This window comes from Equus caballus, chromosome 2 (assembly GCF_041296265.1).
Source record: "Equus caballus isolate H_3958 breed thoroughbred chromosome 2, TB-T2T, whole genome shotgun sequence".
NCBI classification, from domain to species: domain Eukaryota; kingdom Metazoa; phylum Chordata; class Mammalia; order Perissodactyla; family Equidae; genus Equus; species Equus caballus.
The window spans coordinates 76,132,988-76,205,076 of record NC_091685.1 but is presented as its reverse complement, the minus strand read 5'-3'; the positions used below and the strand labels follow the sequence as shown (position 1 = coordinate 76,205,076).

The window sequence follows — 72,089 nt, the reverse complement described above, 5'->3', positions numbered from 1 at the left end:
GGATATGGCAGTGAACAGACCATCTCTAAGTTATGATATTTTGTATTGGGTTGTAATTCTATTGTTCTGGCATATTAGACATTGTCTCTTTAATCTGTATTCATGCAAAACAGCCTCAATATTACATTATAATAATTTGCTCAGTTTTCCCAAGGATTGAAATGTTTCATTTTTCAATAGCACATTTTTCTCTGTTAAAACGTGTGCTTTCTTTTTACTCTTCGCATTGGCTACAATAAATAGGTTATTTTAATAATTTTTTTAAACAAAAGCTCTTAAAAATATATTGAAATTAGTTCAACTTTTAAAAGTGGAAATACAGATAGGGAGCAAACATATGCAACATTCCAATCTTATTAGTAATAAACAAAATTCAGAAACACTTAAGAAAGTAATATCACTTTTTTTACATAACAACTTTATTAACATATAATTCATATAAAATACGATTCATCATTTAAAGTGTACAATTCGGTGGCTTTTAGTACATTCACAAAGTTGTACAACCATCACCACAATCAATTTTAGAATATTTTCCTCACCCCAAAAAGAAACCCCATATTTCCCACCAAACTACCCTGCCCTGGGCAACCACTAATCCACTTTCTGTCTCTATAGATTTGCCCATAGCGAACATTTCATATAAATAGAACCATACAACATATGATGTTTTGTGACTGACCTCTTTCATTTGGAAATATCTTCAAGGTTCTTCCGTGCTGCAGCATGTCTCAGTACTTCAGCTGGTACCATTTTTATTTAACGTTATTTTTTTTTAATTTAATGATGTGATGTTGGTAAAATGGCCCTCTATTACTAGTATTCTAGTTTTACAAAGGAATTTGGTGATATATACCAAGGGTCTGACAAGGGCTTCCTTCTTGACCAAACTTTAGTCAGGCTCCTTAAGCTATCTTTTTGACTAGGCCTCATCTTTGGCCTGTGGTCCTTGGCCTGCTGAGCCTGTTTAGCAAGAACTCCCCTACCCTTCATTTCTAATCAAGTTCCTCAGCCCCTCAGCTATCAATATCTAATCAGAATCCCTTCCTCTCATTCTTTTTTTTTTTTTAAGGTTTTTTTAATTCTTTTTCTTTTTTCTCCCCAAAGCCACCCGGTATATTCTTCGTTGTGGGTCCTTCTAGTTGTGGCATGTGGGACGCTGCCTCAGCGTGGTTTGATGAGCAGTGCCATGTCCGCGCCCAGGATTCGAACCAACGAAACGCTGGGCCGCCTGCAGCGGAGCGTGCGAACTTAACCACTCGGCCACGGGGCCAGCCCCCCTTCCTCTCCTTCTTGATATCTAATCAAGATCCTCTTAGTAACCTTCCATCCACTGATTCCCTGACTCTGCCCATTGGCTGTAAATCCCCACCTGCCTTGCTGTATTCTGAGTCCAAGTCACTTTTTTTGAGGGGGCGGGGGAAGATTAGCCCTGAGCTAACCGCTGCCAATCCTCCTTATTTTGCTGAGGAAGACTGGCCCTGAGCTAACATCCATGCCCATCTTCCTCTACTTTATATGTGGGACGCCTACAACAGCATGGTGTGCCAAGTGGTGCCGTGTCCGCACCCAGGATCTGAACGAGCAAATCCCAGGCCGCGGAAGTGGAACGTCCAGACTTAACCACTGCAGCACCAGGCTGGCCCCCACAAGTCACTTTTATACTAAATTCTCTCTATTCTACTGCAGTAGCTCAAGTAAAATGTCTTGACATTTTTTTTTTTTTTTAAAGATTGGCACCTGAGCTAACATCTGTTGCCAATCTCTTTTTTTCCTTTCTCCTGAAAGCCCCCTAGTACATAGTTGTATAGATCCCGCCTCAGCATGGCTTGATGAGCGGTGCTAGGTCCATGCTCAGGATCTGAACGGGCAAAACCCTGGGCCGCTAAAGCGGAGTGCGTGAACTTAATCACCCAGCCACGGGGCCGGCCCACTGTCTTGCCATTTTTAACAACTGTCTGGTGCAATTTCTCTTTGACAAGTCCTAAAAATATTAACTAAACTTTGACAATAATTTCATCTCTGAGATTTTATCTTAAGGAAATAAGTGAGTCCAGTAAAAAGATTTATTCATGAATTTGATGGTAGTGAATAAAATAGCAAAGGAATGGAAACAGATAATCAGTTCTTAAAATATCCAACATTAGGGGAATGAGTGAGCAAACCAAAGTGTAGCAGTTCAATGGTACACACTGTAGCCATTAATAGGATAGTTACCCTATTATAGCAATATGAAAAATGTTCATTATGTTACAAAGTGCTTGGCACAAATTTATGTACACTATATTTTAAAGTATTTTTTAAATATAAATATGGTCTTTTCTACATGTCAATGGCATTTTTAAAAATTGGGACTATTCAATATGAAAAGAGATGTAAGAGATATAATCATCATATGTAATGTGTGGACCTTGTTTGGGATCTGCTTTAAACAAAATAAATGTAAAAAGATATTTAGGGAACAAGAAGAGAATTTTGAATATGGACTGGCCCCTTACGTTATATAAATATATTTTACAATTTACATTATGAGGAAAAAAATGGTCCTCAATTTTTAGGAATATAAATTAAGAGGCTGGCCCGGTGGTGCAGAGGTTAAGTATGCACGTTCAGCTTCTCGGTGTCCTGGGGTTCGCCAGTTCAGATCCTGGGTGCAGACATGGCACCGCTGGGCAAGCCATGCTGTGGTAGGTGTCCCACATATAAAGTAGAGGAAGATGGACATGGATGTCAGCTCAGGGCCAGGCTTCCTCAGCAAAAAGAGGAGGACTGGCAGTAGTTAGCTCAGGGCTAATCTTCCTCAAAAAAAAATAAAATAAAATGATCTAAGGGTGAAATATCACGTTGTCTGAGTTTGCTTTAAAATTCTCCTGCAAAGAAAAATTTAGATGAGCAAAAACGAAGTCTGTTAATTTTATATCTAGGTGTTCCAGTTATCTATTGCTTTTTAATAAACCATCTAGAATCAGGGTCTTAAAATAATAACAATCATTGTTTTGCTTACAAAGTGGTAGTTGACTTAAGCTAGCTGGGCGGTTCTCTCTCAGGGTGTCTTCTGCTGCTGCAGTCAGATGCTGGCTGGACCTGGGTTGTTCTTCACTCAAGCAGATGGGACTGGAAGAGCTAGGACTCTTCAAATGTCTCCCTCTCCCCTCTCCCTCCCCCATCTCTTCTCTTTCTCTCCCTCACAAGTGATTTCTACAATTGGTGGCCTCCGAGAAAATAGACTTCTTACATGGTAGCTGAGGTTCCCAGAACAAGTGTCCCCAAAGAAACCAGCAGGAGCTTCGTGTTCTTTTTTACTAACTGGAAGTTACACAGCACCACTTCAGTCTACTCTAGACCCAAAGGTCCACTCAGGTCGAGTGGAGGGACCACAGACTCCACCTTTTGATGGTGGAGTGGCAAAGTCACATCGCAAGAGTAGCGTGTGAAACAGAAGGTATTGTTCCAGCCATCTTTAAAAAATAGTATCTGCCACACCAGGTGACGGGTATTAGAGATTCGTCATTGTATTCTCTTTTCTTCTACATATTTTGAAATTTTTACTTTTTGAATTGAGAAAAAGACTAAAGGGAAATGCATCAAAATGTGCACAATAATCCTATTAAATAATTTTACATCCTCTTAAACTGCCTATAATGTTATATTAATTCTATAAATTGATAAAAATTATAATTTAAAGGAAACTTTTTCTTAATCCCTTTCCTATAGCTAAAAGTAGTCAGGACATTCTAATATTGGAAAATTAAGCCCTAATAAACATTATGATTAAATGCTACAGCCATTTCCTTAGTTCTTTCACATCTTCCTTTTTACTGTTCTAGGGTTGGCACAGAGAGGGCAAGTATTTGTATGCCAGCTTGGGCAAGAATCGGATTTACTTAAACCAGATGTCCGGGGTCACTTGGATGACTTAATTGATATGTAAATCATCTAAAATGGTGTGAGAAATTATTTGGTAGACACGCATCAATTGCATCTTATAGGGAAGAGGATCCATAGTTTTAATCAAATTCTGGAGTAAAAAAGTTTAAGGATCATGATTGTTATTGTTATTGCTAAATAAGTGTAACATTTTTTTCTAGCCCTCTGGATTCACTGAAAACATATGGATCACAGTTCTACCTCTCTGACCAGTTGTTTTCCCTTGATCATCTCCTACCTCATTCACATTCATCTGCATAGATTATACTTGCCAGCTTCTCCCTAACGCCCTAAGATAAGAGGTGAGCATACAGCTCTGGCCATCCTTTTAATAATGCCCGATGAATAGTCACAAGTCTGTGACTCTGTTTCTTTAAATCTGGGTGCTTGAGGAAGAATATTCCTGGATGCTGCAACTCTCTACCCAATGATATCCTGTCCTATTTTTGTTAAAAGTTGGTGTTATTAAAAAATCACCAAATTGGCATTTTCACCAGCTACTTGATGTTTTTTCCAAGAGCTTTGGGGTCATATTTTAAATCAGTTTTTTTTTGCAGGTTTGTGATACTCTCTTCAAGATATTGGCTCCGTATCCTACTAGGTTGTCTAGGTTGGGCAGCATTTATGTTGTTTTGCAAGAGAGAACTTCAGCAATTGATTTTAGTTATTAATTGGCTCTTATTTTGGAAAAATATAATCTCATAAGGGGTGAAAAAAATGAAACCAAATGAATAAGGAAAAAATACAAACATGACATTTCTAAGAATATGTGTGCTCAGAAACTCATGTTGATGATTCCCAGTCACTTCCCATGTCTTCCTGGCAAGTCCATTAACTTCTGCACATCAGCTACTAATTATGCACCAATAACCTCCAAGTCTGTGTCCCCAGCATACACACACAAAGAAAGTGTGCTGGTCCACAATCTCATATTTGCTATTCCAAATCCAACAACTCTGAAAATTGAGTGTTTTTTCCATAACTCATTTGGCACTAGAACATACCTAACTTGGATTCATTTGGTAATAAAACTTGATTTGTACTGATGTGAGGCTACTTTTAGTTATTTCTTATTCTTCTTAGTATAAACAGTCGTAAGTTTTACTGTAGAACTGTTAATATGTTAGATAACTGGGCGCTCTCCTGGCCCTCCTGTGGGAGTGTTATATCACACAGGGCGCCTGAATCATTTAACCTGTCTAACATGGAAGATTCTGAATACAAAACACACCTAGACTCATGGGTTTTCAGAAAGGGTTGTAGATCTAAATAACATTTATTTAATATTTTCAGCCTGAATAATTTCAAACATTAAAATACTCCAAAGACATTTTTAACAATATGATAAAGATAGAAAAGCATATCAATTAACTTCACAGAGAAAATGTCCCACTCTCTAATGAGATTAAATGTCTTTATTAAGATCTAAAAAATCAAGGGGCTGGCCCCGTGGCCGAGTGGTTAAGTTCGCGCACTCCGCTGCAGGCGGCCCAGTGTTTCGTTGGTTCGAATCCTGGGCGCGGACATGGCGCTGCTCATCAGACCGCGCTGAGGCAGCGTCCCACATGCCACAGCTGGAAGGACCCACAACGAAGAATATACAACTATGTACTGGGGGGCTTTGGGGAGAAAAAGGAAAAAAATTAAATCTTTAAAAAAAAAAAGATCTAAAAAATCTGAAAAAGAGTAATAATCACAGCTAAGATTTATTAAGCCCTGATAAATTGCTAGGGCTCTATTAAGCAACTTACATTATTTCATGAATTCCTCTAAACAATCATATGAAATAAGTATTTTTATTATACATACTTTATAAATAAGGAAACTGAGGCACATAATAGTTAATTAATATTAAGGATACATTTACAAGTGGTTGAGAGAGAATCTGAGTCTAGTTAATCTGATTCAAGAGCCTGCACGCCAAACCCATGTGGTACATTGGTTCTGTAATGATGGGAAGCCTGCCGTAAGATGTATTATAATACTACAGTGGTGAATGGCTTGGTACTGGCTCAAAAATAAACAGGCATGCTAAAACTAATGAGTAAAATTGTAATGAATGTTCCAGTTTACTGCAAAACAGACAGCCATAAAACTTAGTGGCTTAAAAAAGTTATTATTTCGAATGGTTCTGTGACTTAACTAGGCTCAGCTGGGTGGTTCTTGTTTGGGATTTTTCATGTGATTACAGCCCAATAGTGTCTGGAGCTAGAATCATCTGGGGTACATGTCCAAGATGGTCCACTCACATGGTTGGCAACTTGATACTGGCTATTAGCTAGGGCTTTAAGCTGGAGCACCTACACAATACCTCTCCTTGTGGCTTGGATTTTTTCACAGGACAGTCACTAGGTTCTGAGAGGGAACATCCCAAGAATAAGTGTTCTAAGAAACCCAGGAAGAAACTGTAATAACATAGATTCGGAAGTCCCAAAGCATCTCTTCTGCCACATTCTACTGATCAGGCAGGTCACTGAGTCCAGCCCAGATTCAAAGGAGAGTAATTTGACCCCACTTCTTGATATGAGGGGCAGTATATGTACACAGAGAGGAAAGTAATTGATAGCGGACATCTCTGGATACTGGTTACCATGGCTCACCCTCTGGTCACCGCAATTTACATATCCTCATATGCAAAATGGACCACCACTCCTGAGATCCTCTACAGTCTTATCTTATTATGGCATCAGCTCAAAGTCCAGGATCTCCTCATTTAAATCACATTCAGGTACAGATGATGTAGTTCCCTGGGTATAACTTCAAGTATGGTTCTCAGTCTGAAGACCTGTGAACTAAAAAGGCAGGCTACATTCCCCTCCCACACACACAAGCACAAACCCTGCATGCAATGATGATACAGGAATAGGATAACCACAATAAACATCCTCATCAAAAACAATAGGATGGGGGTGGAGAAACCAGTCAGGAGGCACATAGCAGTCCCTGGTCCACAGCAGTCCTGAAATCCTGGCAGGCACATGCCACGGGATCCTTGAGTAGGGGCTAGTCTTTTCCCTGGGAGTGGTTCTCCCTGACTCTTGGCTCTACCCTCTGAAATCTTAGCTCTTCATTTTGAGTCAATCTTCCTTTTCTGTAAAAAATTGTCCATGTTTTACAGCTTAGCAGTTTTCTCAAACTGTTTCCTGCCTGAAGAAGTTTGGAGACTCTTGAGGTCCTCTTTATTTTGAACTATTTCTGCCCCTTCAATCCAAACAGACTGTGTTTCTAACAGTACCTCTCAAAAACTTAACATGTTCCCTGCCAATCATATTGAGGTTCACCCCTTTATACAAAAACAACAACCAGGGGCTGGCCCGGTGGCTCAGTGATTAACTCCACGTGCTCTGCTTCGGCGGCCCGGGGTTCGCCGGTTTGGATCCCAGGTGTGGTCATGGCACTGCTTGACAAGCCATGCTGTGGCAGGCGTCCCACATATAAAGCAGAGGAAGATGGGCATGGATGTTAGCTCAGGGCCAGTCATTCTCAGCAAAAAATAAAAATAAAAAAGAGGAGGATTGGCAGCAGATGTTAGCTCAGAGCTAAACTTCCTCAAAAAAAAAAAAACCACAACCAGAATCTCTTTAAGACAGGCTTTCTTCTCTACCTTGGCCTGAGAATCAGGGTAGTGGGGGGAAATGCCCTTAAGATTCTTATATGTCCTACTATCCACCTGAGAAAGTCTATAAGGCACACCCTTAAATCTTTCTGAGGGCTCAACAATGGGTGTTTCAGCTGTACCCTTAACTATATTTTTACCCTGACACCAGAGTTACTAGTAATGCCCTAGATTTGATCTTTACCCAGAGGCCTTTTCTTATCCTGAGAAAACGTCACTCTCTGGGAAACTGTCCAAAAACTTAACAGTACCCTTTTTTAGCTCATCTTTCTCTATCCATCACTTTAGTGTACATAGCTAAAAGAAACAAGGTGACATTTGCAACATTCTACATGGAAATCTTCTTAGCCAAATCCATTAGTTTATTTCTACTTCCCACATTTGTGCAGGCAGCATTATCGCCGTACTTTCTAACACTACATAGCAAGAGTTCTCACTTCTCCAGCTGCCAATAATAATTTCCTCACTGTCTTTCTGGTTTCACTAACAGTGTCCTCAAGGCTCTTGCAGTATTCATCTGCTGCCTAGTCCCAAAGCCAATGCCACAAGTTTTAGGTCTTTATTATAACAAAATCCCAGTTCCAGATAATTTTTGTTGCGTGTATCTAGTACGGCATAACAAATCAACCTAAACTTAGAGGTGTAAGACAACAATTTATTATTTCCTCTCATAGTCCTTCAGCTTGACAGGATTCAGCTGTGTGGTTCTTGCTTGAGGTCGCTCATATATTGCAGTCAGATGGCATCTGGGGTTGGAGTTATCATATGGGCTGAACCTCTAAAATGGCTGTCTGTTGATGTTGACTGTCCGTTGGGAGTCAGCCAGTCCTGCTACTCAGAGCACCTGCATGTGACATCTCCAGGTAGCTTGGGCCTCTCACAGCATGGTCGCCGAGTTCTGAGAGGAACGTCCAAAGAGTAATGCTTTCAAGAAATTCATGTGGAAGCTGCAAGGCAACTCATGATTTAGCTACAGAAGCACGAACATCCTTTCCCCTTCGTTCTACAGCTCACCGAGGCCAGCTCAGACTCCAAGAAGGAAAATTAGATTCTACGTCTTGATGTGAGGAGCAGCATGCACATGTGGTGTAGAAGGAATTGATGGTGGCTGTCTTTAAACTAGCTACCATAATAAAAAAGCAGGATATTTATATAGTCTCAAAGTCTTATGACAATGGAAAAAACCTGTCAGACACTACCTTAACCAAATGATCAGCATCAACTTCACTAAGAAGTACTCAACATTACTCCTGTATTCCTACCCAAAAAGCATGAGGAAATATCAGACAAATATCAGTTGAGAAAATGTACTCTGCAAAATGTCAAGTTCATAAAACAAAGAAAAGGCTAAGGAACTGCTCCAGCTTACGGACTACGGAGACACGACAACGAAATGCAGAGTGCGTTCCTGGGTTGGATTCTGGGCAAGGGATTTTTTTTTCTTTTTTCGCTTGCTATAAAGTAAATTATTTGGAAAACTGGCAAAATTGGAATTGGGTCTTAAGATGGATGCATTAGGTCAATGCTAATTTCCTGCTTTTGCTAATCATCCTGAGGAAGATTTAGGAAATACACAGTGAAATATTTAGGAGTAAAGGATCTTTATGTCTACATCTTACTCTCAAATGGTTCAGAAAATAATAACAATAATAGATAAATTAAATGCGGGAAAATGTAAACATTTGGAGAATTCTTTGTACTATGCTTACAAACTTTGTGTAAATCCAATAGTGCAAAATATAAAACTATAAACAAAACAAACAAAAATACAAATAGATCAATCCAACAAAATAGAGAATTCAGAAATGGAATGAAAGAATGAAAAAATTGGTATATAGGAAAAGATAGATAAAATAAAATGTTGTGAAACAGCAAGCACATAGTCACACAAAGTCCAAAAGCAAAAAACTTCCTGAGGGAATTCTGCAACACAAATGACAGAGAGCTCATTTCTTTAATTCACAAAGGAAATCACAATCAAACAGCAAAAGAAGAGCAGCACTAAAGAAAAGCGAGCAAATACATTAAGTAAGCACTTCACAAAACAATAAATACAAACTGCCAAAACATGTACAGAGATGTTTTAGGACTTGTGCTTAAATTTTACGAGTTGAACACAAATGATTTTCTCCATCCTTTCTCAAACCCCCATAAAAATTACAGTTGAGAAATTTATTTTAAGGCATAAATTTGTAAAGACAAACAGTGCATGAAATGAGGCAAAAGAAAGACCAAAGAGATCACAAAATTTTAGAACCTAGAAAGCAGACAGGAAAGTAGTAACTGAGTTAGAACTGAGACATCTAAGAATTAAGTGCCTATTGGGTGGGGGCTGAACTTGGGGCAATTAAGATGAATCGAGCCTATTTGCTTTGCCCTGGAAAGACCCAAGAGTTGAGGCACTAGATACTATTAAAAGTGGAAATGCAGGGCAGATATGAAATTCAAATCATTCTATTTGCCAAGCACTCCTGTTCATTGGAGAAATAGTGGGAAATAATGAGGCAAAAATGCCTGTCCTATGGAGCTAATCTTCTCATAGGGAACTTACATTCTAATAAACAAACTATATGTGTGTATGTGAGAGAGAGAGAGAGAGAGCAATAAGGGGGAAAAATTCAGAACAGAAGTAAACAGTGCTGGTAGTGGGAGCACATTTTAAAATATGGTGATCTGGGGCCACCCAGATGGTGGTGAAGTTCGGCACACTCCACTTCAGCAGCCTGGGTTTGATTCCTGGGTGTAGACTCTTCTGTCAGTAGCCATGCTGTCACAGTGGCTCACATAGAAAATGAGGAAGACTGGCAACAGATGTTAGCTCAGGGCGAAACTTCCTCAGCAAAAAAATAAAGTAAAATAGAATATGGTGATCTGGAAAGCTCCTGCTGAAAGATGTCATTTGAGCACAGATGGAAGGAGTTGAGGGAGCCAATCATTTGGATATCTGGTGGAAGATGGTACATCAAATGTAAATGTCCTAAATTGGGACTGTGCCTGGCATGTTGGGGGTTAGTGTGGTTGGTGGGTTAAGGACAGGCATTAGGAGATCAGGTCAAGAGGTAACTGGGACTGCTTGGAGGCCGCTGTAAGGACTTCAGAATGAGACAGGAGACTTTGGAGTTTTGAAGCTGAGATCTGGAGAATTAATTGAAAGTCACTAAAAAAGAGCAGTTTGACTCCAAGAAATGGTTCCCCTTCCAAGAAAGCTAGGAAAAGACCTCTCCCCAGCAACAGTAGAAGACTAGAGGTTTACATTCTTGGAAAGTTTGAACCATAGAGCATCTAGTCCCAGAGACATCAAGCACAATTGATGGAGCGAAGCCCCATACTGAAAACTGGGGATTAAGAGGAAGTCTGCTTACTCAACGTGGCCACTCTGGTCTTTGCCTCCACTCGCTCCTCTTCCCCTAGAATGATGGCAGCCCAGCAAGAACATGGAGGATTTCTGTTTGGGGAAACTGGCCAGCTGGTGAAACAAGAGCTCTAGTTCAAGACTGAGTAATCTCACAATGATATGCTAGGTCCCTCCCCAAACCCCCTACAGTAAAACCCAGCAACCCACGGACCCCAGTGCTCTCCCAGAGCTCCCAGTCAACACTCTTACCTATGATCAACCAGTTACAAATCACAAGACATTTGCAGAAAGTCTCCAACACAAAAGAAACTAAAATAAGAAAATTGAAGGAGCTCAAAGAAAGTAGGGACAACACATGATACTGTGAAAAACAAAGCTTTTTAAAATACCTATCATTAACATTCCCAGAGGGGAAAAAACCACTACTGCAACTAAGAAAAAAGATAAAGCTGCTGCCAAAAGAGTACCCAGAGGTAGGGTGGCCAACCACTCTGATTTGTCCAGGACTGCCTAGTTTTAGCACTGGAAGTCCCCCATCCCAGGAAACCTCTCACTCCCAGGCAACCCAGGACAGTTGGTGACCCTACTAAAAAAAGAGAAAGCTTTATTAAATTAAAAATAAGACAGCAACAATATGGGGTGACCCTAGGGAAGCTCAATCCCACAGGCTCACTGAATCATGCCATATGCGAGGGCTCCCCATCATCATTCCCTAGTCTTTCCTGCTATGACATCAGGAAAACCAGGTAAGAGGCTGTTGCAGAAATTCATTCAACAGACGGTAAGGTCGTGACCTCAGGTGGTGGAAGAAGGAAAAGAAAGAAAGGAACCGATTGAGGAGACAGCTAAGAGGAAGAATCCAAGGGCCTTTGCCTTAGAATTTCAGTGCAAATAAAATACCTTCGAGATCATCTGGTTCAACCTCTCTTTTCATAACATGGTACCTGACTCATAGTAGTAGTTGAGTATGATAAATATTTACTGAATATATTAGAGAATAAATGAGGGATAAGACCCAGGACATGTTGACACCACTAATTACCGGCATACCTGGCCTAAGAACATAAACCTCCACTCCTGAATCAGTGCTCTCTTCATTATGCCACACTGGGTCTCATAATTTACAAAAAATGCCTAAAATATTATCTGAGGGGCTGGCTTCATGGTGTAGTGGTTAAGTTTGCATGCTCTGCTTTGGCGGCCCAGGGTTCACCATTTGGGATCCTGGGCGCGGATCTACGCACCACTCATCAGGTCATGCTGTGGCGGCATCCCGCATAGAGGAACCAGAATGACTTACAGCTGGGATACACAACTATATACTGGAGCTTTGGAGAGAAAAAAAAAAAGGAAGAATGGTAACAGATGTTAGCTCAGGGCCAACCTTCCTCAAAAAAGAAAAAGATTATCTGAACCTTATTTTAGTACCACTGCTTGATTCACCTCATTTTCATTCACAGTGTCATTTATAATGTAGAACATAAGAATTAACAAATTTTAAAAGAAGAGAGAGATGCCAGCAGAAATAAAAAGCCAATAGAAAGCTTGGAAAATAAAGTTGAGGACATAAAACAGGAGTAGAAAAAAGAGATAAAGGTAAAAATAGAAGAGAAAAATATTTTTTAAAACTAGAGAATCACAGGGCCGGCCCCGTGGCCGAGTGGTTAAGTTTGCACACTCCACTTCGGCGGCCCAGGCTTTCGCTGGTTCACATCCTAGGCACGGACATGGCACAGTTCATCAAGCCATGCTGTGGCGGCATACCACATGCCACAACTAGAAGGACCCACAACTAAATATATACAACTATGTACCGGGGGTCTTTGAGGAGAAAAAGGGGGGAAAAAAACCCCCAGAGAATCTGTCTAGGAGGTAGATTATCTGAATAATAGAAGTTCTCGAAAGAGAAAACAGGGAAAATTCAGGGGAGGAAATTATTAAGGAACTGGTGCAAGAACATTTTCCAGAATGATCGGACATAAGTTTCCAGACCGAAAGGGCTCACTGGGGGCCCAGAACAGGTTTGGACAAAAAAGAATGACACCCGGGGACATTGTCATGAGTGTTCAGAAGAAGTGATCCTTAAAGCAGAGAAGGGGGCAGGATGCGCATAGAGAACTCAGAGGGCATATTTACTCAACAGCAATGACAGAAGCTTTCATTCATAGGAAATCATGCCTTTCAAGTTCTAAGAAAATCATGTCAACGTAGACTTCCACAGCCAGGGCACCAGGATAAATGTGCAAGGGTGGTTTCTGCACTGTTGTTGGTACAAGCAAAGATTCAGATGCTAGCTAAATGTCTACCGTTAGAGGCAAAATAAGTTGTAACAAATAAACACAATATGAAATAATTGTAACAATTATACCAATAAAGTACAAATAATTATAACATTTTATAATGTTCAGACCACGTAAAACAGTTCATTCAACAAATTTTGTTGAAGAATAAAATTACTCTACATATACTGACATGGAAAGAACTCCATTAGATATTATTAGATTTAAAAAAGTAGATTTCAAAATAGTGATGTGTAGTATGAAATAATTTTTTTTTTTTAAAGATTGGCCCCTGCGCTAACATCTGTTGCCAATCTTTTTTCTTTTCTTTTCTTCTTTTCCCCAAAGCACCCTGGTACCTAGTTGTATATTCTAGTTGTGAGAGCCTCTGGTTGTGCTATATGGGACGCCGCCTCAGCATGGCCTAATGGGCGGTGCCATGTCCGAACCCAGGATCCGAACCAGCAAAACCCTGGGCCGCCAAAGTGGAGTGCACAAACTTAACCACTCGGCCACGGGGCCAGGCCCTGAAATAATTTTTTACAAAAGAATATAAATATAGAAATAAAACAACTGCAAAGAGAGAAATATCTCCGTGTTATCAACGACTGCCTTTGGGGAATAGTAATTAGAAGTTTAGCTAATACTTTTTACTTCATACAGTTCTATAGTAGTCAGGTTTTTTTCTTTACAATGTGCAAATTATCCTAAAAATATCTATTTCATTTCATTGTAATGACAGCACCATCTAGTGGTCTGTGTTAACTTCTAAAATATTTTAACTATAATAATGGAATATTTTATAACATTTTGATATTAAGATAAAAACAAGCAATTATGACACACAACAAACATTTTTAATATGGCATTTAAAAGCATAAACCCTCATAACTTTATTTAAAGAAGTTCATATCTTAAAATAATCTCCAAGATATTTTGAATGGAAAAATCAAAATACAAAAAAATATGCAATAATCTATCACTTGTACTAAAAGCAAAGCACAGCATTCTTGCATATTTGATTGTATATGCATAAAATCTCTGGAATCATACACACACACGCACTCACACGCACACAACTAGTGGGGTCGGTTGTCTTTAGTGAGGATAAGTAAATGGCAGAAAAATAGGAATGAGAGTAAGAACTTTCTCTATGCACCCTTTTGAAACTTCTGGATTTTAAACTTTAATATAAAAAGTAAATTAAAAACACAGTTCACATCTAAGGAAAATCTGTTCCATGTCACTTTCAGATCCTGATACTGTAAACTCCTCCCTATTCTTTACCTATTTTATCTGCACCACACGTTAGAGTAGGATTTTCCTTGAAACTCAGAGGGACACAGAACCAAATTGTCCCTTTAGAGTCCAAGTCCAGAATTTGACTTAAATACTCTGAGAAAAACCAAACTACATAAGTTCTCTACTGAAAAATAATCATAATTTGCTCCCCATTATGCATCCTTACTACAGTTTGAGAGGCCCAAGATTTCCACGTTCCCTAATCTGAGGCCAGAAGCATCTCACCAGGGCAGAGGGCTCCATACTAAAGGGAACATGTATGAACCCCCAGAGGAGAAAGCTGTGATCACTGAGACAGAGTGCCTTATCGAGAACACCTGATCCAGAACCAACCTTATTTCCTAGAGTTAATTTAGAATAAACAACAAAATAGATTAACTGGCCATCAGCAAGTCCTTGACAGTGTCCTCATAATGATCTGCAATTAAACAAAGAAGTTTGAGTGGATGGAAATGTTCATACGAAGACTAATGTTTGGTAGAACAGCATAATCAATGGATATTGATTAACAGATTTAAATCACACTGCAGAATTCAAGTGCTATCTTCAGCCCATGCATTTCAACAGTTTTACCAGTAACTTGATAGAGAAAACAATATGCTTATCAAATTTGTGAAAGACACAAAGCTGTGAGAGGTAGTATACATTATGTGACAGATTTAGGTGTTCCTGGCATTGTGTGAAAACTAATAAAATGGAATTTAGGAGAAAGAAATGTAAGGATCTACACCTATTTTCAAAGAAACCATCTCCACTAGTACAGGGTAGGAAAGGTCTGTCAGGTTTATCTGCAGCAGACATAAAAGAGACTTGACAGTACTGGTTCAAAGTAAGGAGAATACTTCTATTTAAGGAAAGAACATTACCCGGAATGAACAGGCAACATTCCTGTTGTGTTGTGTGAAGAGCAGAATCCCTGTGGGTATTGCATGCACTTCTGGCCACCACACTTCCTAGATGGACACTTGACAAGCTAGAAAGATTTAAATGAAAACAACCAGGATTCCGAGGGGATTTGAGTTCAGGACACAAAGCAAAAGCAGCTAGAAGAACTAGCAGACTCGAGTCTCAGACGGAGCGATGTAGCTGTGCTCAAATAGCCCAATTGCTCTGGGGTGGAAGAGGAAGCAGAAATGTTCTATGCACCTAAAAGGGTAAAAATAAGCTCTGTTGGTAGAAATTTCAGGGGAACAAAATTTGATTTCATGTAAGTTGATCTCTTCTAACAGTCAGAACTCTCCAAAGATGGAATGCACTACCTCAAGAAGTAGTGTATCCCTCAGTACTGGAAAGCTCGAGCAAAAGAAGGAAATCTCTATGTGGAAATGCTAGGAAGGGGACAGCTTATTGCTCTGGCTAGAAGTTCTGTATAGTGTTGAAAAATGGCTGGATTGTCTTAGGGGGAAAGTATTCAATATTTCACCTTTAAGTATGATGTCAGTGCTAGATTTTTACAAATGTCCTCTATCAGATTGAGGAAGATCCCTTCTATTCCTAATCCGCTGCAGATTTTTGTCCTGGAAGTACTGTTGGGGAGGCTGCCATTAGAATCCCATAGAATTGGGTCAAGGAGAGGGCTCCAAGTTTCCCCATCTCAACCTCGCTTGCTTTTTTGGACATCAGTGTGGTATTTTTGGTGTTTTGGGAGAGATTATAGACTTTGATACACTCCCAATTTGACAAACTGCAGTGCTTTTCAAAATCTAAATAATTGTATACTCTGTGTATACGCATTTTTTAACTTAAACTTTAATTTCAACTTTTTAACTTAAGACTAAATGTGATGGGACATGATTTCTCACCTTATATCCAGACTAGCCCACCCATGCCATTCTCTTAAAAGCATACGTACTAGGCACCAACTCAGGCACCTCCAAGTCAGCCACCAACACAACTAAAATGATGCACCACCTTCCTTCAGCTTGGGGTGAAAGCCACAAGCAGGAACACGGGAGCAGTTGTTATGCTTTTTACCAAATATGAGCCAAGTATGGGCAGAGAGGGGAAGGGAGAAAGAAGATACTAGAAAAGAAGAAGGGAGAAAAGAAGTATACGGGCATCAGATGGAAGAGAACATAAATTATACAACCTAGAGATGGCTCCAGAAGATATCAGAGGAACACCCTTTGAATATACTAATAGATGTCAGAGCAAAAGAGTTGAAATATTAAGGGAAAGAATGAGAATTTGGGGACAAATTGTCTAGGTGTGATGGTCACAGTGCTAAGTGAAGGCAGTGTAAATGAAAGGATAGGTTGAATCTGAGAAAAATCATGAGAAATGTCTTGGATTTGAAGAAAGAGAGGAATGCAAGATGGCCTCAGATTTTCATCCTGGGTGAGAGATACAGGGAAGTCTAGAGTAGAGCTAGTCAGTTAAACTACAAAAGGCATATACGTAATTTTAAATTTTCTATATAAAAAAGAAAAAGTCAAAATTAATTTTAATATTATATTTTATTTAGTCCAATATATCCAAAATATGGCCATTTCAAAGTACCAATCCATTGTGTATTTCATACTCAACTGGACTAACCACATTTCAAATGCTCAGTAGTCACACATGACTGGCAGCCATTGTATTGGACAGCACAGAAAGATTGAATTTAGGAGAAAATAGAATGTTTTTAAAATAGTGAGTTTAAGGAACTAAGAACACATTTATGCAAAAATATAAAGCAAATTGTTGGAGGTATAGAACTAAAATGCAAGGAAATACTCAACACTGGATATGGAGATTTGGACAGTCATCTGCTTGAAAAGAAAAAGGCGTGAAAGAGGATAAGACAAGGAATGTTAAGCACCATTTGCCAAAACATGTTACTCAGAGCATCAGTTGCTCAGAAGGCCTATTTTTTTAAAAATGACTAATCAACCACAGCATTTTCACACATTTACAAGACTGGAGAGCACATATGAGCAAGATTTTTCAACTTATAAATAATATCCTGGACATATGAATTTAGCAGCCTCTTATGATAACTCCCTCCATTCAAAGATCTCAGTTTGGGAACATTTATATATTGCTAAAGTCTTTCCAGAGTATTGCTCTTACTCCTTAATTAATTAATTAATGATTTTAAGATAAAAAATAATGAATAAGGAGAATGTAAAGGAATGAGATATCCTGGTAAACAGCAAAAGGGCTACTTGAAATACAACAATAAGAACCCAGACAAGCTGACAACTAGCTGTAAAGCTCCGAGATAAGCAGAGGTTGAAAGTTAATTGTTTACCAAACTCTTATTTGTTCAACCTGGCGTATTGTTACAGACGATATAGAAATTGACCTGTGTTCAGACACGTCACTGCTATAAACCATGTGTTGGATCTCAAGTGTGTGTCAGCTGAGGGACAGTCTTTGCCTGCTCAGAGCTGTGTGTATTCGTGGCATTTACAGGAGGGTGTGTGATAGAAAAAGTAAACACCTGTAGTTCATCATACTGTTTCCTGTTTCTTTCTTGATTCTTCAGAAGGCGATGACTTCTCTTTTCTTTACAGGTACGGATTCTCCTTGAACAAATCCTGATTAAAACTCCAGCTGGAAGATTAGTAAACTTTGGTTAATGAAGTGGTATTGAGAAGCGCCTACATCCTGTAGAGTTGTTGCCTTGTAGAGCTCAGCAAAAATGTTTATTCACGGACACAGCCTGTCCTGTCCTGACCCCAAGACACTGAAGACTCTGTTTGAATCAGGCCTATGGTTTCTTCCTAGCTACTCTCAGGGACAGGAATGCTTCTGGTAAGTTTGTATAAAATCTTCCTATTTTCTTTGCCTCAAAATGAGACTCTTTTTTGATGAATCCATATTGACTAGTAATATGTTTCATTGCCATTGATATGAAATTCCACTTATTGTTCTTTCCCGGAGATTTTTTTAAATATAAAAGAAAAATGGTTAAAAAGGGGAAGGAGAAATCTCTACTTTATAGAACACCCCCTAAGAATATTTTTCTTCTCCTTTGCTATGATTGGTTTCTTTAGGATAAGTTTTTTTATTTTTTCCAAGTTAGAAGTATACATTTTTATTTAATTCCAAGGTAGTATTCAGGAAATTAAATTAAATCACAAGACCTCACTCAGTTCTCGTGCTTTCCTATGGTTGAAAATATGGTGCCACATTTTGGTGAAAGCAAGAAATAATTTCAGGGGAAATATTGAGGGACATGGTTAAATAATGATTTATTTACTTTTAATTTAGGACTAAAAGTAGATAAATGATAATATTTCTTCCTAAATATTTCTAAAGTCTTTTTGTAATATAAATCTGATGGTATAAATCTTTGACGAACATTATTTTGTTCTACATAGTTAACTAGCCATCCGAGGTAAGGTGTTGTGGGATATGCCTTGAAAATTCATATTGGATCAAACTGATGTTATTGACTTGCCTGCTGTGTCATGTGATAAAATATAGAAAATCCACCCCGTTTCACAGGGCTCCTCTCTGTTGAGACAGAGCAGCAATTACATTATGAACAATTAAAAACAAAAATTCTCTAGGATGCAGTATTTATAATTAATCTGCACAAACACACACATGAAATGCTGTTTTTCATATCTATAAACCCAACCAAGAGTCATTGTATCCAGGACTTTAGCAGCAAAGAATTTTTGTTCCCAACTTTTTATTATAAAAATTTTCAAACATACAGAAAAATTGAAATAATTATGCTATGAGCACCCAAACACTTGCCACGTAAATTCTACAATTAACATTTTGCTACATTGGTTTCTTCATATGGTGTCCAATATCCATCCATCTATCCATCCACCAATCAATACTCTGATGATGCATTTTAAAGTTTCAGACCTCAGTAGACTTTATACTTAGGTATACACCTCACTAACTAGAGTTCACTACTTGTTTAACTTTTCCTTGAGGTAAAATGCATGTACAGTAAAAAGGACAAATCTTTAGTGTACCATTTGGTGGGTTTTGATAAGTATATATCTGTGTAATCCAGACCCCTCTCAAGATGCAGAACACCCCCATCATTCCAGATCTAGAAAGTTTCCTCAATCCCCTGCCCAGTCAGTCCCTGCTCCCCTACCAGAGGCAAACACTCTTCTTCTCCATTATACAGTACGTATGTATGATTTCTTTTAGGTTCACTCATGTTTTTGTGTGTATCAGTAAGTCATTCCTTTTTTATTGGTGAGTAGTATTCCAATAATATTCCATTGTAGGAATATACCACAGTTTGTTTATCCATTCTCTTAGTGATGGACACTTGAGATTTATCAAGTTTTTGGCTATTCTGAATAAGCCTGCTATGAACATTCTTATACCAATCTTTCTCTAGACATATGTTTTCATCCTTTTGTGTAAATAGCTAGGAGTAGAATTGCTGGGTTGTAATGCAGTAATCATTTTACTTTTATAAGACATTACCAGAGCCTTTTACAAAGTGATTATATCATTCTATCATCCTCACTAACATTGTATGAGAATTTCTGTTACTCCAGATCCTTGCCAATTTTAAGTTGTCAGCCCTTTTAATTTTTATACTTCTGGTGGTTGGGTAATGCTATCTAATTGTGGTTTATTTCACTGACCTGATGAATAACATTGCTGAGCATCTTCCCATGGGTTTATTGGTCATTTGTATATCTTCCTTTGTTAAATATCTATTCAAATATTTGGCCCATTTAAAAAAAATTTGATTGTCTTTTTATTATAGAGTTGGGAGTTTTTGTAAACATATCTTGAGGCTGTGAGTTCTTTGTCAAATATATATTTTGCAAATATTTTCTCCCAGTCTGTCACTTGCCCATTCATTTTCTTAAAGGTGTAGTTTGATGTGCATTAGTTTTAAATTTTGATAAAGTCTAATTACCTAATTTTTTGTATGGTTATTAATTTCTGTGTGCTATCTAAAAAAGTTTTTTTTTCAATCCCCAAGTTAGAAAGATACTCTCATGTGTTTTTTTTCTTGAAGCCTTATCATTTTAGCTTTTACATTCAGTTCTGAGACTATGTTGAATTTACTTTTTGTGTATGGTGTGAAGCAAGAGTGGATTTCTTTTTTCATATGGATATCTAGTTGTTCTACTATTGTGTTTTTCAAAAGAAAACATTTTCTTTTCTCAACTGGATTTCTTTGGAGTTTTGTAGAAAATAAAATGTCCATAAAGGGTAGATCTTAATTTTGGACTCTCTATTGAGTTCCATTAATCTATTTGTCTCTTCTTATGCAAATGCCATATTGTTTTGATTACTGTAGCTTTATAGTGAGTCTTAAAGTCAAGTAATATGAGTCCTCCAACTCTACTCTTCCTTTTCAAAAGTTTTTGGATAAACTACTTCTTCTGCATTTGCATAGAAAGTTTAGAATCAGCTTGTCAATTTCTACAAAAGAGCATGGTAAGATTATGAATATGAGTATCTTGAATTTATAGGTTAATTTAGGAATAAGCTTAACAATATCGAGTCTTCCAATCCATAAAAATGATGTATCTCTCAGTTTATTTAGCTCTTAGCTGATTTCTCTAGCAAGTGTTTTATCGTTTTTTTGTTTGTTTGGTGAGGAAGACTGGCCCTGAGCTAATGTCTGTTGCCAATCTTCCTCTTTTTTTTTTTAAAGATTCTATTTTTTTCCTTTTTCTCCCCAAAGACCCTGGTACATAGTTGTATATTCTTAGTTGTGGGTCCTTCTAGTTGTGGCATGTGGGACACTGCCTCAGCATGGCCTGATGAGCAGTGCCATGTCCGCGCCCAGGATTCGAACCAATGAAACGCTGCGCCGCCTGCAGCAGAGCGCACAAACTTAACCACTCGGCAATGGGGCCAGCCCCGCCAATCTTCCTCTTTTTGCTTCAGGAAGATTGTCCCTGAGGTAACATCTGTGCCAATCTTCCTCTCTTTTTTGTATGTGGGATGCTACCATAGCATGGTTTGATGAGTAGTATGTAGGTCTGCACCTGGGATCTGAACCTGCGAACCCTGGGTCACCAAAGTGGAGCACGTGAACTTAACCACTACATCACCAGGCTGGCCCCTATTTTGTAGTTTTAAATGTAGAATCTTGGTCATCTTTTGTTCATTTATTTGTAAGTTTTTAAATTCTAATTTAAATGGAATTTTTATATTTTATTATATATTTATACAATTGATTTTTGTCTATTGACCTTGTGTTCTGAGGTCTTGATGAATTCTAATAATTACCTTATAGAATCCTAAGGATTTTCTTTTCTTTTTTATTTGTCCTTTTTCTCCCCAAAGCCCCCCAGTACATAGTTGTGTATATTTTAGTTGTGGGTCCTTCTAGTTGTGGTACATGGGACGCTGCCTCAGCATGGCCTGAATCACGTTGGCGCCCAGGATTCGAACAGGTGAAAACCTGGGCCGCCGAAGCAGAGTGCGAGAACTTAACCAGTTGGCCACAGGGCCAGCCCAGGATTTTCTACCTAAATCATCATGTCATCTGCAAATTGGGATAGTTATACTTCTTTTGTTATGAACTTTGAGCTTTTTCACTTTTATTTCTCACCTTATTGCACTGGCTGGAGCCACCAGCATACCATTGAGGAGAAGTGGTTGGATTGGATATTACTGCTTAGAGGAAAAGCATTCAATATTTCACCTTTAAGTATGATGTTAACTGTAGTTTTTTCAGAGATTCTCTTTACCAGATTGAGAAAAGGTCCCTTCTCTTTCAATTTCCTAGGAATTTTTTGTATTGTGAATGGTGTTCAATTTTGTCAAATGCTTTTTCTGCCTCTATTTAAATGATTATATGGTTTTTCTTCTTTATTCTGTTAATATAGGAAATTACATTGGTTGAATGTAGACTATTAAACCAACCTTAAGATAAGCCAGATAAACACTACTTGGTCATTCTATTGTCCTTTTATGTATACGACTAGATTTTATTTACCAATACTTTGTTAGGATTTTTGTGTTTATATTCATTAGGAACATTACTCTGCAATTTTCTTTTGTTGTTTTTTTCATAATGTCTGTCAGACGTTTGTGTATCACAATTAATGCAGGCCTCATAAAATGATTGGGAATTATTTGCTCTGCCTTTATTTTCTGAAAGACTTTATGTAAGACCAGTGTTCTTTTTTCCTTAAATCTTTGCTAGAATGCACTCATCTTGTGAGAGCCTATCATAATCTTCCTATGGATAAGGAGATCGGTTATGATAGCTGTCACTTTAAGAGGTCCTACAATGGGTCAGTTACTATATTAGGTGTATCATATATGTTAATTCACTTAATCATCACAACAACCCTGTGAGGTAGATATTATTATTTTTATGTCAAAAATGCAGAAACTATATCAGAAAGTGGCAGGGGTGGAGTAAAGTATACCTCTATAGCTTAAGCTCTTTCCATTTTACTGTAATATCAAATTCATTTTTATTCACTTAATCAAAGATATTCCCACTGTTGAGGAATCATTCCAACAGCCAAATTTATATCAAACCCATAAGACCTCCTTTCATCCGTCCATTCATTTGATAATATTGATAAATATAATTGAGCACCTACTATATGCCAGGTACTACTGCAGGCACTGTTGTAGGCTCATCGAACAAAACAAGCAAAAATCCTTGCTCTTGTGATGCTTAAATTCTGTTATCATACTAAACAAAAAAGATAAATAAGAAAATAATTGTAAGATGATAAATGCTTTGCAAAATTAACATGAAGCAGGGTAAGGAGATTGGAGGTTTTCAAATATAAATAGGACAGTAAGAGTAAATCATATTGAGAAGGTAATACATTCAAACAAAGACTTGCAGGAGGTAAGCATTCAGCTCTCTGGAGGAAAAGCATTCCAGGCAAAGAGAACAGCCAGTACAAAGGTCCTAAGATGGAAGCATGCCTAGGGTGATGGAGCAAAAGCCAGGAGGCCCTTGTACCTAGAATGGAGTCAGTGAGAGGCGAGAAGGAGGAGAGAAGGCCAGAGACACAATGGGAGCCAGATCATCTAACGTCTTCTAACAGATCATTATAAGGATGTTAGCTTTTACTCTGAGTGGAATGGGAAGTTATAATAGAGTTTTGAGCAGATAAGTGATGTAGTATGACTTAAAGTTTTTAAATGCGTCTTAAGAATAGACTTAAGAAAAGCAGGGGAAGAAGCGGAGACATCAGATAAGAGGCTATTTCATTAAAACTTGTAAGAACTAAGAGTTCCTCAAGTCAAGGTGGTTGCAATAGAAGTGGTGGGATTCTGAATATATTTTGAGGATAAAGCCATCAGGATTTCTTGATGGAAGAGGATATGGAATGTGAAAGAAAGAGAAAAGAAGAGGATAATCAAGGATTTTGTGCTGAGCAATCAGAAGAATGGAGTTGCTGCCAAATGAGAAGGGAAGGACTATGAATGGAGAAATTAGGGGGTAAGATAAAGCAGGAACTCAGTTTTGAACACATTAAGTTCGAGAAATGGTATATAACCATCCAATGATGCTTGAGATCATTGTCTAATGAATCTCTTAAGTTCCTTGCAGCTTAGAAATGTTATTACAAATTTTTTAAAAACAGAATTTCCCAGCTGATAAGTTTTTATTGCTATTCTAAGCCAAAGGGTTAAAGTGCCTTGGTTACCTTTCTGCCCATTTAGAGACTTATCATATTTCCATATAGAATATTTGAGTGCCAACTCTTCATTTAAAAAACACAGGGTTTACTAATAATTGATCTTCATGACATAGTATAACTTTATCACAGAAACATTCTATGACTATTACTAATACAAAGAAGAAAACTAAAAATTTCGTTTTAAGAGTTCCATATAACGAATATTTTTCTTGAATTGATTTCTATTCCTCATATAATCATCTTATCTTTATTATTAAGCCATTATGCTTATCATAAAAAAATTATTTACAAACTGCTCTTGAACCATAACAGGGCTTGTCTTGTAATTTTGCCAAGGTAGTTACAAAGATAGACGCAATTTCTGCCCTTTGGAATCTAGCAATCTAGAAATTACAGTGTTGACTTACACAATAAAAGAAGCCGTGGTGGATTACTTATGCCTATAACTGACTATGTAGTTGCAAAGAGTTAGGCCAGGAAGATTCTATCATCCAGCAGCGCTGTCGACCACCACCTCGGTTATGCCTGAGATGCAGCAGGTAATCTCCACCCTGGACATCAGAGTCAGTGTAATGAAGTATCTGATGCTTTGTCTTGGCTCCCACTTCGAGCGCTCTGGCCAGCTCAGCCAGAGTTAACAAAAGGGAAGAGAACATGCAAGAGAGCCACCCCGCCCCACCACACCCCACCCCACCATCCCCAACACTCACACAGCGTGTACTCTGCACAGTCCAGCAGTCATGAAATGGGAAACCATCTTTACCTTTAAACAGAAACTTTGCAATGTTCAGCTTATGATTGGGAGGTGACTATAAATATGTCTGCCTTAAAATGACAACAAACATGAGCAAAAACAAAGTCGCCCCTACAAAGTTTTAGGGAGTTCAAAGACTGGAGGTACGCCAAACATCAACCTGGAATCGCAGGCATCGGAAGGATCAATATAATGTCCTAAATAAAAGCTTCTCCCATTTTAACAAATATCCAGTGCAACCAAAATGATTGAAAATATTCAACAGCACCTAATCAGAGCCCACAATACTGCCATAAAACAAAATATAAAACATTTGCTTATAGTAGTGCCCAGTTCGTCTAAACCCCATCAGGTTGAAGAGCATTGGAGCTGCTCAGTTGTGGTGGATGTATGTGATTCTGTCTAGAAGAGTGAAACACTTTGAAGAACAAGCAAAGAGGAAAATCTAAAGATACCTACATTCATGCTCTCCTTGGGCAAAAATAGAGCTCAAATGGCCCTGACTTAAAAAGATGTTGGAGATCTATTATTTTTCAATCACAAAGGGATTCTGATTGTTTTTGCTTAGGGGATGAATAGCTAGCTAGAGACAAAAAGAGTCAAGAAACAAATGAAAGTTAATATTCTTAGCAGGAATTTGAGTTAAACACTGCATATACACCCTTAGGAGGAGGAAAAAAAGCCTTAGAAAATCTACACCTTAGGGAATTGCAAATTTTGCAGTGCTTCTTTGAGAAGCATAAAACCCACAGCCTAAAGAATTCACTGAGAATATCAAAATAAACACACAAACCCTTCCATGATTTTTTTCCCCATTTTTCTTTATTTTCCAAAATTATCCAACAAATGTTATGACTTGTAAAACCCCCAAAAAATCAATAAATGTTATTTTTAAATCACCCTTTAGAAACCCAGAAAGTGATATGAAATAAATTGAGAACCAGTAAATACACCAGGAGGGATTAGAATAATCGCTTTAAAAATAATTATGTAGCTAAAACCTGAGAATTTTTAAAGATAGGAACAAACGGAGACACAGATTAAAATTAAAGGAATTATTTTTTATGAAGAACAGATCTGCAAAGGCAAATTAAACCTAAGAATTTCAGGAAGGGGGATAAGTCTCAATAACTAATTTACTGAGCACCCATCAAACATAAGCACAATTCAAAGTGCTTTATCTCATGCAATCCTCCCTAAAACTCCAAAAAGTGGGCTCCTAAATTAACAGATTAAGAAGAGTCACAGTATGTTTGGCTTGTTCTTATGCAACAGATGACTTTGTTCCAAGCAGTGTTTTCACCAAAGACTTAAATGCAGGCATTGAACTTGTGGGTGACATAAAGCTGAAAGAATCTGCAAATATGTAGGATGATAAGAGAAGGATCCAAAAAGTCTTAGGCAGGTAGGATGGATGAGCTGAATCCAATAATATGAAATTTAGTGGGTAAAAATAGTAAGGACCCAGCAACCAACTATAAAAGTGTTAAATACAAGAACCATGATTTGACAATTTGGTAGTAATACAAAAGAAAAAAGACGTAGGGGGTTTAGTCTGACAGTAAGTATAATATTTTTAAAAATTAGACCCAACTGGCAACAAGATCATTGGCAAAAGAGGACAGCTAAAATGCGGCGGACGCTGCTGCCCTGTTGGACCCTAGGCCACCTAGTCCAAAACATTGTCTTCAGCATGGGTGCTCCACTTAAGAAGGATTTGGAAGCAAAGGAGAGAAATCACAAGGGAAAAGGGATGCAGGTCTATGTCATATGAGGAATGTTGTTTAAACAAAAGAAAAGAAGTGCAAGCCACATATTATAAATTCATTGTGTTCAAATATTTGAGGAGGCCTCACATGAAAGAGGAACTTGCTGGTTCCGCATTCAGGAACTGAATGGTAGTGGCTACAAGGAGAAGGAATTCAGCTCATCTGAAGAAAGAATTTTTTAATGAGCAGAGCTATCCAGAAGTTAAATCGGTTTCTTCCAAAGGAAGTGAGTCCCCTCTCACTAGAGGAATTCAAGCCTTGGCTGGGCATCTATTCTGCCAAACAGTTTAGGGAGAATTCAATCATTGCATGGTGTATGGACAAGGTGAGCTTTAATTTTCTTTCCAAACCTGAAATGTTATTTAGGGGAAAAGTTTGAAGAGAAGATGGCTTGAAATATGGAGTTTTCCAAGAAACTGAAGAAGTCAATATGACAAGGCATCCAAAATAAACTGAGAAAATCAATCAAGGAGACATCTAGCAGGTTAAAATATGAAATAGAAGCAACAGTGACAGGAGCTGGAATATTCAGCAGGTGCAACCAAGTGTAACCAAGAAAACCGTTTTCTGCCTATATAGTTGTCTTGGTTCATTCGGGCTGCTATCACAAAAATATCTCAGACTGAGTGGCTTAAACAAGAAACGTCTATTACTCACAGTTCCAGAGGCTGGGAAGTCCAAGATCAAGGCGCTGGCAGGTTCTGGGTCCAGTGAGGTCCTGCTTCCTGGTTCATAGATGACTGTCTCCTCATTGGGGTGGGGGAGCTCTGTGGGGTCTCTTTTATAAGCACTAATCCCATTAGTAAGAGCTCCCCTCTCATGACCTAATCACCTCTCAAAGTCCCCACCTCCAAATACCAAATCTTTGGGGGTTAGGGCATCAACAGATGGATTCTGGGGGGACACAAACATCCAGTCCATAACAACGAGCTCGCAAAGTGAAGAGATAATTCAGGAACATCTATGCAGAGACTCGAGTGTTGCTGTTCTCGTTGTTTCAGAGACGGAGAGGATTACACTTCAAGGCCTTGTTTTGTAGATGATATTGACGCCATGACAGAAACACACATATAACCATCTGCGTTCCTACAAACACAGAAAAAAGAGGTGCTACTGGTTTTAAACCATTTGAAGGAAGTAATCATTCCATGCAGCAGGTGAGTCTTGTTCAGATTTTTAAAGGAGACAGAGATACTTTGTCTAGGAAAAAATTAAAAGGTGGAAAAATCCAGCAGGCAACGGAAATGGCGTGCGTGTTGGGTTAGCGGCCAAAACCTGTGTTTAAAGTGAAATCATGTGAATATCTGTAATTAGTACAGCTTTTAGACTTTTTCCCAAGGTCTCCAAAAACAAGGAGAACTGCAGTGTCTCATAGAATTTTTTTCATCCTTTAACTTTCTGATATAGTTGAATTCAAAAGACTGAAAAATTCCTTGGTGCCCAGAAAAGTTTATTGACTTCCCATGAATGAGCCTTTTATATTGACTCTGGCAGATTTTTCTCTGGGCTAAGGCAATCATTTCAAGCAGTCCCTTTGGCCCTCGGTGCATACACACAGCATTCACATTAGGAAGGAGATTCAACAAAAAGAGCACGTGCCGCACAGTCCCCAAGCAATCTTAGAAGCCCTCGAGGGTTTATTCCAACATCCATGGAATAGATGGATGGGACACCAACAGAGCTGTGAGCATGGCAAACAAGCACCAGAGCGAAAAAGAAAGCAACAAAGAAACAGAAACACATCTCCCCAGTGAGGGCAATCACAGCAGCAAGAAAAAGCATCATGCCCAACCAGGCTGCCTATTTTATTGAAACCTTAAGACCATTTTCAAGGCATAATTCATGTCCTCTGGGTGGGATTGCTCAAGTCAGAGTGCTTGATATCGCTCAGATTTCTGAATCTCACTTCAACCCAGATTTTCTGTCCACAGCGATGACATTCAGATCTCAGCATCAGCTTCCTTGTTTATGTGTTGTTCCTATCTACTCATTTATGCACTTGTATTCACTGCATGAATATTTATAGAAATATTTACTAAATACCAGTCATTTTTAGGATCTCAGGTACAGAGGTAAACATAGAGGGGCTGCTTTCATGGAGCTGTATTTCACAGGGAGAGAAAAATAAACCAAAATATGCAATGGATAAAACAGGGCCATTAAGAATGCTCAGAGTTTGGTTTAGATTGGAGGTCAGCAAAGACCACTGCGGGGAAGTGGTGTCTGAACCGAGGAGGGAATGATGCACAAGTTTGGAGAAATGTGAAGAAAGTATGAAGAAATGTGAAGGAAGATCCCCAGGCCCAGGCAGGGGAGGAGCTGTGCAGGGGCTCAGCAGGCATGAGCTCAGCATGTCCAAGGACACAAACGGGATCCGTGTGCTGGAGCATCAAAAGTATCATAGGCGCTACCATCAGAGGACGGAGCAGGTGACACAGGTCCTTGTAGAGAAGGGCTAAGAACTAGGATTTTATTCCGAGGGAAGCCATTTGTGAGTCAAGCAAAGAGTGGCATAATCTGATTTACATTTATAAAGATCATTCTGGTTGCTGAAGGACAGCGGGAGTATAGGATAGTGGGGTAAGATTAGTCTAACGACCCATTTCGCTCTCCAAATTGATATTATGTCTGAGTTAAATTGGTTTCTGGGGATTATCTAGTGACGACAAATCAAAATGACCATGCTTTGGCTATTAGTAAATTATTGTGACTTAAATAAGCTTTGATAAGCTTAGATGTGGTATAACATACAATATGATAAAAGGAGTAAGATTTATTTTTCATGTCAAAATGAATATGATTTATCTATAGTCTGCTAATAAATAATAATTCCGGTTAGTCCTACCCCATGACAAGGGATTCATTTATGCCTCAAGTTTTCCAGATGCCCCCACAAGAATACTCGCATGTGGAGAGTGCAGATATCATCATCTAACAGCATCATCTTTACCTTCAGACAATAAACTTTTGACTGGTTCTGAGACCTAGAAGATGGCATGGAACCACCTTTTCTGGAATAAAGGCGTGGTGGTGGAGAGCTCATTGTTACTGCCCTGAGCACTCGACAAGGAAGTAATTAGGTTCATGTTCAATAGCCATAGACAGCTGACGACATATATTATCTCACCACATCTTTTCACCCAACTTTCAATTTCTACTGAAAGTCCAAAGGTCATTACTTTGTATTTTTTATACTTAGAATAACAGCATCCAGTGTGATGAAAATAACTCACCTCATACGATCTATATGTATAGAAAACATTAATGGAGGCCTCCTTCTAGAAACAGCTACCTAAAAAGCAGTGAATATTCTGGGCATGAGAAAAAACATAAGAATATGGGAAACTTTTGCGTAGGTGTGTGATACATATGTACAATGAAACATCATCAGACAACTTGGGTAATAATTCATCCTCATTTCTTTCTCCCACCTACAGCACTTAGTCACCGCTAGATGGCACCGTTTCTTTTTCTTTTCTGTTTTTATTTTGTTTTGCTTTATTTTTTTCATGAGGAAACAATCCTCATAGGATATCGGCAATAAAAATGATTTTTTTTTGTTCTCTGAGCTGCTTTAACAGACTTAATAGTCTTTATATTCTCTGAAGAAGCACAGACATGATCAATCTAATTTCCAAATAATGGAGGATTGCAGAATGTGGGAGAGTATTTTCTACATCTCTCCTAAGCATGAGGAAGTTTGAGGAATTAATAACATTATCTACTGCTGAATTCACCCATGATCACATGGATCATTTTTCCCAGTAATCTTCATCTTCCCTCTTGCTCCTTGGTCTGCATTTTAACTAGGGGTGGGGCACCTTCTACACCCCATAGAGCCAGCAAACTTCCGAAATTCTCCTGCTCTTCCTTCAAAGTGGCTCTTAGCTTCATTCCTTTCTTTCTCTTCCCATTGCTAGAACCTAATACAGAGCTAAAAATCTCACTTCGAGCTTTTTCCAATTATCATTCTTTTCCTTCATTCTATTCTTCACATGGAGATGCAATTAATATTCTCAAAACACTGATTCATCGTGCCATTGTACCATTAAAGACCTTATATTCACCTTCTAATAGCATTTGAATCAAATCTAAGGTCTCCCCTTGGCATTAAATTGTTTCAATTTTTCTTCCCCTATCCAATATCTTCTCTAGTTACCTAATATAAAAACCCCTTTCCACTTAATCCACATTGTGCTTTGCAAAACAGGATTCTAACTATGAGGGTGACTTTTGGTTTGTTGGCTTTCTTGCTTGGTTGGTTGGTTGAATGCCAGTATAGTATATTGCTCAAGAGTGAAGATTCGGGAACCAGGCTCCCAGAGTTGATATTCGAGCTCTGCCAGATACTAGTTTTACAGTTTAAGCTAAGTTACTTTATGTTTCAGTGCCCTCATTTGTGAAATGGAGACAGTAATAGGATCTATCTTACAGTTGTTATGAAGATTCAAGGACTCTAAAGCTGTGAAGCTCTTGAAACAGTGCCTGGCCTCTCTTAAGTGTCCACTACATCCTGCTCCTGCATCCCTCTCCTCTTATCACCTCACTTCACCACACAGACAATTTAGCATAATGCCAAGCTCAAAAAACATGTGTTGAGTGAATTAATCCTTTCTCTTTGGATTGACTTTGCCCCTCTTCTCTACTGAAAGCTGGGGTTTCTTTAGTGCTGAGCTTAAGGTCCAATTTTCCCCTGAAGCCTTCTTTCCTTCCTAAACTAGCATCCCTATTTTCTCTTGTATTTCTCATGCACACAATTGTGTGTGTTTAATTTTTTTAAATGTGTGCTTTCTATCAATCTTTTAACTATCCTTCCAACTCTAGATTTTAACCTTCTCAAGGCAGAAATCATAGTGGATGCCATGGAGAGGGCAAAGGAAGTAAGACCTCTGCCGTCAAGCACTTTACTCTCTAATAGAGGGAGACAAGACAAAAGAGAAGTGGTGCAGTTAATATTTACTAACCTGAGTTAGTTATGGGAAGTAAAGACAGAAAACAGAAATCAAGTGCTAAGGCATCCATCTAAGAATGAGAATTCTTGGGGCTGGAGTAGTCAGAAAAGACTTAGAGGAGGAGGTGAAAGACAAACAGAATTAGGAGAGAAGGGTCTTGTTAGGTATTACAGAACTCAATTATTTTTATACCTACTGCCTAATTTTTGTTTGCTTTCTGGATTTCCTTTTAACAAAGAGCAAGTTTGGCTCAGTATTGAATTTCGGGACTGCTTTTGCATGTCATGACAGAGGACATGCCCAGAGGGCTCTCCAGGGCAAGGACTGATAACACAGAATTAGGAACTGGCCTCAGTTTGTTGAGATATCTCACCTCCTATTTGAAAATAATTAAGGGGCTGGCCTGGTGGCATAGTGGTTAAGACACTCTACTTCAGCAGCCCAGGGTTTGCAACTTTGGATCCCAGGCATGGACCTACACATTACACATCAAGCCATGCTGTGGAGGCATCCCACATAAAAAATAGAGGAAGATTGGCACAGATGTTAGCTCAGGGCCAATCTTCCTCACAAAAAAAGAAAGAAAATAATTAATATGAAAATCATTAATTTGAGGACAACAAGCACAGGCCTTAAAGTGTCATAAAACAGCCTCCACAAAATAAGTTTCTATGAAAAAAAAATGCATATGGAACAGAATTGAGAGCCCAGAAATAGACACACACAAATAGTCAATTAACCTTTAACAAAGGAGCAAAGGTAATACGATAGAGAAAGGACAGTCTTTCCAACAAGTGGTACTTGAACAATTAGCTATCCGTATGTTAAGAAGGAGAAGAAGAGGGGGCTGCCCCATGGTTGAGTGGTTGAGTTCACACACTCCCCTATGGCTGCCCAGGTTTCACTGGTTTGGATCCTAAGCACAGACCTAGTACTGCTCATCAAGCCACGCTGAGGTGGCGTCCCATATAGAAGAACTAGAAGGACCCACAACTAGGATACACAACTATATACTGGGTGGCTTTGGGGAGATAAAAAGAAAAAGAGGGACATTGGCAACAGATGTCAGCTCAGGGCCAATCTTTAAAAAAAATAGAAGAAGAAGGAGAAGAACTTAGACACAGACTATTAGACCGTTTACAAAAATTAACTCAAAATTAATCTTAGACCAAAATATAAAATGTAAAACTATAAAACTTCTAGAAGATGACACAGAAGAAAATCTATAGGACCTTGGGTTTGGCAAGAAGTTACTGGATACAACACCAAAAGCATGATCCATAAAATAAAAAAGTTTAATAAGTTGAACTTAATTAAAATTAAAAACTGCCCTGAAAAAGACACTGTTAAGAGGTTGAAGAGACAAGCCACAGAATGGGAGAAACTGTTTGGAAAACATCTGATACAGTACTTGGATCTAAAATATACAAAGAACTCTTAAAATTTAGCAACAAGAAAACAAACAACCCAATTTAAAAATAGGCAAGTGATTGGAACAAAGAATATATATACACGCCAAATAAATATATAAAAAGATGTTCAACTCATACGTCATTAAGGAATTGCAAATTAGAACAATGATTTGATATTGATGATATAGTACTACACACCTATTAGAATGACTAAAATCCAAAAAACTGACAACACCAAATTGATGCGAAGATGCAGAGCAATAGGAATGCTCATCCATTACTGGTGGAAATGCAAATAGGATAGCCACTTTGGAAGACAGATTGGCAGTTTCCTACAAGGCTAAACATAGTCCTACCATATGATCCATCAAACATGCTCCTAGATTGAAAAATTATTTCCACACAAAAATCTGCACTAGAAAGTTTATAGCAGTTTTATTCATAATCACGAAAAACTGGTAGCAACCAAGATGTCTTCCAGTAGGTGAACGGATAAACCAACTGTGGTACATTCATATAACAGAATATTATTCAGTGGTAAAAAAGAAATGACAGAATATTATTCAGTGGTAAAAAAGAAATGTAGTATCAAGCCATAAAAAGACATGGAGTAGGGGATGGCCCAGTGGTGTAGTGGTTAAGTTCGCACACTCCGCTCTGGCAGTCTGGGGTTTGTGGGTTTGGATTCCAGGTACAGACCTACATACAGCTCATCAAGCCATGCTGTGGCAGCTTCCCACATACAAAATAGAGACAGATTGGCACAGATGTTAGCTCAGGGACAATCTTCCTCACCAAAAAAGAAAGAAAAAAAAGACATGGAGTACCTGACAGGCTTATTGTTGAGTGAAGAAAGACAGTTTGAAAAACCTACATACTGTATGATTCCAACTATACGACAATTGTAAAAGGCAAAACTAGAGACAGTAAAGAGATTGTCATTGCCAAGGGGTGAGGACGAGGGAGGAGAGGGATAAATGAGTAAAACACAGGAGAAACTATCCTGTGTGACACTGTAACGATGGTTACCATGCCTCTGTCGAAACTCATAGCACTGGACAACGCAAAGGGTGAACCTTAATGGAAATTAGGGATTTCAGTTAATAATGATGTATCTATATCAGTTCATTAATTGTAACAAATGTACCACATTAGTGCAAGATGTTAATAACAGGAGAAATGGTGGGGATGGAGGGAGGGTATATGGAACTCTCTGTACTATCTGCTCAATATTTCTGTAAATCTAAAAATATAACAAAAAAACTAAGGCTACTTCCTATTTTAAAATATAAAAATTACATAGAAAAAAGTATATATGACTTTGGAAGTAGCCAATAGCCTATTGACTTACTACAAAAATCACAAAACATTCCTTTACTTATTGCAAAGAATCATGCATTTGAATAAATTATTAAATTTTACTTATCTATGCCAAGGTGATTTAATATCAGCCAGTTCCTATGATACTGCCCAGACTATCAATGTCAACATGATTTAGCAGATTCTGTCTCTACTACACACCTTGGGTTTTAGAAACACAACAGTGGTGGAAAAAAACAATACATTCTTAAAGAAATAAACAGAATCCATCCACTATTACAGATGTTAGACATACCACAGAATAGCGTATTCACTTTTTCCTACATTCCAATTTCCTCAAACCATCTAGAACACCCCCTTCCACTTTTTTAATTACTGTGTTGGACAGCTCCTTCCCGTGCCATCTCAATCTGAGACCATAGCTGTGAGCCTGGGTTTCAATGTGGCAGAGGATGACAAGGCGCAATGGTGGGGCAGTATGTATTGGCATCACCAATTCTTTAACAAGGCGATGGCAGTCATAATAATTAACCTCAATCCCTACCCCAGAGGTGGGAAGACCCCAGGGAGAGCTAAGGATGGGACAAGAGATGGACAAGGGCTTTACAGTTAAGGTAGATTTAACTTCACAAAAATAAATTTTTTTAAAATCTGAATAACAAAAAGACCACAAAGACAAGAGATATATTGAAGATAATATTATATATATTTGATATGTATATATCCAAAATATATGAGTGTCTACAAGTCAGTGAGAAAATTACAAATGCCCAGTTTAAAACTGGGCAAAGGAAATGAACAAGCCATTAACAGAACAAACTATATAAATAGTTAGTCAACATATGAAAAAATGTTCAACCTCACTAGAAATCAGGAAAAAGCCAGTTCATACATGAGATAATATTTTTAACTTCAAATTGTGGGTGGTGGGGGGGAACTAAAGAGAAAGTGTTGAGAAAGGATTGGGGAAACAGTCTTTTACATTAAATATTGGTATGTTTTAAATTCCAGGGGAATTTATGAAGGAATAATATTTCAAAATTTTATAGATCTAGCAATTTTACTTCTATAATTATTTCCTAGAGAAATATGTACCTGTGTGCAAAGTTATATTTACAAAAATCTTTTCTGCTGCTTTGTTGGTAATGATAAAAAATCAGAAAGAACCCAGATTCCCATCAATTCAAGAGTAGTTAAGTGACGGTAGAGTCATACTCTAGAGTGCTGGGCTCCTATTAACCAGAATAAACTAGACCAAAACGCACTGATATGAGAAAGTTCCAAGATATATTTTAACCCCTTTGGTAGTACCCTTTATATTTTATATTTTAAAGTGTGCATACCCATGACACACAAATTCTGGGTCCAAGATTCTGTCTTGTAAAAACACGAAAAGCTGCAGATCTCAGATCAATAACCTTCAAACTATTGTCAAATGTAAGAAATACGTCCAAAAGAAAAATAATCAGAAATCTATTCAAAACCAACAGATTTTTAAGAACTCATTATTCCCTCACCCACATCTGTTCTGCTCTGGCAACACTGGAAGATTGCAATTAAGCAAGAGAGCAAATATAACTTTCATCTTAAATCTTGTCCCTCAACTACAGGGTACGATGAAGTCATTTTAAAAATACATTCAGAGGAGCCTGAACTCTTAGGTGAAACACCTCAATAAATTACTTCCCTAAAAGACGCAGTAAATCAAGAATTTGGGATGAGTTACAGAGGAAGAATGTGAAATCTCTTGCTCTGAGTTTTCTTAAAATTATAACATTCCCACATGTGTGGTAAACACTTGTCGCACTTGTGTAGTAAACACTGGAAGACAGAAAGACAGAGATTACTTCCAAGTGGCTAATGCTGTAATTTCCCCTGACTGGAACTACCATTTCCTTTCTAAATATGTGAGCTCTACTTTTTGAGTCTAAAATGAGAAGTTCTCATGTTAAATTGTTAACACATTTACCTTTATTTGGGTTAGGTTTGATCCAGCTACTCAGAGATCTACAGTTTTTTCACTAAAAATTACTTCCATTGCATATTTTACCACCTCACCAGCAGATGCCAGGTAATTTCAGGCACATATACCAAAGAGATTTTACTCTGAACCTGAGTGAAGTCATATCAGGCAGATATCAACATCATTACTTCCTCCTTCATAGAATGAAATATGTTCTGTCTTTGCTCCCAGAGTTGTGTCTAAAACACCCACTAATATGTATAAACATAAATTGACTCTGCCATTCAGACTTCCATGTTCCCTTCCAATCCACACAGTAAAGGTTAAGTTCGGTTATGCTAATAGTTATGCCAAATTTCAAAACATGAGAGCACACACCATCTTTGCCAGTCCCAAATGTATTGTTCCAGGTGCACAGAAGTATTTCAACAAGTTACAGTAAATCTCATATCTGTTTGATTCTAAAATAAATAATTGCTGAACGAGCTCTCTCTGAATTAGAGCGCGCTAAGTCAATGTCTGGTTTCTACTGCAGGTGAAGAAGCTTGTGGTGGTTCATGGAGCTTCCTTTCACCAACCTGGAAATGGCATTCATTTTACTGGCTTTCGTTATCTTTTCCTTGTTTACTCTGGCTTCCATCTACACTACCCCAGATGAGAGCAATGAAGGTAAACAGAGAGCTCTTTGTGCTTAGTCTCTATTTCCTTTCCCCTCCCAGTCATCTTTTTGTATGGTTTAATTTGGTTTGGTTTCTATTCTGTAAGTGAGGATGAGTTTGCTTTGGGGTGTGGGGAGTGAGTGTGTGTGTGTGTGAGAGAGAGAGAGAAAGAAAGAGAAAGAGAGAGAGAGAGAGACAGTGTTTTCTTACGAAATAGCCTGAAATACCTACTGTGGCACTTTAATACTATTTATTAAGAAAGGTTTGAAAATGGAAAAAAATCTTTCATATGACTTCTAATCCCCGAATCTGGCAGATCTGGTGCCCTGAATCTAATATATGTGTAATATATGTATGTTTATTTAATTTTACTTTCACCATCCTCCCATCCCTGTCTCTAATCAGAGACTTAAAGTGTGCATAAAGTCCGATGTTTTAAAAAGTCTTAAAAAAGGTAATTTTTTATAGGCCAAATGCAAATTCATGAGAAACAAATTCTGTTAGAGTATATGTGGTGTGGGTGTGTGGATGTGTGTGTCTGTGTGTGAGCGCGCATGCTTGTGTGTTTTTATTCAACTATACACAGGGAATGAAAAGGATTAGAGTTTTTTTCCTAATGAGTTCTTGTCAAAGTCCAAACATTTGAAAACTATATAGAAGTATTTTAAAAACTCAACACCACAAGCTTGCTCATTGCCAATAATAACAATTGTTAGCAACAGAGTATATAATTTAAATGGTTGTTGTTGGTATTTTCCTGTAGTTCAGGGCCCACCAAGTTTTACACAAGATTAATAATAACTGGATGTTTTTGAAGCCAAAAATTATTTATATATGTATAGTATATGCCAAGGAAATTACACATATTTGTAGAGAATAAGATAAAATCATTAAAAAGAAAATTGTTTTCTAAAATTGTGCTACCCCTCCAGCAATTTTTGACTATAAAAGAAGTACTATCTATGAAATAAAATATTCTCTGTCTTATGGACACAAAACACCTATAGAAGTAGAAAACAAGAATCCACAGTAAATAGACATTTCAGTTCATGCTGACATCAGATTGGGAAACATCACTGGAGTCCATAAAGTCTTTTTCCTGCTCCACATCGCATTAGTTTAAAATGGGCTTGGCTGAAAGAGCAAAACCAAAATAGCAGTTACTTTAACTAGATTACTAAGGTTTTTCTCTCAGTGGAATGGAAGCCTGAAGGTAGTAAGTTCACGGCTGACATGGTGCTCTGTGGTATCTTGGACGCAGGCTAATTCTATCTTGGCTCTCCCCTATCTTCAACTACTCCCATGTCATGAGCCAATATGGTTAGTCCATCTTTTGCTGTCATTTATGCATGCCAGTCAGCACAAAGAAGGAAGAATGACATACTTCTTTTCTTTAAGGGCACTCCCAGAATTTGCACATACCACTTCCTTTCAGCCAAAATTTAGTTGATGGCCATACCCAAAGGGAAGCTGGGAAATGTACTTTTTATTCTAGAAGGCATGTACCAAGCTAAAATTCTGGGTTTGTGTTCCTAAGGGAAGAAGGGTACAACCAGCAGAGTCTGCCAGACACGTGCACTCCTAACCATGCGTTCGTCATGGGGCTGATAGTCTTTAAATCAGGGAACATTTGAGCTAGAAGGAATGTTAAGAGAGCATCTAATCTACTAATTCTTAACCAGAAATGAACATTGGAAGGACATCTCATGCTTGGGCCCATCACAAACCTAATGTATATGCATTTCTGGGTGTTACACTTGGCCATGTGTCTTTAAACAAGCTCCCCACATCATTCTAGCTTCCATCTCTGGTTAAGAAGCACTGCATCTAATTATTCATATTTCAGATGTGACAAGAGAGATGCAAAAATGTTTGGTGAAAAATTAAATAAATATGGAAAATGGAAAATTAGCTATAATTTGAAATGTACATAAGTCCAACAAGAAATTGAACAGAAACGATCACTGGCCAGAACCTTCTCAATCCCTTCAGAGGTCAAGAAAGGAACTGAGCATTTTAATAGTGCTGCTCTTAAACCTGAGGGATGGAAGCCTCTGTCCTCAACCTCCCACCTTAGAGCAGAGGTTCACAAACTCTAATCTGCATACAAATCATCTAAAGATTTAATTAAAAAGTAGACTATTATTCAGTAGGTGTAGGTGGGGCGTGAGATTCTTGCAGATGATAATGCTCAGGAAGATGAGTCAAGCCACGGATGTGCACACTCCTAGGCCCCAGGAGTGGCCAAGGTCATCTGTGTACAGCAGGTGAAGAGGGAGCTTGGATATGTGGCTGGGGCACCTGTGTGCCTGCAAGCAAGGCCCCATATGGTGCAGGACAGAGACAGAGGCAGGGAGCAAAGGGACCATGGACCTACATTATACTCTTGCCTCAGGTCCTACAAATGTCAGGAGTGGGTGGGCTTACACTTAAGAAAATATTTAATATGTTTAGAAGAGTTGATAATCATTCTTTAAACTCAGAATATTTTAGTATTGCAAGACTTCTGCAACTCTTAATAGTTTATGAATCCACTATCTCATTTGTAATTGACATTCTCAATTCTTTTACTCTATGCCTTTTTATAAGGAAGAGTTAAGACAGCTTTCTTTGTTAAAAGAGGGTGTAAGGTATGACAAAGCCCTGAGGTATTTCAGGAAAGTTTATTTGTTGAGAAACTAACCAAGAACCCACATTTTTGTTCCTGTTTCCATAAGGAGTTCCCAGAGAAAACTTTTCAAAGACTGTCAATGTGACAATCGTCTCACTGGAAGGCTAGTTTGATCCCTAACTGAATTTACATAGATCACCTACCTTTGAGGTTTCAGAGGTACTTAAGAATGTTGCTTTTGTTCTGGACCACAAAATATGTCTTAAAATCTAAAGTCAGAACTCAAAATATAATTCTTATTTACAAATTTAGGTCCAAATGAGAACAAAATTTAGTCACTAGAAAATCGTGTAGTTCAAAAGGAATCTTGACTGTGCAAGGAAGCGTTGCCAAACCACCACGATCAAAAGCACTGTCCTCTGTGGACTTTGGGATCACACTAACCTATTGTAGCATTACACAAGCACCTCAAATTAGTCATCCAGGATCATTATTGTTTTCCTTTGAGATTCACAGGTAAATACTTCAATGCTGTATTTTCTCTCTTCAAAATAATAAAATATTTGTAATTTGATCATTGTAGAATTAATTTAGATGGTGCCTTTCCAGAGGAGTTTTAAGAACCCATTCAATCTGAAAAAAATAGTCAGGGGCTGGCCCCACGGCACAGTGGTTAAGTTTGCACATTCTGCTTTGGCAGCCCGGGGTTCGCCAGTTTGGATCCTGGGTGTGGACCTACACACTGCTTGGCAAGCCATGCGGTGGTAGGCGTCCCACGTAAAATAGAGGAAGATGGGCACGGATGTTAGCTCAGGGCCAGTCTTCCTCAGCAAAAAGAGGAGGATTGGAAGCAGATGTTAGTTCAGGGCTAATCTTCCTCAAAAAATAAATAAATAATTTTTTAAAAAATAGTGGTTGTCTCATCTTGATGACTTAAAAATTGAGAAAAATAAAGGTTACATCATAGTGCTGAAACTTAGAAGAAAGCAGAGTTGCTTTGTCTCAGCCCAGGACACTCTGGACTTGCCCGTCTCATCGTCAGCATAAAAACAATGATGATGGAAGGGTTTATTAGGTGCCTTTCGTGGAAGAGGCAAGATGCCAAGCACTTTAGATGTATTATCATGTTTAATCTTAAAACAAGCCTACGAAATGGATGGTAATAACCTCACTATTTTATAAGTGAGGACATTGAAGCTTTAAACCTTAACCTTGGATCACTCAGCTAATAAGTGACAGAGCTGGAAGTTGAACCCTAGTTTATAGGACTCTAAAACCCGTGTATATAACCAGCACACTTTCTCTCCAGACTACGTTGAAAAAGATACCTGCTTTTTTAAAAATGCATATATACCTCTCTATACTCCTACAAAGGACTTAAATTGGCTAAAAATGTATAACAAGATAAAACTAAATTTCCAACACGTAGATAAGGAAATCGAGGCAAAGAGAAAAATAAGGGTAGGAAAAATAAAAATGGGTGGTCTTGGCGAGGAGAAAGGCAGCATATCATTTCAGCAGAGTACAAACTGTGATATTAAACTTTCCTGAGTTCATGGCCTGGCTCTGCCCTTTGGTAACTCTATAACCTAGGGCAAATTACACAAATTTTCAAAGCCCATATTTTTTCATCTGTGTGCTGGGCATAATAATGGCACCTGCTGCATAGAATTGAAGTGAGAATTACATGAAATAAAGCATAAAATGGGGTGGTGGCACAGTGGTTAAATTCGCACGTTCTGCTTCAGTGACCCAGGGTTCACTGGTTCAGATCCTGGGTGTGGACATACGCATTGCTTGTCAGGCCATGCTGTGGTAGGCGTCCCACATAAAACAGCGGAAGATGGGCATGGATGTTAGCTCAGGGCCAGTCTTCCTCAGCAAAAAGAGGAGGATTGGCAGCAGATGTTAGCTCAGGGCTAATCTTCCTCAAATACATAAGTAAATAAATAAATAAAGCATAAAATGCAAAGGGTGGCTGTTATTGGAATTTTCTCTTTTGAAGTCTTCATAATTAGGAATTTAGACAGCACTGAGGGTCATCATAAAGTAAAGGAAAATATTTACTGCAGAGCCAAGAAAATTTGTACTCACTTAACCCACACACTGGGCCAATGTCTTTGTTTTAAATATCCAGCAATACAATATCTTCAACATAAATCACCTACAAGGTGACATCACATAAAAAAAGATATAAATTTGATGTAAGGGAAGGGTAGGGACTGCTGGAATTGATCGGACAAAGGCATTGACAGACAAACATTTAGTAGAATTAGACCACCAATCAAATGAAGAAGAGACAGATACACAGGCACTTCAAAAAGAATACAGTAAACATCAAAGGATTGAAAGACATTTCAGAAAATTGATGAAGTCTTGAATATTTTTGGCAAATGGTATCCTCTATAAGATTGGGCTATGAAAATCACAAATAAAAAGAAGAATATTGTACGGAGCTATGATACAAGTGTGTCAGAAAAGCGATGCCCCTAAATCAACATCTCATCCATTCTTTGTTCTAAAATTAGCTTATAGTTGCAAGTACAAATTGCATTTTATTACATGAGTGATACGGTAAACTTATTTTCATCATTTTAAGTTTCATTTTTCAAGATAAAGATTCATTCAAACTTTCTTTTACTGTCTTCTATTAAATTTTGCCCTGAAAGTAGATTCATTTTAAATAATCTTTTCCAGTACTAATTATTCTCAGAATAAAAAGAAGTTTCTTGTTATAGAGTTATAGGCTTAACAGTGTTAATCACCATCGGCTATCATCCAAGACATTAGCTGGATGCATGCTCTTAAGTCTACCCATTTGTAAGAAAGTGGGTCAGAAACTTGGTTCTATGCTTCCGTTAAGCCAACATAGAGAAGAAAACTGATAACGTCGAAGTTTACCTGAGCTCTGTGCTTCTGGGAAACAGCTACAGTTAAGAAATCCCCTCAATCTTTTGTTTTCCAAAATTCCCCCACTCTCATGTCCTGGGAAATGGCTTAGTGCAAAGAATCACCTTTCCCCGTATGACGTAGATAAGACTCACTGTCCTCTCTTTCTCTTGACTTCCACAAAACTCTCATGACTCCTTTGTTTATCTGTGACAGGGACAAACAGACCTTTTCCCTTTTGCTGACAGGGACAGACAACGACCCTCCAACTCCCAGTTATTTGTCTCTCGAAAGATTTAGCTGAGATTAGAATTGTTTGTCCCCCTGAAACTAGCTAGACACAGAGATAAACATTTCCTGCACAGCCAACCGGCTGAGACTTCCCTTGATTAAAAACAATTCCAGCTGTAAAGCACCCCACCTGTGACTTTTCTACTCCTCCCTGTAGAAGTCTGAGGTAAAATGACTCCGCCAGGACGCTGTGGTCTTCACATCTGGGGTGCTCTCCCTATTGCAATAGAATAAAATCAGTATCATTACTTTTTTGGTTTTTGTCTTTGACAAAACACAATCTGGTCCCTGTATATGATAATCTGATATGTATATGATAAAAAAAATAATACAGTTGCTAGTTGGAATACAACTGTTTCTGGTATGGAGAAAAGAATGAAGTGTTCACTAGTAAAGAAGCTCATTAAGGACTCTAGCTCAGTAGTTTTGAACTTTTTTGGCTGAAATCCTCTTCTAGATTCCCCCACACACACATACTTAACGCACATGTGCACAACAGAAATGAAAGTTTCATAAAACAATACTTAGTCTCACTATAGGCAATATACTTTAATACTTTGTATTTTGTTCTATTTTTCTTTTTTTTTCCTAGTGCTGATGGCAATCCACCTAATAGACTACAGGAGCCATTAAATTCTAATTAAATTATATTAAATTTCATTAAATTCTAATCATTCTAAATTCACGAAATAGCATCAAGTATGGCTGGGAAGACCATTTTCACAAACTACATGTCAATCTCCCAGGCAGAAACTTTCACTAATTTACCATTGCCTGGAGAATAAAGTAGAAATTGCCAAGGCTCTTAGTACTCTCCCAAATGAGAAATTTCCACTTACCTACTAATAACGCCCTCTTCCTTCTCTTCTACCTGAATCTTATTCTTCAAGGCTAAATTCATTTCCTCTCTTCTGTATTCACTCTAACCCAAAAGTTCTCCTTGTGGAACTTTCATAGCACATCTTTTATGTATCATTAATTTGGCACTTATCTTTATCACCTGGTATTATTAGTTATCTTTGCATATATAGGAAATGCAACCACAGAATAATGAGACAGTGTTCCCTAATTTGTTACTGGAATTGGTTGGCCACTTGGCAAATATGTTTTTATTTTATGCTATTTATAAGAAGACATCACACTAGGCATGGAGTCAGAATGAGAAATTAAACAACCACCAGTCTTGCCCTTAATCTTGAGAGTCTTATAGGAGAGACGAAGTAGGTAGACAAAAACACAAAATAATAATTCTTTTTCACATTGGAATAAAATTCTTTATCTCTATATGAATCATTCCCTTGAAAAGTCAAAAAGTAAGATAGTAAGCCACAAAAGCAATGTTTTAAAGAGAATAAGAAAAGTCACTTTGCATGTCCCCTGGAAGATAAGCTCCATAGTGCAGAGATTTGCTGTGTTTTAAGCACTGCTTCATCCAAGCGCTTGCAACACTGCCTGGGACACAGGTGGTTCTCATAATTCATTACCGAATGAATTAATAAGTACCTACACTTATTTCTTAGGAAATATCGTTATTAGCTCCAAATATTATTAGCATAATACATGGTCTTGTTCACTTTTCTATAATTCTTCCTACTACCACTAATCACTCATATGGTTTTACATATATTCATCATTTAATCCTCATATTAAACGTATCAGGTAGAATTTCTACTATCCCATATCTAAAATCCCCAAAGAATGCCAATTAGAACCCTGTCTATAAAAAGCATCCTGCCCCATGAACGTGTGAATAAACAGAACTGCTGTGACGAGGCTGGATTATGTACAAAGATAAGATCTGAACTATTTGTAAACCTCCTTGAAAACTCAGCGACATCCGGCACAAATTACTTCAGAATGACACAGCTCAGTGTAGACAGGCTCTTCATGCGCTCGATGTACATTTGATCACTCTTCTATAATTTTCAGGTTTGATATATCCATGAATTGAAAATATATTTTAACCTCAGTCAAAGAAAACATCACTAGGATGGGTATACCTGCCCGACACAAGAAATTATGCAATGCATGCCAAAGTCAAACACAAATGATTTTGTGGATTTCCATTTCTTGTATTGTCCAGACCACTGCTTCCTTTTATTTCTTTGAATTATGAAGAATCATTTCCCATCCATTTCGTTGTTCTTGAGTTTTTGAATTGAATGCCGTGAAGCTGCAGTATCAGTTTAGACGAGATTAGTGTAACGGCCTCCCTATATCCTTAGAGAATAGCACATTGTGATGCAGTGGTAACTGCTATTTCCTGCCTGAATTATACTGTCGTCCACCTGCCCACCAGGCCCTGGCTTTGAAAGCTGTCTGGTCTAATGATCAATAGGAAGTGATAAAATGTAAGTGACTCATCAGGGAATTATAAGGATATTCTGGGTGGGTAATGATCCTTCATCAAAGGTGTGTCCGGCCTCCTGACAAACAGTAGTCTTCCAACATCCCTGTGCCAGACACTGCCTTCCAGAATGGCTGTGGGAACTGCCAGGTGAACAGCCTTGGTGCCTTCCTCCATGATACACAGAGCTTTAGAGAAATTAAGCCCAAGGCAGTAAACCCCCTTCTTGATCAACGTCAATTTTAAATTATCTTGGAATTCTTTAGTGAGATTCCAAAACTTTATGTCTGTTAAGAATTTATTTAGATGTTTCAGCTACTCTTATCCAACTGTGTCAGTGTGACCCAGAAAACCCTACAATCCTTTCCACCCTTCCTACCTGAAAAGACCAGATAAAGGGGTCAGTAGAAAATAATTGTTAGAATATATGTGTTAGACTCAGCTAGGAATGGATTGAATCCTGTCCCCACTACTTACTTGAAGTGTGCCTCGAGCAAACTGTATGAATGCTCCAAGGCTCACTTCATTTATATAATAGTAATTACCCACACAAGACTGCTGTGAAAATTAAAATATAATATATTTAAAACAAATACTACCTGACCGTAGGAATTAAACTATAGCTGCTGCTTTCATTATTTCATTGTTATTTTTGTTGTTCAAATTCTCCTTGGGTTTGTGTCTGTAACCTGCTATTTGCAGGGTGGGGTTGTTTGTGGCTCTGTAACTCTACAGCCTGCTATAGTCTGGGGACTGCTGTCTCCTAGCTTGGTGTGTGTGCTGTTGTTAATAGAATACTCTTTGGGCCTTTCTCCCATGCATGCTGTTTATTCGCTCCAAACAAGCAGTTATGCTGAAGTTAGTCTCACTTCTATAGTGACTTATAAGCTAGTTCTAATTTCTTGTTGTTGTTAGGGTTTTTCGTTTTGGTTTTCTTGGTGACACTGGGTGCCAGTTGATAGGAAGAAGTATTTGTTGAGTACCGGCTACCCAACTCTGTAGCAGACATTATAGTTCTTCAAAAGAAAAGACACCTCGGGGCTGGCCCCGTGGCCGAGTGGTTGAGTTCGCGCGCTCCGCTGCAGGCGGCCCAGTGTTTCATTGGTTCGAATCCTGGGCGCGGACATGGCACTGCTCGTCAGACCACGCTGAGGCAGCGTCCCACATGCCACAACTAGAGGAACCCACAACGAAGAATACACAACTATGTACCGGGGGGCTTTGGGGAGAAAAAGGAAAAAATAAAATCTTTAAAAAAAAAAAGAAAAGACACCTCCTTTGTTCTTGAAAGACTTGCTGATTGGCCAAAAAAAAAGTTTGTTCCAGCATATTTTTGAATCCTGAAATTTGGCTGGCTGTGTCCTTAAAGGAAGATTGAACAAAAGACAAAGCAGCGTTAACCAATAGCAACTGTTACAGCACGGTTACAGTCACAGCTCTGGCCCAATCGTCTCTTACAAGGCCTAAAATACCTCACAGTTACTTCACTAAACAGCTGGCTGCCATGCAGGTCACTGCTGAGTACAGGGATTCACCGCCCTGACCACAATCTTTTAAATATTCATGAGGCAGAATTCTTGCACATTCCAGTGAACACATAATCTTTCAGTACCGATCTGACTTTAAGGAATTCCTCTTACTTCTTACAAGGAAAAGTTTTGTCCCTCTTTAACCATATCATGCCATCTCAAAGGCAACACCGTGGGCACTCAGTTGTAGCAAAAGCAAATTTTTATACAGTGATCAAAATTTAGCAGTAGAGCTCTGAAGGGTAGGTATGGTATACTTGTTATCCATCATTAACTTGGACTGTGGCAATTTATAAAGAAGGAATGACTGAAGAAATCTCACAAAGTACTTATATTCACATGCATTTCTGGTGGAGTGAGATGGACATAAGAATTCAATAAATGTTTGTCTTAGAAAATAACCAGAACACTGATGGCATCAAAAAATTGTACTGGTGTTAGCCTACATGGACTTATGGGAAGAGGTGGATTTTTGGCTGTGTATTGAAGGAAGAAAACAAAAAGCAATTTTTAAAGAGAAAGTTAAGGGAACATGTTTAATGAGGAGATTTAAATGGTAAAGGCAAAAACATAGAATTACAAAGTCACATGGGGCAAACAGGCCAACTTTGCCAGAGCAGGGAAGCTACGCTAGACACAATTCTGAAACTGCCCAAAGCTAGAGGTAATATTATAAAGATGACTTGGGCTCCACCACTCTTCTCTAAGCACCAGGCTTCTGCCACATGACATGATGGATTGTAGAGTATAAAAATGAGAAACTGTTGGGTGATTTTAAGTAGAAAAGATAAGAAAACAATTTGCTCAAGGATTTTCATTGAAGCCTTGTTTATAGTAGTGAAAAATGGAAACAAGCTTGATGTCCACCAATATGGAAATGACAAATCATAGCAGATGCACACAATGGAATACTGTGCAGTAGCTGGAAGAACTCTGTGTGCACTGTCATCAAAACGTGCACGATACGTGTAAGTGGAACAGTATACAGCTGAACAATATTAGATCTGATTAGTATTTTCAGGTTGACATATATATTTGTGGGGGTGTTTATAAACATATATATGCACATATGTATATATGTATGTATGTATACAAAGATCAGTCTACTGATCATATTTGGAAGGACAAGGATGCACAAAAATTGGCAAGAATGGGTAACTCCAGAGAGAAGAATTAGGAAAGGGGGCTTTATACCCTTCTCAACTGATTGGCTGTTAACTATTTTACCACCAACATGTTATAAATTCCTTTCACAGTTAAATAATCTACGCATAATCGTACATGTATAGCTGTTTAGAGTTCACAAAGTACTTTGTACTTACAAGGCCCAAAGTATGCATTTTCATTGGACTCCAATAAACCTGTGATGTTGGCTGGGGAGGTAGGAAGATCACCATGTCCTTCTTTACGTAGGGAATGGAGATATGTGACTTTCTCAAGTTACACAGCCAGCAAACGACGAGCTGATAATCATTCAAATAGTCCATTACACTTTCTCTCCGAGTTTCCATCATCTTCATAGGGTCCTCTCACTGTAATTCATTACAACTTGCTCCACGCTACTATAGCTCCCCTTTTCTTTCTGAATAGATAACATTTTCATTTAGTCCTGAAACAAATAATTATGGAGCATCTGCTATATTCTAGACATTGACAATATGGCACTGAACATGTCATTCAATCATGTGTTTGACAAATGTTGATTGAAGGCTTAGTATGCATTCACTGTGGCAAACATTGAGTGTTTTGGTAAATAAATTACCCTCATAAAGCTTACATGTGTAATGTTGGAGACTTTGAATATTTAACCACATAACTATTTTGTTACAACTGTGATAAGTGCTAAAAAGAAATACAAAGTGCCAAGAGCTATAATATGAGAATTTGACAACGTATAACAGACCAAGAAAAATGTCTCTAAGCAAATGACATTTAAGCTAAGCATTGATGTAGATTAGGGTAAGGCAATGTGAGAAGGCGGAAGAAACAGAACCACATTCCTTCTGTGGGAAGACCGAATGAGTAGGCCCGGCAAAGGAAAGAGGCACAAAGAACTAACAGGATGCCAAGTATGGTCTGATCACAGAGGGTCAAGCAGAGTGGCTGGGACAAGGGAGGTAATGGGGCTGGAGGTGAAGGTCAGGATTTCTGATTTTATCCCACAAGCAAAGGACAACAGTTAACGATTTTAGGCAGAGAGACATGATTGGATATATATGTTTAAAAGATCGTTCAAACTATAGTGGAAAGACAATGCTGGATAGGGCAGGAGGACAAGCAATGAGGAGAGATGGAGGCCATCGTCCAGGCGAGAAGTAGCCTAGATGAGGGAGGGATGATGGATGTGTTTCTGCTCAGCAACACTGGACCTTTGAAAGAAATTTCATTGAAAAATAAAAAAAGAATAATTTCAAAAACTATGAAATCAGATGAGCATGAAGTGAATACATTTCTGATCTAAGAACAAGTTTCTCTGCTTTACAGTGGGTCCGCCAATCATGAAGATTTGACTTAAGGATATCTGTTTGTAAAAAATCATCACAGGGATGACTGCAGTGATTCCATGTTAATCAGACACCACCGAGCACATTTCTCATTTCCGAAAATTCCTACTACTTTTTTAGACCTGGCTCACAAACCAGCAATGAGACATAAACCTTACAGCAGTCAGGAGTAGTGAGGCAAAAGCAAAGTAAGGAGGATGTAGATTTTGTCCAAGTAAATGGGGGAAAATTTTTTTTGCAATCTCACTACATGGTTTTCCAAAAAACACAACAAATAAACCCAAAACAAAAAATATATACGTCTCTAATAATATTACGTTAATTTGATAGTACCATCAAACACTCAGGGAGTTATACTTCATGACTCGATACAAGATTATTTCATTTTGTACGCTATTTGAGCTGTCTGCAAAATAATGTATTTTCAAGAGTTGATGATGTCTATAGTGCAAATAATATCAATATTTTGAGTGTTTACTACATGCCAAGCACTTATATTTAATCCTCATTTGATCCTCATGACCACTTTGTAAGGAAAGGATGTCATATTATTATCTCTACTTGAGAGATGAGGAAAATGAAACTCCTAGAAGCAACGTGTCCAAGGTCCTAGCTAGGAAGAGGCAGGGTCTTCGTCTGTGTGCCTGATTGTGGTCCATGTTCTCAATCAGCACAGGTAAATCAGGTGCGAGGGTGGAAAGAGGGATTAACTCAGAACTAGCTGTATGACTGAGGGCAAGCTGCCAAATTAACCCTCACCTCTAAATTCAGGTATCCTTCCGCAAGGACAGACAAAGGCTGACAGTCTACCATTGTTTACGATAGCAATGAACTTTTTGTGAATAAAAAGTGACTCCCACCCGCAGAAAATGTAAAATAATATTGAGAATGGAAGGTTCAAAGAGAAATCCAGAGGATCGACTACATCATTCTCAACTTCCTTGACTCCGTTAAAGTTGTGTTTGCAATTACCTGTGTTGAAGTGTAAATAACCTAAATTGGAATGTAAACTTTTGGTTTTGGTCTTCTGGTCCTAGAGAAGTTCAACATTAGGATATGTATAGCTAAAACACTGTGGTATTAAAGAATGTAACTGATGACTGTGAACATTCATTTCCAATTCTCTAGTAATTAGAGTTGGGTTGGCATTTTGGTCACCCAAGACTATTTCTGTACTGTGTGGGTGAACTACTGAGCATGTTAAACTAATACTTCACAACACAGTGCCGTGGGTGCCAAAGGCCACAGGCACCAAGGTTTCCAGCTAAATTATTGGGAGTAAAATGCCAAAATGTCTGGATCCCAAGCTGGACACCTCTGCCTTCACTTCATAAAAGTGAGGAAGGCTCCTATTAGTGAAAGACCAACTTGAGATTGCTGGCCAATCCATAGACTCACTATCATTAGACAGTTTTAAGGCTAATTTTCTGCAATTTTTCTGTTCTCACTGGACACCTGAGCCTTCTGCCCTTTTGAATCAAATTGTCCAAAGTTAAGAAGGCATGGGCATTAGAGTGAGGTCCTCCTAAAAGCCATGAACTTGACTGGAATGATACAGGGCTACCGTTGGTTATTTCGGAGAGCAAATCTCAAGTTTGTTGTAAATGAAATCATAACATCCTCTCTGCATCAATATTCCTGACACATCTAATTTAGGGAAATAGGGGAATCAATAAAGTTATGTTTAAAAAGAAGGAAAAGATGCAAGAAAAAAATTAATACTGGGTTGCTAGAGGGGGGAATACAGCAAATTATGAGAGCGAGTAACAAATTGGTTCCTCTGCCTGATTTCGTAGAAGAAATTTCAGCAGCCAGCCAGTAGAGGGAAATGTTTTACAATCCAAGTTGAATCCAAGAAATATAATTTTACTTTGTTGTGCTCAGGTGCTGCTTCTGTGGGATTCACTTCATGCTGTGCACCATGTTAGACAATGGCAACATCAAAGTTTTGTCCTTTTGCCCAGTCAACTATGAGAAATGCAGGCAATTCTTACAAATAATACCTTACATATATTTAAAATGGGGCTGGCTTCTCCTTTCTTTTTTCAAAGTTGGTGTAGCCTGGGCCAGGCATGTCCCGAAGTCCTTTGAAGATCAGTGAGTCCTAACATTGGTAAACTGGGTTCTCTTAAAATAGAAACTCTACAAGGATCAGCAGCTCTGCAGTGAGAACAGAACAAAGATCTACAAAGGAATTAATAACTTTGTGCCAGTTATTAAATACTTTATATATATATAATGTATATATAATATTATATAATACTATTTTCAAGATCTCAGAAAATGTGCATAAAATTATAAAATTATTAAAATTATATATATAATTATTATATAATTAAAATTATTATATAAAATTAATTATTAAATTATACAATTCTAAAAATTAACCAAAACAGACAAACCTAAAACCATGATGAGATACCACTACACATCTATTAGAATGACTAAATTTAGGGGCTGGCCCCGTGGCCGAGTGGTTAAGTTCACGCGCTCCACTGCAGGCGGCCCAGTGTTTCATTGGTTCGAATGCTGGGCGTGGACATGGCACTGCTCATCAAACCACGCTGAGGCAGCGTCCCACATGCCACAACTAGCAGGGCCCATCACGAAGAATATACAACTATGTACTGGGGGGGCTTTGGGGAGAAAAAGGAAAAAAATAAAATCTTTAAAAAAAAGAAAAAAGAATGACAAAATTTAAAATATGTATATAATGCCAAGTACTGTCAGGGATGCAGAGCAACTGGAACTCTTGCTGGTGGGAATGCAAAATAAAATGGTATAGCCACTCTGGAAAACAGTTTGGAATTTCTTGTAAAGTTAAACATACACCACATGGTCAAGCAATAATACTCCTGTTGCATATGTTCGATCAAAAACTTTCATAATTGCCAAAACTGAGAATAATCCAAATGCCTTCAGTCGATAAATGGATAAAAACCACAATACATTTATACAATGGAGGACCACTAAGCAATAAAAAAGAATGAACTATTGATATATGCAACAATATGAGTGAATCTCAAATGCATTATGCTTAGTGTTTCTCAAACTTAGCACTATTGACAGTTTAGGCCAGAGATTCCTTGTTGTGGGAGGCTGTCCCAGGCGTTGTAGGATGTTTAACAGCATCCCTGGACTCTTCCCACTAGATCAGTGTAGCATTCCTCTTCTCTTCCCAGTTTTGACAACCAAAAGTGTCTCTAAATATGCCAGATGTTCTCTGTGGGGGCCAAGGTTGCTCCTAGTTGAGAACTACTGCATTAAGTGAAAGAAGCCAAATTCAAAAGGTTACTGTATGATTCCATTTATATGACATTCTGGAAAAGGCAAAAACAGGGACAGAAAACAGAACAGTGGTTACCAGCTGTTAAGGGGAAGAAGAAGGTTTGATCACAAGAAATAGCCCAGGGAAATTTTGGAGTGAGAGTCTTGTTCTATATCCTGATAATGGTGGTGATTTTGTCTTTGCATATGTCAAAATCCATGGACCTATTCAGCAAAAAAAGTGAATTTGAGTGGCCGGCCTGGTGGCATAGTGGTTAAGTTCGTGTACTGCACTTTGGTGGCCGGGGTTTCACAGGTTCGGATCCCAGGTGCAGACCTAGACACCACTCATCAAGCCATGCTGTGGTGGAGTCCCACATGCGAAAAAGAGGAGGATTGGCAGCAGATGTTAGTTCAGGGCCAGTCTTGCTCACAGACACAAAAAAAAGTGAATTTGACTCTATGTAAATTAAAAAATAAAGCTTAAAAAGCACACAAAACACTACTTTATCTCTAAGGCAATATAAAAGAAATACCATAGTTGGGATATGTAAACTTGAAAAGAATAATATTTAATTCAGCATTAAATGACAGAGTTCTGAATTTTCATGTCAAATATCAAAGAATGTAATATACAAATGCCAATAAACATATCAACAGTATTGCAAAGTTTAATTAAAGTTCTTTATCTATGAATATGTGTATCTGTACATACAGGATAATTTTAAAAGATATTATAATATTTTGTTTACAGTAACATTTCAATAAAATGGATTTATTGGATATCTTAAATTTATTTTTGAATGAAAAATTCTCTTCCAATATAGAAAAGTGTATTCTTCAGATTTTTCTAGAAAAAGATATAATATGCCTTGCTGAAATAAAGTAATTAATTTTTCACCTATACAGACATTTTCACTCTTATATACACGTCTGTATAGCTACTTATACAGAAAAACCTCAGTAGAATAGAGAAGGCGTTTGCTTTATGACATAAAATTTTTTAAATTAATTGTCAAAGCACTGCTTTAGTAACTTGGTAATGGCAAGGATTCTGGGTGTTTATTCCCCTCACCAGGGCATAATAACTTCCCCAGCTCACACACCATTTGCTGAAAAGCAAAGAATAGTGGCCCTAAAAATAAAAATTAGGAGTAGAAATAACTATGAAGAAAGAAAGTTGGGGGCAGAGGCCCAGCTGGGAGATGAGACTAATATTGTGGGAGTCGCAAGGGGACATCAAGACTTCCTCATCACTCCCTGGGGAGATGTAAAATATATGATTAGAGGACAAACGACATTCCAAGCTTGACTCCCAAGACTGCCTTTGAGTTATAGACTAATGACAGCAGCTTAGCTACTTTGCTGCTTGAACTCTGAAACAAAGAGCAGTTTAATTTGTGGTTGGTAAATGTAACTGCTAGATGCCGTTCGTTCCTGATATTAGAAAATGCACTTTGGGGTCGGCCAAGTGGTGCAGCGGTTAAGTTCGCACGTTCTGCTTCTTGGCAGCCTGGCGTTTGCCGGTTCAGATCCTGGGTGCGGACATGGCACCGCTTGGCAAGCCATGCTGTGGTAGGCATCCCATATATAAAGTAGAGGAAGACGGGCGTGGATGTTAGGTCAGGGCCAGTCTTCCTTGGCAAAAAGAGGAGGATTGGTAGCAGTTAGCTCAGGGCTAATCTTCCTCAAAAAAAAAGAAAAGAAAAAAGAAAATGCCCTTAGCCAGATACAGTATTTTTTATGCAGAAAAAGCTATTTGATGGGTATAAGAAACCTTTGAGGGGCTGGCCCCGTGGCCGAGTGGTTGAGTTCGCGCGCTCCGCTGCAGGCGGCCCAGTGTTTCGTTGGTTCGAATCCTGGGCGCGGACATGGCACTGCTCATCAAGCCACGCTGAGGCAGCGTCCCACATGCCACAACTAGAAGGACCCACAATGAAGAATAAACAACTATGTACCAGGGGGCTTTGGGGAGAAAAAGGAAAAAATAAAATCTTTAAAAAAAAAAAAGAAACCTTTGAAAAGATGGCAAAATAACCACAAACAGGTGGAATTAGATACTATATGGTGAATTTCATATGAATGGAAATCTAGTACTAAACCAGTAAATTCAAGAATATGGTTTGTTGACTCCTGTTTAAGAGAGGACAAAAGATCTTGGGAGAAATAGGATCCACAGACAGTTTACTTCCTCGAGTGTTGAGATGCAAAGAAGAAAAGCCTAGCTAGGAAATCCTACTGTATGCATGTGGGGATCATAACAAGAATCAATACGGGACCATCTCAAAGGGATGGGCTCATTAAACTGAGTGGGTACTTTTTGAATACTGTGTCTTTGGACAAGAAGATTTTTGCTATTATCAGCTGCTCCTGATGGGTTGGGGGAGGGGCAAGGGGGGTGATGTTTAAATTCCTTGAATAGCACAAACAGTCTTAAAACACTTAGTAAAAGAAGAAAGATTTCTTCAGGATAGCAACATTTAAAAATCACCCTAAAATAGGTTTATTTAGCCATTTTTAGCTATTTTGGTTTACACCTTTGTATTTCTCAAAAACTTCCTTATCTCTGAAATTCAAGGTCTGCCATCAAACGTCTGTAAGCCTCAGTCTCCTACTCTGTAAAATGGAGACATCACCACTTACCCTGCCTGGTGGGAGGATCCATTGAAATGATGCATTCAAGTGAACCTTGAAAACTGTAAAATACGAATCATATTCAAGGAATTATTTACATAAGCACTAAATAATATTTTGTTCATTAAGGAGATAGATTCTCGAGATACAGATCCAACATTCAATATGCAGTGGATATTTTACACAAGCTTGTTACATGTCTCTTTAACAAACGGAAACCTATGTTCTGAGCATTATAAGAATCAGACACTTTCTTGCAATAGCAGAAGCAGAATATCACTTGAAATAGGTTATTAAATGTCATGGTTACAGACAGCTCGGATCCCCAAGCTCCCTAAGTCCCATCCCAAACTTCAGTTTGTAAATAGTAAAAATTATGTAGCATGAGGGATGGTGGTTGTCCCTAAACACTGTATAAACTATGATTTCCTGTCCGAGATGGTCAAGAGACCAAGCATTTTTAAGAAAGTATGTATATACAATAAACCAATATCAAATTTACGTCTAAAAATTATAACCCTGATGAAAAATCAACTTTACAGATTTGCGGATAGCAGTGAAATTTATTTTTCTGACAGTTTCCCAGGAACTTAATCCTAGTTGAAGGATGTTTGCTCAGTTATTTGCCCAGTAAACCAACCTCCACCCACCAGCAGTTACAGCCTTTGTGGCTCCAGTTTCAAGTGATGGGTTATATTTAGACTGTCCTGGGAGATATTGAAAATTCCACTCAAGAGCTACCTGGAACCTCTTCTCAGGGCCCAGTCTATGTTACAGGTAAGAGGATGCAGCAATGACATCTTCCTGGAAACTTTGGTAACCACATCTCCCGAAGGATACTTAAAATTCTGCCGCTCAATGGTCAAATTATTGCCAGAAACTCTAGGATTTAGGAATGCCAAAAAAATAAAAAGAGAAAGAGATTAATATCTGCTGACTTTTGAAAATGTATTTTAGCTTAGATGTATATTTTCTCTAGAATTCTAGGACTTTGTTCTGGTATTCTTGGGCCAAAGAATGATTACCAGGATTATCACACTTTAGCTACTGAAGTTTCTCTTCTTTTGAGCCTAAATGCCACTGGCAAGGTTTTCTAGGCAGAGAATCCAAATGAGTAAAGCTGGATTGAATTTTGCTCAAAGGGCATTGTCACTGCCTTGTTTGAACACTCTAACACTGCGTTAGCTTAAGAGGTTTAGAACCTGCTTGACTTCCTAGATCTAACTGTAAATGGGGATATATAGGATGCAAAGATATTTAAGAAGAAACTGTTGGACCTTACGTTAGCACACATAAACCAATAAGAATCATAGCTCAAACTTTGCTCTTGGAATCCCTAGTGAAACCATGTGGTTACAATTAACACCAATAATTCTTTGCACAAACAGAAGAACATTTTCCAGAAATTTGTGAGGACAGAAAATTAATGGAGAGAAGGGACATTAAGTCCTACCCTCAGGGATAGATAGTGATATTTTAATAATTTCCAGTTTTCTTTGTTTATGTCTCAGAGTTTTCATTAAATAATTCTTAAAACTATTTTTAAAAAATGAGATAATGGTATTTGTGGTACGTTGAAATTAATGTTACTGTTCCCTGGACAATCCTAAGAGGGATACTAAATGGTGTGCCAAGGTTTTTGTAACTACTATAATGTGTTTAGAGAAAGAAATGCATATTTTCATAGTAATCCTCTGGTATTTTAATTTTTCTTCCTCCCTTCCTTCTTTCCTTCTTTCCTTCCTTCCTTCCTTTCTCTCTTGTTTTTCTTTCTTTCTCTATACCTTTCTTTTTGTTTCAAGTTAAAAATAAGCATTTGGGCCTTTTTCTTAAAAAATTAAACCTAGTGGATGAATTCAGCGTAGGTCCAGTGTTCTCTGTGCTCTTTCTGCCTTGACAGTTGAATCTCAAATGTCATAAACTAGAACTCACTTTGTCTGGATGATAAAAATTCTAGATCTCTTAGTCTTGCCTCCAAATCCCTACCCCTTTACAAAATGCATTTTACGTAAACATATGCACACTATCAGCTGCCTAGGTATGTAAGTCTGTTTTCTTCCTATTCTTTTCTAGTCTTTAGTGCTTTAAGGAGTCAATCATTTAAGAGAAAGTCTTTGAAGACAGCATCAAGTTTTTGCTTAGACGTCTTTTAACATCTTTGACAATGTATTTATGTACACATGTACTACCTTGGGACATGTATTATTGTCAGTTTTTCAGGGCTATAAAGCCAACCCAGTCTAGGCTCCATGCTTTGCTCTTTGGTTCAATCCTTTTCAAAGACTCTCCCTACCATCCTCACTCTTGTATTATTAGGAAGAGTCAGGATTGCATAAATGTTTTTCAGGTGTCTTTTCAAATCCTTGCTTTTGTTGGGAAGTAACGCAAATATACCTAGAGTTCATGAACCCACTGGTCCTGATTTGGAAGAATCTTTTTAATACTGTGTGATACTTTTATTTCAGAAAATTAGTTGACTATAGTTAATAATATGGTACTGTATATTTGAAAGTTGCTAATAACACAGCATTGTATATTTGAAAGTTGCTAAGAAAGTTTAAGTAGATCTTAAAAGTTCTCATTACAAGAAAAGAAACTGTAACTAGTGTGGTGATGGATGTTAACTAGACTTATTGTAGTGATCATTTCACAATATATACGTATATGGAAACAATATGTTGTATACCTGAAATTAATATAATGTTATATGTCATATCTCAATTTTAAAACCTGAAAAAAATAAAAGTAGTTGAGAGCTGAGTATAATTGCTCTTTCAAACTCTTTAGGCTCATTAGAGCTGATTCTTCTGATAAATAATACTATTTATAAAGATAAATAGCATCTTTCACCAAATATCTTGTATATACTCTTTGTTTTTCTATGTGATAAATCGGTGGAAAATATTAGAACTTCCATTTTATGAAAGGAGAAACAGAGTCACAGAAATTCCCTACTGACAGAAAAACATTTCAAGTCAACTAACTTCTAGTGTCCAATCCTAACCCATAAAATTAATTTTCTCCCCATTTTTAAGACTGTTTCTTGAGCTTGATTGAGGAAACTTATCAGCATTTTATACTTCTATTGCAGAAATTTCAAATCATTTCAAACAGCAGTCTGTGGTATCCTTATACACTATTTCAGTGTAAAATTCATCAGTACAAGTAAAAAAAAAAATTCATCAGTACGGGAAGTAAAATGGGTTTGGTTTTATGTCTTAAAAAATTTGGAGAGTTCTGAGACATTCATGAAACTTGAGAGTTAAGATCAATCAAAACAAAACTTTTATCTGTGTGCAATGCTGATGTTCTTACTGGGAAAGTTCTATGTGATCTGAAAAAAATCTCAAAGGGACTATTCCTGGAATACACATAACAAGGATTAGAGAATAATTTAATTATCGTAAGGAGTCTTTCAAGCAGCGTCAATTCTAGCCTCCAACTGTTTGCGCATTCCCAGGATCTGTGAATAATTAGTTGACAGTTCTGGAATGCAGAAATAGGTCTGTCGACAGCATTGGTGTCCAGGGTGTTGAAGGAGAGCCAAAGGTAGCTGAGATATAAATGAATTCACTCGGGCAAAGGCCTGGAGTCTCTCCTTTATCTAAACTGGCATTCCATATAGAACATCGAATATTTGGTCAAATATCTATATGGATCGGATTAAGGAATACTTTATAATTTCATAGTTACATAAAAGTCATGTTGTCATTTAACATGAACTTTTTAGATAATTGCCCTTTCATTCATGTGTGCCAAGATATTTGTCAACTCTAAAAGAAAATTCACTAGGTAGAGGCATGCTATTCTCAATGTATAATTGTTAGTAATTTAATCTTTGGAGTCTTGCTCCTGCCTCTGTATAGGATTTATAACTAGAAAAGAATAAAATGCAAGTGAATCTTACCTCATGGTCATTACCAGAAATGTAAGGGAGAACTAATTCTTTATTTAATCTGACACTTTTTCACCAATGTGTTTGCATCACCACAGAGCATTTCTGCCTCAGAGATGAGCAATGTGAGATGGTTCTTATTCTTGAGAATACGTTCTTCTTTAATCTTTTATCCTTCTCTGACAAAAACTGAAGTTAAGCTTTCTCTCTCTGATCCCCTATTCTCTGAGACCTTTTAGTTATTTCCATGATGTCAAATCAGTTTAACGTTTTCATGTAGAACATTCCTTCATATGTAGCAAAGGACTAGAAATCTAGCTCTGCTGAGAAGAGGACATAAGACCCTGAAATATCTATTTATTATTTTGGAGAACACTTTTAGCTTTTCTTTCTTTAATTTATGCCTACTTCTCTCTCACAATAAATAAAAGGTAATCAGAGAAGCAATGAAAATATAGTCTTTGGTCAGCTGCACACAGCATCAGAATTCTGCTAGGCTCCTTTTGTGAAGCAAAACCCTTACTTTCAAAAATACACATGAAATGCTATGATGACTAAGACACGTAAACAGAAAATTTGAAAAACTTAGAAGCTAAACAATTGTTTTACCTGGCATCACTCACTTGAATAATACTGTATTTAAAAGATCTTTTTAAATGGATTAGCGCTCAAGTATTAAAACAACCTCCGGAAATTGAATTATTTGCTTATTTTACAGATTTAAAAATCCCTATTAAAGTAATTCAATAAATTTCAACATATGAATATTTTGCTTTAAGTGACTTCACACAATACTCATAAATTCTTATGGTTACAAATAAAGTAAATTAACATCAGCTTTGACTCTCATTATTTCAGTGACCGTGGTTTCTGAAAAATGAAAAACAGAAAACCTCAAGGTGACTAAAATCAAATTCATATAAAAAAATGAAATTTCCAATTTTTATTTTAAACACTATTCAGGAGTAGATCTTACTTAATGCATAGAATATTTAGGATTAATATTTTTGCAGTCAAATAATAAATGCTTTTCATTAGAAAAAAGTCTATTATCACCTCTAGATTCCATACTGAAAAAGACATCTAAGTATATACTTTTAATGTAAAAAAAAAAAGATCTCATATAGGTTAGCTCAAGAAATTAAAATTAAAGGCCTTAACAACTTTTAGAATAACAGTGACCCAAATGAAAATACATATGATCAATCAACAAATAGTGAGACTATATGTAAATTGACCACATATAACTTCCATCTACTTCCATTACTAATTTATACTTCTAATGTTATCTTGAACTATTTTTTCTTTTTCTCAAAAAATTTACTACATTAAGTTAATGTTTCCTCAATTGTCATTAAAATATTTAACTCTGTTAAATACACAAATCAATTTACCTACCACAAAAAAAGCCATGACATAGTTTCAGATTTGCAAGATAAAAAAGTTCCAGAGCTCTGTTTCACAGCAATGTAAATACACTTAAGACTGCTGAACTGTCTGCTTAAAAACAGTGAAGATGGGATATTTTGTATGTTTTCTAATCACAATTAAAAAGAATCCTCCAAAGATGATGAAGCACTTCTACATTTCTCATCCCATATGTCTGCACAAGGAAAAGAGTAAAAAGGGCTTAGAGGTGGAAAACCAAAAGAAAGAAAATGTATATACCCCGAGTCACTTCGATCAGTAGCATAGTTTAGACTACCACTCTCTAAATCTTTAGGTAGTCTACTTTAAAGACTTAACTTCACCTCTACCAGAAGGAACATGTTTAATGCACATTGGGAAAAAAAGAAAAAGAGAGAATTAAAGAGAGAGAGAGGAAGGAGGGAAGAAAGGAAGGAAGGAAGGAAAGATGGAAGGAAGGAAGGGAGGAAGGGAGGAAAGAAGAAAGGAAGGAAGCAATCAAATGAATCAGAAAGGTCTAGGTTGAAATCAGAAATCTGCTTTTTGCCTCCTTGGATAAAATGCTTAATCTCACTAAGCCTCGGTTTTCTCATCTATAAAAAGGGCTTAATAATATCTACCACATGGGGTTGTTGAGAAGAGCAGGTGCTTAACAAGTAAATTAAGACTGTATTTTAATCATCTTTATATTCCCATGCCCTGGTATGTTGTAAGCAATCAACAATTAATTCTAAGCCGTTAGTAATGCATTTAATAACTGTTTGCTGATTGATTGCGACATGCTAGAGCTGCACGATGTAAGCGTGACTAAAGCACAGCCTCTGCCCTCATAGAAAGCACGGTCTAGTGAGGGTTAACATCTCAGTTCTCTCCATCCAGCTTCTGCTCACACACCGCAGAGAAATCCCCGCCTGAACTCCTTACGGATCAGTGACATCCTCAATGGGCTCTGAGAGGATGATGAAATTCTCATAAACTTACAGAACTATCCAACCTGTGGGCTAATTCTCAACAGGCTTAGAACTAACTGCTACCATTCCAGAACTGGTCTGTCCAAAATATAAGTGAACTTGAATCTTTCGTCTGAATAATCCTGGAAAAGTCCACCAGTAGATGTACAATTTCTATTGTTGCTGTTGTCTTCAATCCACCATATGAAAACTACCATGACATCACTTCTCATTCTTTTCTTTTTCTTCATTTGTGAAATTCCTAATTCAGTCACAGCTGCCAAAAGCTTCACTTTAGTAAATTTATAATTATAAATTTGAATTCCTTCAATAACAAGAAATATATGAATACACATCTCTTGGTTTCCCTTACCTCCCCTGCCATTCCTCCTGCCTCCTTTGTAGGTTCCTCCTAACATCGGAGGAACCATGATTCAATTCTTGGACTTCTCTACCTGCACACACTCCCTTGGTGATCTCTTTTATCCGGTCTCTTTGGCTTTAAACGCTCTCTCTAAACTGATGACTCTCCAGCCTAGACCTCTTTTCTGCTCGGCATTTCTACTTCAAAGTCTAATCCCCAAACTTAAGTCCTGATATTGCTCCCCAAACTTCTTCCCTGAAAAGTTGTTGGCAACTCCATCTTTCCTGAATAGTTCAAGACAAATCTCTCCTTCTCTCATACCCCATATCTAAACTGTCAGTAAATCCTATTGGCTCTAGCTTCAAAGTATAACCAGAATTTGACCACATCTTATTAAATTTTCACTGTCCAAGCTACCATGGTCTCTGGTGGGCCAAGCCCCCCTGGTCCAACCCACATCATCGTTCACCTGGAGTACTGCAATAATTGACCACATCATTCCTTATCTCAAACCTTGTCATGGTTTCCTATTTCATTCAGAGTAAAAGCCCAAATTTCTACAGTGGCCCACAGAGCCAAATGTCTTTCCCTCAGCCTTTAGACCTCCCTCCCTATCTCTCTCCCCGAAACCTCCCTGACCAGACTGCCATCCTTGCTGTTTCTGGCGTACACAAGCATGCTCCTGCCTTAGAGCCTTCCCATTGGCCATTCTCTCTGCTTGGATCACTCTTACAGCTAATATCCACATGGCTCACTCCCTCACCTTCTTCAAGTCTTTACTCAATGTCACCTTCTCAACAAGGTTTACCCTAATGACCCCATTTAAATTTCACTCTCCTCCTCACCTCAGTACTTCTGATCCTCCTTGTCAAGTTCCACTTATGTTTTATATAGCACTTACTAATATACTATACATTTTGTAATTTATTATTTTTCATTTATTGTCTATCTCCATCTGCAAGAATGTGAGCTTAGGGCACGTGGGGAGAAGAGGTAGGGATCTTTGTCGGTTTCATTCACTGACATATCACAAGCATCTAGCACAGAGCCTGATGCATGATGGGTGTGCAGTGATTGCTGAATGAATGAATGAAGATTAATGATGTAATTGACATCAGTACTATGTAATAAACACGGACAGTATGAGTGACCAAAGTTGATAGAATTAAGAATTTCAAAGCCATAAGATGCTTTAAAGGTCACCCAATACAACCCCTTTAAACAATTCAGAAAATAGAACCAAAGAGATAAAAGGATTTATCAGAGATCATACAGCTAGTTCATGGCAAAAAGGAAAGACAATCTGGATCTTTTAGTTTAGTGGTTTTCCCCAAATCTTTGCTGATTCTCTTGTCTATTTCCTAGGGTTAGCCTAGACTTCTTGAGGCTCTGGAGGACAGTCATAATTATATCTAAATGGTGTCTAACTTATTTCTCCGAGAAATGTTAACTAGTGCCTAAAGAAATGACACCTTGATAGCTCATACACTAGGTGCAAGGACCCCACAACAGACTAAGACCAAATGCTCCTGACCCCAAGACTTGTGGATCTGAGCACAGTGGGCTCACAGAGTCTATTGCCAGTCATCTTAAGCACCCAGTCCTGTACAGCCTTCAGCTACGCTTGGTCCTGCCTTGTACATTTTGCTCTCAAGGAAGAGTGAGTAAAGTGGTTCCTTTATAGATGACATGTTTCTCACATGCAGTTAATTTAACATCAACATAAATGCTCATATAATTCCGAGGCAGTTCACATGTTCCAAAGGAGTTATTGACCTTTGTGGCAGTAAACAAAAACATTACCTGAGAAGAAATGACCGCTCAGTAGCCTCTTCTCAGTGGTCAAACTCCTGCTTCCTCTTTGCTTTGTCCTCTTTCCCTAGATAGAGTTCCTCTCCTTTAGCCAACACGTATGTTAGTGAGAACCCAAGTCCTTTCATAACCAAAGTTAATTTCTGCTTTGCCAAATGGTTAATTCCAAATCCTTTATTCTAATTTTTTTATTATTATCATAGAGGAAGAACACCAAATAAAGGAAGAGAACAAGAAAAGAAAAAAGTCTGGAAAGAAGAAAAATTGCTCAGAGGAAGAGCAAGAAGTTGAAGCTGTTGAGGTTCAGAGCTGCCACCTATGATGCCACAGCCACAGATATTTTCCACTAGAGCGATGGAGGAAGTGATCTGAGGGAGCTACTTACCCACAGTAAATAAGAGGAAGGAATGACCAAGAAAGTTAAAAGATGTACTTACTGATCAGACATGAAGGGAATAACCATTAATGAACTGAATATTGGGGAAAGAGTTTCATAACATTTCTGTGACTCAACTATACTCAAAACTATTTTTTATACTCATTAAAGGCAATCCACCATGCTAGGTGCAATGAGTTACCCAAAGGAATATGGCTGAAGTGGTAACAATAATAAGATAGTACAAACAGCAAGAAGAGCCCAGACTAAATGTGTTACAATTTGCTAAGAGAGAAAAAACAGTATATTTTAATCACTTTTTTAGTTTAACTTGAAACTCATACAGTAAGATATAAACCTTGATTCTCCTAACACTTGGTGGTGAAAAACTATAATTAACTGTATCACTGCTTCTGTATCTGAAATAAACGTGAAAGACAAAGAACATTATGTATTTTTACAGATTTAAGACAGAAATTCCATTCAATGAAAATACTATGATTGCTTCAGCTGATTTTAAAACACAAATGTCTAAGTTCTCCAAAGCAATATAGTTTACAATGGCACGAGTCTTTGTAAACCTCTGATCCTAGTACTATGTAAACTCATAATGTGTAAGCATCCGGGAAAAAGTGTCATTCTGTGTCTATTTTTTCTCCTAGAAGTTAAATTTCCTGTAATTGTCTTATAGGTAGATATGAAATTGTCATAATTGATATGGATAGCATTATAGTGACAGGAGGGAATTCACAATATTGCCAAAGACACTTAACCTGCATGTGGTAAGCATCATAGCTGAGGTCTGTAGTGCTGCTGCCTGCTGAGCTCCAGGAAGGTCAAAGACCCAGCTCATCGACACCTTTCCCTGCCCTGCACAATCTGCTCTCAAGCAAGAGTTAATAAAAGTGTTTTCCTGTCTCAGGTAGATATGCACATTACTGCCAACATACTGTTGAGCGGAGTTAATCAAGCAGTCACCCATGTCACAGGTCAGAATACTAAACATGTAAAAGGACTCACTAAGTTAGAGAGGGACAGAGCATGCTCTTTAAAAACAAAGAGGTTTGGGTTTGAATCTGCTCCAACATTTCCTTATTATATGTCCATGGACTAATTACTTAATTTCTCTGAGCCTTGGTGTTATCCCTGGAAAATGAGGATAAAAAATGCCTTCTTTCCTTTATTGAGAAATGGATAAGAGCTAGCGTACATATAATATGCAATTTAGTGCCTAGAGTAGTTGCTCAGTAAGGCTAGCTGGTATTAGAAAGCACTATATTCCCTCAAACATTTTAGTTCACTGGCTATGGTTTTTCAGGAAAGCAGAAAAATCTACAACGTGGTTCAACATACTTGGATGCTGGCCAGTTAAGTTCTTAACCCATTGTATGTAACATTGTATTGACTGGAAATGGGAGGCACTTAGCAATTAATTCAGAATGTTTGGGGCCAGATGATAAAAAGGAGACGTGAAATAAAAACTCCCTTAAATGTTTATAGAATAACTGCCAAACCCTCAGGCTATTATTTTGTTATCTAGAGGATAAGCAATCTACCAAATCAATTCAAGGTGCTTCAGAAGCAACTGCAGCGCTCACTGCCTTCATTGTGTATCAGAGACGTTACACTGAAACCCGGAACTATGCCATTTCACATCTACAGGGAAGTTGTAAACAAATTGTCTCATATAAATAACATATTCTTAAATCTTATTCTCATTAAGCACAGAATTATTTTTTCAATATTTTAACAAATTTCCCATCTTCTAATTTATCTAAGTGTTCTATCATTTCTGCTTTACAACCAGAGTAATAGCACATTGAATGAGAAACTTCCAGTTCAGAGACTGGAAGGTATTGGTATTCTCTCAAGAAATCCTGTTCTCTTGGCTTCCTATCCTGGATTCTTGATGAAAGAGTTTGGATAAAAATATAAAGTTTCAAATGCTTATTGCAACCCTAAGACCTTTGGAAATATAACCATCACATATGCCTCCTGTTTTTATGTGTGCAATTAATATACGTTTAAATATATACTTGCCCTCTGAAATATACTGTAAATATATAGATATGGATACTTTGTTTTTTCCCTAGTGAGACTGTTTGAAATAGAGTTTGTTCGAACTCTAACCAGCTTAACAAAAAAGTTCTTTTGATGAAATAGCAACTTTCAAGCAGCCACATACTAAAGAAAGAAACCCAGCTTCCCCTCATAGCTTTTCTTTGTCCATCTCAAAAGAATTAGCTGTTTTCATTCAAACAGCTTTTCCATTTTATGAAGTGTTTAGCAGGCAGTAAAGGAGAGCTAAGAATTGGAGAAATATGATGGGTAAGAATGGTATTTCAAACTCGTCCTCCTGGAACAGAACCCATGCTGGAGTTAATGGGTTGCTCTCATGTCCGCTCAGAGAATAAGAGCCAAACAAAGAAAAATATTTGCTCAGATAAGAGGATTCCATCAAGAAAATAAGAAGAAAAGATAGGAGAGAGAGAGAGTCTAAAAGAAGATATAGTGTTTCCAATAAGTAAATATTTTATTTTTCTTCACAATAGGCAGGAAAACAATCTACTGTTTGTTATTTTCCAAATTATCAGTATTTTAACTGATTAAAGACTAAAGTATTTTATTTCTCTTTGGTCTGACTTGAGAAGAAAGGCCAAGGACAGGGATTCCGGGTCACTCTATTCCTAGGAAATCCTTTGTATTTCAGGCACTCAGGACAGTGATAAAATACACAGATGGGTTTAAAATGCTTCCTCTGTATTTATCCAGCCAAATAAAATAATCATTGTCTAATGACTTGAAAATCGAAGTAAATTTTTCTAAGAAGGAATTAATAATTCATTATTTGTGCTACCTGGAAACAGAGAACGAATAGCTAAAGTTCAAAAATAACACAAAAGCCAACTTTACTGAACAATTTTGAGCTTCTCTCAGGCTTAATCTATTATCTGAAGAGCTAACCAGAAACTAGATCAACTAGATTGATTTTTAACTATTTCCTCTTTCAACGCTAAGTCCTTCTGGAAAAGATATAAAAGTACAAGGAAAAGAATAGAACACCTGCAGAAAATCAATTGGAAAGGAAAATGTGGGAAAATAATTGAGCTGTGTTTTTTCCAGGTCTCAGAATAGACAAATTCTGTCCTACATAATCCAGAAGTGACTCTTCAGTGCCCAACCTGGGCCCCGCATGCCATGTTACTGTGCTTGGGTCATTAATCTTCTGGACACTGGTTTTCTCCCAGAAATCACACATCACAGCCCCCTCCCCACCTAGAGTGAAAAACATCTTCAGTGCTCCATCTGTCAGTTTTCCACCCACTGGACAAAGCTTACAAAAACTACTAGTGAGGCTAGGTTTATTTAAAAATACTGTTGGCATCAATTAAGTTATGGGAACACAAAGCTATGGGTGTGCTAGGGAATTACAAAACACAAGAGGCAACAGGATGTGCTTCCAACCAGACTTCAGAAGCTGGGGCAAGATGGAATTAAAGGAGCCACAGACTAAAGATGCCAGGTAGGGATGAAAAGGGCTTCACTCTGCCATTTTCAGAGGCACGGCTTTCAGGTTTCAGAGAAACCAGTTGACATCAATTACAAGATGGTTTTTTAGACCCCACAGCCTTTCTCACATATGGTTTGCCAATGAATTAGCTACACAGAAAATAATATGAGTGACTATTTTCTGGATTCTCCCAAGGATAGTAGATAGCCAGTACCATTCTAATTGCATAGGAGAGAAGTTCATTCATTACATTAATTGATGCCTTAGGAAAGGTGTTGACAAACTGCAGCTACACAGGCAATATCCAGTTACCCACCTGCTTTTGTAAATAAAGTTTTATTGTAACACAGCCATGTTCATTTATTTATGTATTGTCTATGGCTGCTTTCAAGCTACAATGGCAGAGTTGAGTAATTACGCCAGAAACCATGTGGTCTTCAAAGCCAAAAATATTTACTACTTGGTCATTTACAGAAAAAGTTTGTTGACTTCTGCCTTAGGTAATTAGAGCTTAATTCTCTGATAGAACGCCAGTGGAGAATGGCTACTGGTGTATGACTGAAGCAACAAATCCAAGAAAGAAGCTGTCAGTCTCTAAAAGACTACCTCAAATGTGGCGGGGGTGGGGTGGTGATGGAATGAAAACTAAAGGGAATATCTAGACCTATAGAAAACCTTTATCACTCTAAATGAGGTGGTAACACTAAATAAAAGTAAAAATATCTCGGCCTTTTCTTCTCTACCTATTTGCATGAAGTTTATGTTGGTAACTGTTTCTAGTAATTCCGCTCCTGTTTTTTTCATTTAATTATCACCTTCCTCAGATTATTTTTTTTAATCTAATGTGTTAGGTCATGTTTGTCCTTACTCTAATCATTTCGCCTTCTTATGAAGTTAATTAGAGAAATGTTATTTCTCCATATGTCCCTTGGAATTCATTCAACCTTGGGGGATAGACTAATCGTCTTAGGAAAGAAGTCAGATGACGTGGATATGGACCATTTAACACATCATGTCGTTGAAGGTGTAGAGAAACAGAGACTCTCATACTTAATTGACGAGATTATATGTTGATGCAATCTCTGTGGAAGGCAATTTAGTAATATCAAACAAAATCACAAAGGCACTTCCCTATGACCTCAAATTTCTACTTTTAAGAAATTATCCCAGAGATATACATTACTCAAATATTTAAAATTGATGTATGTAAATGGTTATTGTTTGAAGTATTGTCTTCTTACCAAAAGATTGAAAACAACCTAAATATCCCTTAGTTGAGGACTAGTTAAATATATTAAGGTACATCCGTATATTCCAAACGCCAGTAGAATACTGTGCAACCATTAATAAAAGGATGAGATACGTATTTATGTACTAACATGGCAACTCATTTGTTTATTTATTCATAAAAACTTATTGGGTACCTGCTATATGCCAAGTACTGATCTAGGCAAAGAGGATATAAAATTGGACAAAACGAAGTTTCTGCCCACATGAGATGCCAACAAGAAATAAACAAATAAATATACAGTCAAGTGGGGTAAAATCAGACACTGTAAGAGAGAAAGGGAGTGGCTCGGGACTGTTGCTATTTTATTTAAGGTTGTCTGGTAAGTTTTCTGTGTTAAGGTGGCATTTGAGCAGAGATCTGAAAGATGTGAGGAAATTAGCCATGCAGCTCTTTGGGGAAAGAGCCATCCAGGGATGGAGGACAGTTATGAAGTCCCTGAGATGGCACATTCAAGGTACAGCAAGGACGCTGGTGTGGCAGCTGTACAGACGATGAGGTGAGACAGGTATGAGACCTGAGAGGGAGCGGGAGGTCGATAATCGGGCCATTGTGTAACCAAGATAAAGAATGTGACCTTCCTTCTGAGTATAATGGGAAGCCATCAAAGGGTCCAAACCAGATGAGTGACGTGATCTGACTTTTTTTTAAAAGGATCACTCTGGTTGATCTGTTTGTTAGCCAGAAGGTTATTCCTTCAATAGCATCAGGAGATGACACTGGCTGGAACCAGGGTGCTAACAGAGGAAGTGGTAGATATATTTGCATTCTACATATATTTTAAATGATATCAGAAAATTATTGCTGAATTAAGTGTTAAGAGCAATGTATGCTATCACTTATGCTTTAAAAAATAAATAGGTGGGACTGGCCCCATGGCCAAGCGGTTAGGTTCACAGGCTCCCCTTACATGGCCCAGGGTATCACCGGTTCGGATCCTGGTCACGGACATGGCACTGCTCATCAGGCCATGCTGGGGCAGTGTCCCACGTGCCACAACTAGAAGGACCCACAACAAAAATATACAACTATGTACCGGGGGCTTTGGGGAGAAAAAGGATAAATAAAGTCTAAAAAAAAAATGGGGATGATATAGATATATCATTGCTTGTAAATTCATAAAACTTCTGGGAGGATAAACGAGATTTGTAGCTTTACTTGCTCTTGATGAGAATTCAGGATCTGGGGAACAAGGTGGGAAGGAGGCTTTTCAATGTTCTACAGCCTTCTGTATAAATGATTTGAAAGATTAATTATTTAAATTAAATTTTTCAAATTTAAAGAAGAGGGGCTGGCCTGGTGGCATAATGGTTAAGTTCATGCACTCTGCTTCAGCAGCCCAAGGTTCACAGGTTCAGATCCTGGCCGCAGATCTACACATCGCTCTTGAACCCATGCTGTGGTAGCGTCCCACACCCAAAATAAAGGAGGACTGGCACAGACGTTAGCTCAGGGACAATCTTCCTCAAGCCAAAAGAGGAAGATTGGCAACAGATATTAGCTCAGGGCCAATCTTCCTCACACACACACGCACAAAATTTAAAAAAGAAAACTATGACCTATGATTTGCATGGAATACATCTCTATTTACTAGCACTATAAAAATAATTAAAGGAAAGAACAAAGAATTTAACTCAACCCCCCAAACTGTCCTTCAATAGTTCTCCCTTCAAGTTCCTACCCTTCTACTAATAAAAAAAAGAAATGCAATTTGAGTTACCAAATATAACCTTCTATTCCCTTAGAATTCACCATTTACTTCCTATTGTAATTCTCTTCAAATCGTTGGAAATTATATTTTCATATAATTTATCTTTTCTTTTAACCACCTACAATTGTTGTCTAACAGTCAGTAACTTCGCAAAGCTCCTCAGGGCACGTGGAAAATAAAGCATAGAGCCAAATTTGATAAGGATCAATGAAGACTTTAAAGTTTGGGAAAGCATAATTTCAACATGAGAGCAATTCACAGTATTTGATAAATTCTGAGTGATAGAAGGATTTTTACTCTTAGCATGCAGACTGAATTAGTCAGGTTAAGCCATGCTATGCTGTTGCAACAGAAATACAGAAAGATACAAAAACATCTCAGTGGCTTAAAACAATATATCATTTCTCCTGTAATAGTTGAATATGATTGGCTGTTTGGTTTGGGTGGTGGGTTACTGTGGTCCAAGTGGGGACTCAGAGACAAGGCTCCTTCCATCTTGTGGATGCCACCTCAACACATGTCATCCATGAGAAGAAAGAAGGAGGACTGTGAATGAGAGATGTTTGTGGACGAGATCTAAAAATGTACATATCACTTCCGTCGATTTTGCATTGGCCAAAGTGGTGATATGATATACTACCTAGCTGCAAGAGAGCTGGAAAATACACCTTCCAACGTGCTCAAGACAAAAATATAATGGTTTGGTGAATGCATAGCATTGTCTCTGTCCTGTTGAAGAATCAAGAAAACATACAACTTAAAACAAATACATTTCAATAATGATTTTACTCAACACTGCCAAATTCAAAATAATCTGCCACAGACTACTTCTATTATCAGAACACCTAAACATACCTCAAGTGCATATTCTAGAATTCTTTGCAGAGAAGTCATTTTAACTTACATCTTGCTCTAAGAATTTATTTTTCTAAAGAAACATTCTTCTGAGCTCAAACCCTCTCAGATTCCTGAGCCTACCCTCCTACATTTACAGCAGCCAAACACGGACTCAAGAAATAGATTAGCAAGTGTAAACTTTTAAATTTAGTAAAATCTTTATCAATTTAATAAAGTGTAATTATGAAAAATGTGCATAATGTTTCTACATTCATACACAAACTTCCATATTCTATTCAGAACTGTTAACTTTGTGAAGATGTCCATTATTTCCTTAATAAAATTGTAAGTGTCCTATAGAAAATACATTTTCTTTTTCCTGCAAAAGTGCTTTGCATATAATCAGCATTCAATTAAGATTAGCTATTTGGTACAAAGATATTATTTATCTTCCTCAGAAGATCTCTCTTCTTCTAAGTTACCCTTCAATATTTACTTTTATCACATAAAATGGGTCAAATATGATAAATTTTGTTTCAGTTATACATTTATTTATTAAACAAACATTATGCACCTACTGCATACCAGACATTGTGGAGAGTGATAGGAAAAACAAAGAAAGAGACAAACGTGGTCTTATCTTCATGGAATTTACAGTCTTTAAGGGTTACAAATAGATATTTACAATATATCATGATAAGTGTGCATGCTGTCAAAAGCACAGTAAATTTGGGAGTACTTGGGAGAAGAAAAAAAGGGAGAATAGGAAAAATATCCTGCAAAAGTTCTGCTTGAAATAATTAACACCCAAAAGACAATACTGAGTTAAATTAGGTCCAAGAAGTTATCATTATAAAGTCAATCATACTTCTTTTCAAGGAAAGTCACACTTTATGTTAAGAAATATATTGAGGATTCTCTCACTTTTTAGCAAGATTATAGACTCTGCTGACAAAATGAATACTTTTGTATTTATCTATTTGTAACATTTCAATATGGCT

At 37.8% G+C, this 72,089-nt stretch overlaps 1 long non-coding RNA gene across 1 annotated transcript; it reads left to right on the top strand.

Moving 5' to 3' along the window:
• Positions 1–17,788: 17,788 nt before the first annotated feature.
• Positions 17,789–64,044, top strand: LOC138923284 (uncharacterized). The gene is made up of 3 exons (XR_011436703.1): positions 17,789–17,882; positions 17,980–18,220; positions 63,569–64,044. It is a non-coding gene; the product is annotated as an uncharacterized lncRNA (long non-coding RNA).
• The last annotated feature ends 8,045 nt before the right edge of the window (positions 64,045–72,089 follow it).